The 72,089-nt window shown below is 42.8% G+C and overlaps 1 long non-coding RNA gene across 1 annotated transcript; it reads right to left on the bottom strand.

Moving 5' to 3' along the window:
- Window positions 1-1,088: 1,088 nt before the first annotated feature.
- On the bottom strand, window positions 1,089-49,826 carry LOC143839520 (uncharacterized). The gene is made up of 4 exons (XR_013231753.1): window positions 49,776-49,826; window positions 46,760-46,834; window positions 3,281-3,425; window positions 1,089-1,897 (listed from the first exon to the last, which is right to left on the bottom strand). It is a non-coding gene; the product is annotated as an uncharacterized LOC143839520 (long non-coding RNA).
- Window positions 49,827-72,089: the final 22,263 nt, after the last annotated feature.

The raw sequence follows: 72,089 nt of genomic DNA on the forward strand, positions 1-72,089 counted from the left end.
TATTGAGTCAGTCCATCTCACCTTGAATAAAGCAGCTTCACTCACTGAACAAGCCTGAACCTGAAATTTTTATAGGGGCAGGAGTCACTAACATATGGTAGCCTACTGCTACCAGAAAGCATTATTGCTGTTGTGGATAACCTTCATATAGTTTCTTGCTCTGCCCTTCCATTCATCACATTATAAGGAATTTTTTTTCAGAAAAAGGCAATGAATGTTTTATCAGACTCACAACAACTGATAGAACATCTGCCAGAAGATCCACCAATAACTGACCACAAGACTACCAGTGGATGATAGCAGTATTGATTCCATAAGAAAGGAGCTAAATGCACTTGAAAATATAGGGCATTTCCGCATGGAGGGGTAAAATACGAGTGGCTTCCTGCTGGCAAATGCAGGATGGTAAATCTCACATTTGCAGCCCTTCTCATGGGGAGACCCCTCCCACATTTTCCCACTGCCCCATCAAGGCTTTTTGCCTCCTGACAGCATGCCACCTATCACAACAACAGTTCCCTCCTCAATTGAAACTTTCACCCCCAGACCCAAAATTATTTTTAAAGGCACTTCTGCGTTGCTATATGGTAATGCCATAACACAGATGCATTTTAATAAAATTCACACTGCCCTATTGCTATGGAGAAATGCCAGAATTATACAGCATCACCCCCTTTTGAGATCTGTTTGTTTGTTTGTTTTTGAACTTTATTTCCTTTGGGGTGGATTTCTGAGATGCTGCCCAAAAAGACATTTTAAGCTAACATTAGGCTTTAAAACAAGTTATTGAGACCCCTGTAGGATCAGCAGAAGGCAATCAGACCCATCCCCCCCTTTCCAGCTCATTTATCACCTCCAGAAGATGCAAACTGGACTGTTTTTGTCTGCCCAAGTTGTGTGAAGCCTGGACAGGTAGCTGAAGCTCAAAAAGGCATTTTAAGCTAATGGTAGGCTTAAAAACAAGCTGCTTAAAAACAAGTTTAAAAACAAGCTGCCCCTATAGATTCGGGATATCACCCGCCCTCCCCTCTCTTTCCAAGCTCATTTCCCACCTCCAGAAAATGCAAATGGGTCTTTTCTCCCCTGCCCCAGTTGTGAGAAGACTGGACAGGTAACGGAAGCCCAAAAAGACATGGGAGGCTTAAAAACAAAGTGCATACATGGTTGAATGATTGGGAGAAAGCTGCTATATCACCCCCCACCCTTTCCAGCTCATTTCCCACCTCTAGGAAACAGAAACGGGGCTGTGTTTTGCCTGCCTGATCCCAAGAAGACTGTGGACACTTTAAAGAAGATTTTATTTCACCTTGGAAAAAATGTTTGCAGTCCTGCTGCAACATGAAAAATTACTCAAAGCAGGATATGGAGAAGAGAGGGTGGAAACAAGAGTGGGACTACAGATACTATTATGCATTTCCCCCTCCATACAGTCATTTCCCTGATTCCTCACTGGTGGCTCACTGGTGGCTCATGCGTTTTAGGGTGGTAAATCCACTTTCCTGGATTTACCTCATCATTATTTAAAAATGGTGAAATCGCAAGCCACCTACTGGACAGCCTCGGGATGTTGGTGACATCATGTAGAAGGGTCTGACTATGTCACCAACATTTGGAGGCTGCCTAGCTACATTTTGCATGCGTGGAAATGCCCATAGTTGTCTGAACATATGTTCAAAAATTGATCTTGGAGAGAATACGACTGAGTTAATCCTTTCTTAATGTATCAGTTATTCCTTATCCCGGAGTATTGGTGACAAAGTTAAACTACAAGAACCTTGAATGCCACTGAATATTATCTTCCCCCAGCACAAAACATATATGAAGAGTCTCGGAAAGCTGACAGGTTTTGACATTCTGTCTGACATGCTCTCTGTTTCCGCACTGCACCATTCAGTATCTGGAAAAGAGGAAGCAAGAGACAGAAATTTAGTTGACAGTTATTATTATTTAGGTGGCAAAAATCAACACTAGGGGGTTGAACTTTCCATAGGCATAAAGGCTGGGCATTTACTGTGAGGAAAGGATGGTTTGTGTCCTAGAAATCTATGAGTTTTGGGGAAATGATACAAACAGTTATTTGAAATTAAATTTCAGGACCCAAAATTCTCCTTTCATATCTCAGCTTTCAAAGAAGAAGAAGAAGAGTTGGCTCTTATATGCCATCTTTAAGATATGTGCACACCACAACAGTAATTTTAAGAGCTCCTAACCTGAAATGAGGTATTCTACAAAGCCAAACAAAGAACAGTGCTTAGAAATAAAAAATAAAGAACATGGGGAAAAGCAATACATTGGACTATATAAAGCAAATAATCTTTTATATTGGTAAATGTGATACTTCAGGTATCCCCCCAAAGAACATAAAATGCATATTGTATAGATATTCGCAGAGTATGCATCTATTGATATCTGATTTCATCCTGGAAGGAACTTAATTGATAGCAATTGGAAAATGGTCAAAGGTTGTGAGTGTTCGTAATTTTAGGGATTCTATTTAGAATGTCACCTAAAGACAACCAAAAGGCAACTTTCAGTTTGTCCCACTTTGTAGCACAACCCAGCCCTGAGTTGCTCTTTACACAATTTAGAAAACCCAATCAGTGCCCTTGAAAAATATGGAGCAATTCTCTCTTAGGGGTCTTATGACTGATTCACAGTCAGTTTCCCTTTAATGCAAGCAGCCATGTTGCCTCCTCAGTCATGGTCAAAGCAACTAATCACAGTTCAAGCTGAGTATTCACTGTTCATTAACCTCCAAGAAACAATTAATGAACCACACAGGCCTCATATGAACATTATTTTTGTCAGTACATTTTTTTTGCAGCTACTCTTTTCTCTAAGGCAGTGGTTCTCAACCTTCCTAATGCTGCAACCCTTTAATACAGTTCCTCATGTTGAGGTGACCCCCAACCATAAAATTATGCAAGTGTTCGTTCACAGAAATTAAACCAAAACTTAACAATGGCATGAAGATCCATTGTTCATGATTGTATATAAATTGTTTTTTTCCCCGTGGTTTCTCAGTTCAGTTCTGCCTCTTGTCCCACCATGCCGATCTTGCTCTTTTCTGCTGCTCCAGACAAATGAATACTCTATCTCGATCTACCCCACAAGGCTGCTGTGTGGATAGTCCCCCCCCCGGCCAAGCTGCTTGCCCTGCCATGACCCCTGTGAAAGGGTCGTTTGACCCCCAAAGAGGTTCTGACCCCCAGGTTGACAACCACTGCTTTAAGGCAAAAATGGTCAGGGAAGAGTTAATGAGAGGAGAAAATTACTCAACAGATATGCATCTCTCTGGTATACTCTCCAGCCCAAATACTTAGCCCATGTTCTTGTCAAACAGCATGGTCCCTGATTGAATTTTCATTGAACAGCTTTTTGTCCAATCACACTGCTGTCTTCTTGACTTCCAGAAGACTCATATTCTATACAAGTAAAGGTATAGAGGGTCATCATAAGTTGGAAATGACATGATGGCACATAACTCACAGACTTTTTTTGCCTGAGACATTCTAGAATACTTTTATTAGAAGAAGGGAAGCATTTGCTTTATTTGCTGCCAAACAATGACAAAAGATGACGCAGGCCAGGGAAAGGCAGACAATTTTTTTTATCCTATCCCAAGTACACCTGGGCCTGTTCTAAAGCCTGCTATATAGCTGATGTTTTTTCTTTCTTCTGTCCAGAAGAGCTTCTGAAACAGCCAGGCAAACAGAAGCTACTTTTGCTATGTTCCACTCTCTCCCTCACAATACATAGTCCTCCTGCTCTACAGTTTCACCCTTTCAGAAGTAAATATATGAATAAATGCCCATCCACAGAGGCAGAATGAGATGAGAGAAGGATCTGATACCTGTGTGAGTGAGTCTCTTGTCTCATTTATAAGCAGTCTTGAGGGGGGGGGGTGGGCTGATTACAGCACGTGCTATTTGTACAATCAGAATTGCTGAAAGAAAAAAAGAAAACTGCTGTCATGGCAATCGCTGGCTGGATCTGCATAAAGCTCAGTTCCCATTTGCTCATACATTTCTGTCTGCAGTTGCATATATGAAGCTGGCAATGGAATCCTGCAAATGCTAAGCAAGGAGCCCAACATCTTTACAGTTTTCTTTTCAGAAGAGTTTTTTCTGCTTGCATTTGCCTTGCCATATCAATCTGCACTGGAGAGGTGGACATGCTGACAAAGTCATGATAACCCTGGAAATTGCAAGAGAGACATTGCCATGGACACAAGAGAGAGCCCTGGATTCCAACAAATAAATTATGCAGCAGACGAAAAATAAACCGTTGGAGAAGAACAATTTACACAGCTGAAGAAGTACTATGATTTTGTGTTCCCAAAGGCTCAGGGGAAGTTGTAGCGAGAAGAGAAGGCTATGAGTCAGACTACTGTTTAATGGTTAGATTGTGACTCATCTTTGTACATATTTAGACTTCAAAATAAGATGGTTGTTCCTAATAACATTGGATCCTGACACACATTAGGCTATTCCCTCACCTTTAGGGAAAAACAGCGTAGTGCTGGCAGAAACAAATCAAGCAGAAGCATTTCAAGGTCATATTCCTGACCATGTCAGTAGTTAGAACACTGCTTGGATATTGTTTTAATTTTTCTGAACATGAGCAAAATAATATCCTTCACAGCATGTTTTTTTAACATGGCAGAACTCTACAAACTACAAACTGAAGGCACTCATGAATGTAAAACTTCCCCTTTCCCTCCTTTCCCTCAGAAGCCTTTGCAACCTTTTTTAAAAATAAAAGTTTAAAAAAATAAAAAACCTCATGGAGAGCATGGCAAAAGAAACCATGAGCAGTAGGAATAACGCAAAATCCACCTGCCTGCCTCTTGTGCCAATGAAGCTTCTTGAGGCAACAGAAGGTATTTAGCCGCAAAGTAGGTAGAGGTTTTTCTAGCAGGAAGGAAGACTGGGGATAGGTCTTTTCCAGTTGAACAACATGTGGGCTGAGCTCTCATTCCTCCTCTGTTATAGGTATGGTGCGGCGACCGGTAATGACATCTGTGGATCCCTCCTGATATGTATGACCTGCCCCAGATGGACTGGATTATAGGAACATCTATGCTGATCTGGCTGGAACAGTCACTAGGCTGAAGAAATTATGCTGACACCTTTCTCTTGCTGTTATTCTTGGTTTTTGTATAATTAAGGGTTTTAATGAGCTTTTATGTTGTATTTTTACTGGTTTTATTGTGAGGGTGGTATAGAAGTAAGAATATAAATTTAAAAAAAAATAAATCTTCAATGTGGCCAGAGGTGTGAGCCATCTTGGCTGCTGACTCGTAGATAATGATTTAGGGTTGCCAGGTACCCCCAGCTAGTGAGTTGTCTTCCTTTGGAAGTTTTTAAGTGGAGACTAGGTAGCCATTTGACAGAAATGTTGATTCTATAAACTTAGGCAAATAGTAAGTTCGTTGGCAGTGCTTGGCTTTTGTAGCACTTTCTTGCATGCCTAGGGAAATGCTGATCATCACTTTGAGGTTGGAAGGTACATTCCTCCCGGACAAACTGGCCAAAGATTTTGGTTTTCTTGGGAGAGGGGGGAGGAATCATCTGGGCATAAAATTGTGGATACTTTGAGTGGGCAGATTGTTGTGAGTTTCCTGTATTGTGCAGGGGGTTAGACTGGATGACCTTGGGGATCCCTTCTAACCCCATGATTCTATTATATTCCTTGTGGCATTTTCCGAATAAGGCTTCCTTGACTGATAGCTGGATAAGACAAACATGTACATTTTAAGTTCTGTAAGGGCTCTTTATTTGTTCTGGAAGCTATGCTTTATTCCTTTTCCAAAATGCACAAATTAGATTATTCTTCTTTAGTACTATTATATATGTTTTATATTTGGGTTTTAATGTGTTTGTGTGTGTATTTTTAGCTGTTGGAATTGTAATGGACAGAAACACTTTATATGGAATCTCATAAAATTGGCAGGGGCATTCATGACAGTTCCTAGCCTGTGAGACAAGCCTCTGGCCACACCAAGGTTTTGGTGTCTACAACAGTGTTTACAGTCTTAAAATGTATGCTAAAGATGCATGTTAATCCATTTAGCACAAGATTAGTTGCTGCCTCTCAGTCTGACACTTTTTAACTGTTCCTGTCCACAAAGGCCTTGGAGCCCATGTTAAGGCGTGGTGAATTCAGCACAGATCCCTGCAACTGTTGGAAATGTATGGATGGGATGCAGTGCTAAAAGATGGGCCATTCTGAATTCAAGTTGGCAATTGAAGTTTATAATCACAGTTTTATACCTGAGTGATGGGTCATTACAATAATCATAGAATCATAGAATCATAGAGTTGGAAGGGGCCATACAGGCCATCTAGTCCAACCCCCTGCTCAACGCAGGATCAACCCTAAGCATCCTAAAGCATCCAAGAAAAATGTGTATCCAACCTTTGCTTGAAGACTGCCAGTGAGGGGGAGCTCACCACCTCCTTAGGCAGCCTATTCCACTGCTGAACTACTCTTATTGTGAAAATTTTTTTTCATGATATCTAGCCTATATCGTTGTACTTGTAGTTTAAACCCATTACTGCATGTCCTTTCCTCTGCAACCAACAGTAACAGCATCCTGCCCTCCTCCAAACGACAACCTTTCAAATACTTAAAGAGGGCTATCATGTCCCCTCTCAACCTCCTTTTCTCCAGGCTGAACATTCCCCAGTCCCTCACCCTATCTTCATAGGGCTTGGACCCTTGGCCCCAGATTATCCTTGTCGCTCTCCTCTGTACCCTTTCAATTTTATCTACATCCTTCTTGAAGTGAGGCCTCCAGAACTGCACACAGTACTCCAGGTGTGGTCTGACCAGTGCCATATACAATGGGACTATGACATCTTGTGATTTTGATGTGATGCCCCTGTTGATACAGCCCAAAATGGCATTTGCCTTTTTTACCGCTGCATCACACTGCCTGCTCATGTTTAGTTTACAATCCACAAGTACCCCAAGGTCTCGTTCACACACAGTGTTACCTAGAAGCATATCCGCCATCCAGTAGGTATGCTTTTCATTTTTCTGACAAAGATGCAGAACTTTACACTTATCTTTATTAAATTGCATCTTGTTTTCATTTGCCCATTTTTCCATTGTGTTCAGATCTCGTTGAACTCTGTCTCTATCTTCCGGAGTATTTGCCATGCCTCCACGATCCAGCAAATATCATGGGGAACCTTATCAAAAACTTTACTAAAATCCAGGTAAACGACATCAACTGAATTTCCATGATTCAGCAAACCTGTTACTTGGTCAAAAAAGGAAACCAGGTTGGTCTGACAGGACCTGTTGGAGACAAATCCATGCTGACTTCCTTGGATCACCAAATTGTTTGCAGATCACTCCTTTTAATATATGCTCCATTATATTCCCCACAACAGAGGTCAGACTCACTGGTCTGTAGTTTCCCAGGTCATCCTTCCTCCCTTTTTCGAAGAGCGGAATAACATCTCCAGTCCTTAAAGAGGTCCCGAAGACGATGGACAAGGGTTGTGCAAGTTCTCCGGAAAGTTCATTTAGCACTCTCGGGTGCATTTCATCCGGCCCAGGGGATTTGAACTCATCCAGTGCAGCTAAATGCCTCTCGACAACGTCTCTGTCCATGTCAACCTGCCACCCAGACATTATCCCTTGGCTACTGCCATCTCTAGATGTGCCTAAACACTTTGACCTGTGGGAACAAACAGATGTTAAATAGGCACTAAGCCTTTCTGCTTTCTCTGCATCCTCCATTAGAGTTTGTCCATCTGCACTCAACATTGGGCCTATTGCCTCCTTTACTTTATGTTTGCTCCTCATATAACTGAAAAATCTTTTCTTGTTACAATGGGCTTCCCTGGCCAATCTTAGCTCACTCTCAGCTTTGGCCTTTCTGATGATTGATCTACAGTGCCTAGTAACCTGTAGGTACTCTTCTTTAGAGCTCTGTCCTTCCCTCCATTTCCTGAACATCTTCCTTTTCTTTCTTAGTTCCTTTTGAAGTTCTCTGTTCATCCAAATAGGCTTCTTAGAGCTCCTACAGTATTTTCATCTTTCTGGGATAGTCATGGATTAGTCACGAGCCGCAAGGGAGTTGCAAGGGAGTGGTGGGCTATAAATCTAATAATAATAATAATAATGATGATGATGATGATGATGATGATGATGATGATGATGATGATGATGGATTTAGCATGCAATAGCTCTTGTTTGAGTAGCACCCACCCTTCACATGCTCCCTTCAATTCCAGCATTCTCATCCATAGTATGACACTCATCATGACTCTGAGTTTATTAAAGTTTGCCCTACGAAAATCCAACATCTGCATCTGGCTACAAGCTTCCTTACCTCCCCATCTCAAAAGGAATTCTATGAGGACATGGTCACTTCCCCCTAGGGTCCTCACCTCCTCCACTTCATCCATCAACTCTTGCCTGTTCGTCAGTATTGGCTGAACTTCTTGTGGGTTCATCTACCATTTGATAAATGATATTGTCAGCCAGGCAGGTCAGAAAGTTGCATGACTGAGGATGCTTTGCAGAGTTTGTTTCCCAGCACACATCTGGGAAATTGAAGTCACTCATGATGACAAGGTCCTGCCGCTTGGATATTTTCCCAAGCTGCTCACAAAGTGCAGCATCCACATCCTCTCATTGGTCAGGCAGTCGGTAGCAGACACGAACCAACCCACTGTTTGTTTTCCCCTCGTTTATTTTCCCCCAGATGCTTTCCACTGTAGATATGCTCTCCTTCACTAGAATTTCCTGACAGGTAAGCCCTTTCTTCACATACAGTGCCACTCCTCCACCTCTTTGATCTATTCTGTTTTTTCTGAACAGTTCATATCCATCCACCATTACATTCCAGTCATGAGAATCATTCCACCAAGTTTCTGTGATGCCTACTAGATCATACCTTTCCATCAGCATGAGAAATTCCAGCTCTTCCTTCTTATTGCCCATGCTCCGGGCGTTAGTATAAAGGCATCCAAACCACTAAACTAAGCCAAAAGTCTTGATATGAACCGACCAGTTTGAGCTGGCACATTTTGCTTCCCAATGAGGAAGCAAAATGCCTCCAAATGAGGAGAAGTGAAATGAACCGCTGAAATGGAGGTCAGTCATTTCAGGCTAACATCAGATAGGCATACCAGTCCTGCTGTTTGGCTAAAATGGCTGCAAATTATTTCAACAATAATTTTCTCTACCTCCTTTTTAGAAGCTGGGGAATCTATTCTGTTTTTTCTGAACAGTTCATATCCATCCACCATTATATTCCAGTCATGATAATCATTCCACCATGTTTTCTGCTGGTCTAGCAAACTGTGCAACTCTACAGGGACATGCATTACAAGGGGTAGTTGGCAATCCTACAGGAAGCTGTATTTTGTGGCAGCAGAGCTGGAAACTATCAGAGATCGATGAAAATCTATGGCATGATCCTTTCCCAAATGTGAAAGAGACAAAAAGCTTAGGTATTTACCTAATGTGTATGTATTTCCCCACATACTTTCCCCACAAAATGTGCACGTATTTCCCCACATACTTTCACACCCAACAGGATTACATTTGCTAAAATAGTCAAGGGTCATCATAATGTGCCTATTGTTACTGATATATATATATTTTACATATACAGTATGAGGTTGAGTGGGATTATCCCCTAACACTATGCTAGGGGCCTCCATTAGCATCAGGTCATGGCTCCCTCTCGCCACCTCCCCCTATTGGGATGTTCATGGGGGGATGGACAGTTGATTACACTGCCATGTGTCTCCTTATGATGTAATTTTTATGTCCTATTTTTAATTTTAACAGGGTTTTATTGGGGTTTTTAATGGATGGTTGTAACCTACCAGGTGTGGTGGGGAATAAAAATCATCATCATCATCATCATCATCATCAAATTCCACCCCCAGATTCGAGGCACAATTTTCCACATTTCAACACTTGACAGACATAATTCAAACTATGCTGTGCCACAAGCAAAAAGTAGGAATTAATAAAGCTGCATGCTGGCAGAGAATTATGCACAGAGGAATTTAGTAGAACTGAAATGAGTATAATATTAGTGTGGTCCAATGTGACTCTAGATTAGATAACACATTTCTGAAGCAGCACAGTTGTTAAACAAATGGAGAATTTCCTGCTGCTTTCCCATTCTTACATCCACTTTTGTCTCTGTAAGTGGACTATACACAGAGGCTAATTGTTGACCTGCTTCATCTAATCAGTGCAATATATGTGGACATAGCTGCATGTTATCCAGTTCCTAGTCAACGTCTCATATTTCTTATGTACACTTATTGTGGTCCATCAGTACTGTTTTGTGCTTAAGGTCTGTTAACTCATACGAATTCAAAGTGTGTGTCAGTGTGATAAATTGAAGCCAGTTAGTTGGAGGTTAGGAGTTTAGGCTTGGCAAGTCAGCCTTAAAAGATACTTTAGAGTGTGAGGCCTGGATACTGAACGCCAATGAGCAGGTTTTGTAAAAGTACACCAAAAATAGAATTGCCTATTTGCCAGGGGGTTTGGCATTTTTGCATGTTTCAGTTGGTCATACAGTTCTAAATGTCTTTCCATGGAAAAAGAGGCACGAAGAAATCTGATGCTGCTTATAGTTTGTGACTGAAAGAGCTCAGCTTCTCTGACTGGAAAAAGCTAGCATTATTACAATGTATATATATTTTTTCTATAATACTTTTGCTATGGAGCTTAGTAATAAACCAAATAACTCTGAGAAAATAGTGGATGGCAAATTGGAAGAATATGCAATTTCCTGGGAATCATACTTTCAGTGATTTTCACGGCTTCATAAGAAACATTACAACTTTTGACCTTTTAGATTGTTTCATTTTCCACTCACTAATGCAAAATATCTCTTGTCAACAGGATATTCATAGATTGATGAAAACATTTCAGAAACATTTATTAAAACTTCCATCAAAAAGTATGGGTGCAATTTAATTACATTACTGTGTGTCACTGGAAACCAAGTCTTATAGTGTCATACGGTGTTTAAATTGTTTGGAGACACATGGCTAGCAACTACAGATGCTTCCAACATTCCCTGCATCTAAATTTCTATCCAAATTTTATTTTGAGTTGAATCCAAAACAAATTTGCAATATCTACCTACATCCCTTCCAGCTGCAGACCCCCTTCATGCCTTTACTGAGGGTCCCCATTTCCCAAGAAATTTTGTAGAGATAAGTAGGATGCAGTGATAAATAGTATTTTGTAGAGATAAGTAGGATGCAGTGAAACATTCAGTTCAGATGATAGAAAATTTAACCTGGATCCAATCCTTAGTCTTCTTTCTCAAGTGAAACTGATAAGATGCTGCTTTTACATCTCTGAATCTAGTACAGAATGTTATGCATGTATAGTATTCAGTGGGTTCATTTCCCCTCTTCATGACCCTTATGAGTTTAAAGGTAAAGGTAAAGGTATTCCCTGTGCAAGCACCAGGTCATGTCTGACCCTTGGGGTGATGCCCTCCAGCATTTTCATGAAAGACTCAATATGGGGTGGTTTGCCAGTGCCTTCCCCAGTCATTACCGTTTACCCCCCAGCAAGCTGGGTACTCATTTTACCGACCTCGGAAGGATGGAAGGCTGAGTCAACCTTGAGCCGGCTGCTGGGATTGAATTCCCAGCCTCATGGGCAGAGCTTTCAGACTGCATGTCTGCTGCCTTACCACTCTGTGCCACAAGAGGCTCTTATGAGTTTAAACTTATGAGTTTATGCTTTCACAAAATCCTGTAACAAAATAATTTTAATTTTATTTGTTATTCTTTCTCTTTATTTTGTATCAATATTCTTTTTTTGGAATTGCTTCATTAATTGGCAGGAGCACATGTAATACTGCACAAAAATAACCTAGATGCAGTCATATGCATGATCTCATCAAGATATTTTATTGATGCATATATGCAGGTTTGTAAAATAAGCTACATTGAAAGCTGCAGTGTACCGTAATTCCTGGATTCACCTGAAAAATTCTCCTTTGTAAATTGAAATGAAGGACGAATTGAACACAATGCAACATGACCCACCAGAACAACAAGAACAAGGAGCATATGCTCCTCCCTACTGGCATTTGCTATTCTTGTACTTCTTTTCATGGTGGTCAGATTTATAAACAAAGAGTGATTACTTACATCCACATTACTTCAATACCTCAAATTGTCTATGACAAACTTACATTTGAAATGTCACAGTGGGCTGGGACTACAAACGTTATGATGTAACACTGGGGCTTCATTTAGGGGTTTTCAACCCTGACCCAGAAATTACAGCTTATATAGAATGCAGCTGCATGGGTCCTCACTAACTCATCTTGGAGGACCCATGTTTAGTCTTTGCTGAAGCAGCTGCACTGGTTACCAATCTGTTTCTGGATCAGGTTCAAGGTTTTGGTTCTAACCTTTAAGGCCATACGCGGCTTGGGTCCTGCATACGTGAGGGACCGCCTACCTCTTTATGCCCCCCACAGGGCACTTCACTCTGTGGCTAAGAATTTGCTGATGATCCCAGGACCCCGGGAAGCATGCCTGGCCTTGATAAAGGCCAGGGCCTTTTCGGTCCTGGCCCTTACCTAGTGGAATGAGCTCCTTGAAGAGCTGCGGACCCTGTCGGAGCATTCTGAGTTCCACAGGGCTTGTAAAATGGAGCTCTTCCACCAGGCATTTGTCTGAAGCCGGGTGGTGGCCCAGGGGCTAAGATCAGGCCCCCTCCCCCTAGGGACAGAGGCCAGTAGTAGATGGCCCGGATTCCCAGATTGATCTATCCTATGCCCAATTATCCATCCACTTGTCTTCCAACCACTAGCCTGTGTGGGAATAACAGCCTGTGTGGGTACAGTTATTATATCACCATTTTTGTAAATGTGCATTGTTTTGTGGGGGTTTTAAAGGGGAATTTTTAATGGTTTTAATGTATTGATTTATATTTGAAATGTTGTAAACCGCCGTGAGACGGTTCTACGAGAGCGGCAGTCATACAAATCTAATAAATAATAATTATTATTAATTGCATCAGTTATATGTCAGTAATGTATTTTTTTCTGCATATGTTTTGCTTCCTCTGCTGGTTGATTTGATATTACATTGCTGTATTTCCAGCTTATTTCCTAGCAGTTTTCAAGTGCACACCGTTATGTGATCTGCTTTCTGAGCCACCTTAGGAACTAGAGGAAATCATGGTGTATGACATTAGTCACTACCATTGGCAGGTAATATAATATAGCAGGACTGGCAGCCATGGCACAAAACTACAAACCTGGCCTTCCTCATATGTTGGTCAATGGAGTAGTATCAACTATTTCAAGATTTTGTCACTAACATTAGGGACCCTGACCTGGGGAACCAATCCAGTCTTGATTGAGTATGGTTTTCCAAGATGATCTCATGAATCTATCAACAATTAATAAATATGTACGTGTAAGCCTATATATGTTTATTTGAAAAATATGTTCAATTGAAACCAATGAATCATGTTCAAGTAACTGAGATGGAAGTGATATTAATAGTAAACATTTACCAAATTAAGGATGTAATGCCCTTCTTGGGTTGCTGAGATTGTATGGAGACAAACCTGGTGTTTTGCTCACATATGTCTCTTGAGAAATATTCACATAGGGAAAAGTATCAAGGAAGCAATCCTGAAATCATTCTCTCTCAAGAAAAAATAGAACTGAAGTACTCTGAAGTTCTAATTCTCAGTAGCTATGAATAGCCTAAGTACCACTTGAACATTTTTCATTTTGCCATTAAGCAAGCATAAGTACAAGTCTGAGCTGCAATGTCACAATCTTTTCATATAACAATTTGCTGGCAAACTAGTAACAGCAGGCATACAATACTCATGATGTTAAATGATATTCAATGTTACAATACAATGGTAGAAAAGCATCTGATCTGGCCAGCGATAGCATGGTAATAGTCTAAGACCACAGACACATAATCCGCTAAAATGGGCAAATCCATGTATCCACTCAGCATAAAATATGCTGTGTCCCACTGAACATGCCAAGGCACTAGGTATGTTGTGCAGGTTCACCATGTTTAACATATCTCGAGCAGAATAAGAGTTTGAATTAGACGGTGACTTTACAATCAACAAATACTTCCCAACGAACAGGAGTAAGAAGCTCACTCACATGATAAGGTCAGAAAGCAAACTACTGCCTCTCAAGAAAGCTGTTGTGATAATTTTCTTGTATTATAGGGGGAGATCAGCCACTGAGCTAATGAACGAACAGTTAATGAATCACACACACACACACCCACATACACAAAAAAATCTAGTATTTAGCACCCTCACTATTATACAGTTAACATTCTAGCCCTGGGGTAGTCAAACTGCGGCCCTCCAGATGTCCATGGACTACAATTCCCAGGAGCCCCCTGCGAATGCCGATGCAAAGTAGGGTTCTCCACCTTTAACCCAAGATTTTAAGTAGCACGTTCTAGATGGGGCTTGGGAACCTGACCCCAGGTCACTATTTCATCCCTTGCCATCAGTGGCCATTTTGCTTAGGGCCTCTGAGGGAGAAGATGGCTATTTTGAGTGCTGATAGGTTCAGTGTTGTGGCTATTTGAGTTGTGCACAGCCTTTGTATTTTAATCATCCCCTGTTTCTCTCCCCCTTCTTTATTGATCTGTTAAAAGGATTAAAACAATGAGTAAATAGAAAAATAAAAGATTTGCAAGAAAAAAAAATTAACAGGGGTACATCTTTGGGGCGTTTCTACTTGAGATGAATCCTTTTATTAGGACAGGTAGTAATGGATGTGAAAGTCTTGTACCTGAGCTGTAGTTAAAAGAAATGTATATACACAAAAGATGCAGAACCTTTTTGCCATTTTTAAGGAGGCTATTACTTATAGCAGTAGCTGTACTCCACTTTTACAGCCAACTGAGTGTTTGCCAAGTCCATAACTCCAAAGAAGGCCTAACAGCAAAAGGGGGGTTTGACCAAGTGACCACCTTTTTAATGGCCTGCTTATCCTGCCATCTTTGAATGAGGAGGAGGTTTCTGTCACTGACTTGATCACATGGATTGGGGCTTTAGAACTAGCAGCCAAGAAAAATTGCTGAGAAAGTGAGAATGAGGCAATGAGAGGAAATGGGGGCTGACTGGAGGAGGGTAAGATGAAATAGTGTGGGGAAGGAATACAGAGGAAAATGAGATCCCCCCCCCCACAAATACTTAAGGGTTCTTTACCATGCAGGTGGGACTAGCCCCGTGACACATACCACTGGGCCATAGTTTTCTTGAAGACAAAGGGGCAGACAAATTTAGGTTGTCTGTTGGATGGGAAGGAGATAAGAAAGCAAGAAAGGGAGAACCTATTTAGACTTTCAGGAAAGAAAAAGAGGATTTTCCTGATAACTTGGAGGACTCCCCAGGTTTACAAAAAAATAATAAATCTGAAATCTTGGGGCAGGGAGAGCTCAGGGGTGCTATGAAACTTAAAACTAGAGTACCTTTGTTTCTACTAGTGTATAAATGCCACTCATACAACTCAAGGGGGAAGGGATGATCATCATCACTACTAGTGTCCTGGCTGGAGGAAAAGATGGCTGGCCTGGAAGGAACCTCAGGTCCTGGTAGAAAAACAGAAGGAGGCAGCCATAGTGAAGCTGAGGCATCTGCAGTGGGGCAACCTCCAGTGACAGTGATGAGGAATCTGGAAGAGTTAAAGCAGCTTCAGGGCAGCAGGACAGTGAGAAGATAGTGGCCCTCCAGATAACTTTAGGCACTGGTGTTCTGCGGTTGGGAAGTTAAGAACTCTGGAAGGCAATGAAGGCAGGCAGCTGGGTGGGGAAGTAGAAGAGCAAGAGTGAAGGAATGACAGGGTGGGAGAAAAGGAATGACAGCAGGAGTGAAATGGAAAAAAGAGATGATGCATAAATAGAAGAAATGACAATTGTTGTGGGGGGGGGGCTAGATTTGCAGGAGGGGGAGAAAGAAACACAGAGAGCAGGAATAATGGGGGGGGGGTGAGCCAGTAACCATAGCTGAAATGGGGGGAAATAAATACTCCAATAATAATAATAATAACAGTACTGGGGGTGAAGTGGAGTAATTATAGCAACCATGGCTAAGATGGAAAGGAGAGACAGAAACAGAGACAAGGAATGATAGTACAGGGGGGGGGGGAGGCAAACTGCCCCTACAAGATTCTCCTAGGTCCCCACATATTAATAGAATTATGTATGCTAAGAACTTCAACATGGACATAAACACCACATCAACTTACCTTGATTGAACTTTCTCACGTACTGCAATATGAGTTCCTAAGCAATCATCACATTGATATTTCTTTTTGGAGTTCACTTCAAGCAGAACAGTGTTCTTAGCAGCTATGTGCTTGTTAAGCACCCATTTGTGCTACAAGTACAGACTTATGTCTTAGTTCAATAAGTAACAAATAACTTTTTTGTTTCACTTGCCCTGCCAGCAAGCGAAATAATTCAATTTACTGTGGAAGAGACGTAAAACATAGAATCACTTGTAGTTCCTTCTCTCTTTGTGTGTGAGCAGTCAAATGCATCCTTAAAAGCACTGACATTGGACATATTGTATTATTTATTTTTTACACATGTACAGTAGGAAGCCTCTATTAAAGAAGTGAAGAACTGTAAGATTTTCTATACTCATTGACAGACACAAAAGCACACAGAAATACTTAAGCTGTAAGCCTAATTTTTTCAAACATATTTCCTTTGAATTAAGTGGATTTTAAAAATTGGACGTTGTGGGAAAGGGGTGATAACTATGAAGACTATCTTCTGATTAAAAGCGGTGAAGACTTAGTGGCGGGAAGGTGCATTGGTGGGAGATCCTATGGCCACAAGAAGGGCAAGCGTTGTGCGAGAGCATTGCGCCCGCACCTTTGATGCCTGGGAGTGGGCTCGAGGCACCTTAAAAGGTGCCACATGGACAGTTTATGCACTGGATGTTTCATGCTGGGTTGTAGGCTAGGGTTTTAGTCGTGGCAGGTTGCCCCACCTCTTCCTGCACCCACATGGGGGATCATTTGGCCTGGTGCACCTCATCCACCCCCAATTTGTGTTCCTGCATGGGAGCTGGGACAATGAAGTTCCCAGTGCATAAACGGTTATAAGGGAGCCCCTGCCTCCTAGCACCAGGTTCAGCACCCGAGCAGCTTTCCTCCCATCCACCCTATTTTGTTGGCTGTTAAGCTTAGGCCACTGGATGATGTCTTTATATTGCATTTTGTCATAGCTGCCACTTTTGGCATGGGATGGAGCTTGTTTGGGGGAGTCCCCATGTTGGTAGCAGGACTGGAAACAGGTAGCAGGTCTGCGAGCAGGGCCGACCTAGCTGGGGAGGCTTGGGATTTACAGTGCCAGGTAGCCTGGGGTGGGACCAAGAAGGAGATGGATGCCTCTCCTTGGCACCCCAGGGCTTACAGTGCTGGGTGGCCTGGGGTGGTGCCAAGAAAGTGGGCATGTCCTCTTGGCACCCCAGGTGGACACTTGCCTATGGTGGGAATCCAGAGGCAAGGAGACCTGTGTTCCCAGTTGGGATACAGATGGGCTCCAGGATACTGCTGGGGTCTAGGTTCTAGTGGTCTTCTGACAAGTCAGGCTCCCTCTCCTATGCAGTGCCAACACTCCTGTTGAGTATTAATAAAGCTTTGGCCATGTTTAAGTCAACAGAAATGTCTGTGTGTCTTCCTTGAGCCCAAAATGCCCTCCTGCAAGTCAATGCAGGCAGATGCATCTGAACTTGCTTGGAGACATCTCAACTGACTACCTGCTGAATAGTGGCTTCTTGACCATAATGGAACCATCAGGTAATGGAGCATAGCTACATAGAATTGCCATTATCTCTGCTTAAGGGGAATTATTTTAACTGTCAATAAAGTCTGATTAGAATGAGGAAAATTGTAAACCTATTGACACTTCATGGGGAATTATAAAACTGCTCCAGAATTTTGCATAACATTTAGAGTCAACGGGTAACAACTAACGAGGTAGCAAAAACAGTATCATGAGAATAAGAAAGAAATATAGCCTTAGCTTTAGGATGGCTTCATGCGTGTGTGCACACACACATGAAACACACATTCCTGTTTTATTATCAAAAATGATGACAATAGTCAGAAATACCTGCACTTTGATATAACAGTGGATCATGTTCACACAGAAATATGTTTTCTTGTTCAGATCAGCAGCCTTCAGCTACTCAAGTAACAAATATCTTTTTGGTAAACATCACCTGCTTGGGAGGAGCCCTCCACATATTTTCAGGTTGAGATTTAATATTTAAATTAAACTGCTGTTCAAGCTAATTTTAAATTAATTATATTTTAAGATTAAATTTTAATGAACTGTTTAAACTATATTTATGTGAATTATATGAGCCTCTTGTGGCACAGAGTGGTAAGGCAGCAGAAATGTTGTCTGAAAGCTCTGCCCATGAGGTTGGGAGTTCAATCCCAGCAGCCGACTCAAGTTTGACTCAGCCTTGCATCCTTCCGAGGTCGGTAAAATGAGTACCCAACTTGCTGGGGGGTAAACGGTAAAGACTGGGGAAGGCACTGGCAAACCACCCCGTATTGAGTCTGCCATGAAAACGCTGGAGGGCGTCACCCTAAGGGTCAGACATGACTCAGTGCTTGCACAGGGGATACCATCCAGGATTAAGCAGCCAATGGGGAGGCACGCAAAGTGCCTTCCTACTGGCCCCTCACCAGGACAGACCAAAATTCCATTCACCCAGCCCAGTCTGGCTGCCAGTCTGCTCCTGACCACGGTAGGGAGAGGAGGTCAGTAGGGCTGCCAAGGGGGATGAGAACAGAGGCTTGGACAGGCTGTGCCAGCCCTTTTCGCCCCAAGGCTGCCCTAACTGTCATGTCCAACTGCAAATTGCCTCAGAACCGTGACAGAGCTGGCAGGAGGCTGCAGAGTGCTCCCCCTCCCTCCCTCCATTCAGGCCTGCTGCGAAGGAACCTCTGACAGGCCCTGACTGAGGGGAGGGAGGCCTTTCCAAGAGCAACGCAGGGGAGCCTGAGGGCCTTCGTTTTGATGGGGGGGACTTTCCCCTTCTGCCAAACAGTTGCCTGACATGGAGGCCACAGAAAAGCCCCTTCTCATTTAAAATACTGCTCTTCCTGGAGGTTAGACATAGCCAAGCCATGTGTCTTTCTTCTTTGCAACTCTCTGCAGATTTGAGGCCACTGCACAGCGTTTTTCTGCAGAGGAAACTGGCTCTTTTGTCTCCTGTTTCATCTTCACAACAACCCTGTGCAGTAGGCCTCAAGTCTTTCAATTCAACAACAACCTGTGTGGGAAGCCTTAAATGTTTCTTCTCTACCACAACCCTGTCCAAAGTAGCCCTTTCTGCCTGGGGAGCTGATCTTTATACTCTGCAGGTGAGCTGTATTTCTAGGAGCTCTCTAGCCCACACCTGTAGGTTGGCTACCCCTGGGTTGGAAATATTCCTGGAGGTTTGGAGGTGGGACTTCAAAAGTCCAGCCTTCAAATGAGCCATTTTTGCCTGCAGTTGGTAGGGAGTGGTACAGGATTGTCCCTCCTGGCCTATGGGTTATGGCCAGCCCTTACCAGCAACTGTTTGTATTCTGGGGCGCAGACAGGCAGACCAGCATCAGTCCTATGAGTCTGGAAAGTGCAGGAAGATCTAAATAAATATTTACAGCCTGAAACTGTAAATAGAGAACAATTAAATGTCTGCAGACACATAGTAACTGAAATGACTTATTGGCCTGGCAAATAACCTTGGCCTGGTAAATAAAAAAACAGTATAAAAAACCTTACTAAGGTCAAGACTGCTGTGCACAGAGAGTCTTCCTCTTAGGGTTGCCAGCTTCCCTGTGAGGCTCACTACCCCACCTCCCTCATGTGGAGTCTGCTATGGGGAGAGAAAGGGAAGACAATTGGAAAATGCTTTGAGACACCTGAGGCCTGCTGGGTCACTGTGGCCCATTCCCAGTTCTCTCAGATCTCTCACAACCCCACATACTTCACAGGTTGCCTATTGTGGAGAGACGAATAGAAAAGGTGTTTGTGAACCGCTTTGAGACTCCTTTGGGTAGTAAGCAATAGGGTACAAAAATCCGTTCTTCTAAGGAGCAACAATGAAAGAAGCATGTGGGCACATAACATTTTACGAACAGTAAAAATATGGGAGACAGAAGGAACAGGGTGGACACCTGTGTACTGTGACTACCCCATGTGTATTAGGGCAGAGGGGCATTTCGGTGAATGTGGCCTAATTCACACAAGAAGGGAAATGACGCAGAACTGGGAGGAACTGGTTGCCATGTAATCTTCCCCTAAGAAGAGTCTCCAGTCTGATTTTCCCTTCACATATCTGAGGACATGGCTCTGGAAAGCTCATCTGTAACCGCTATGCCAAAATTCCCAAAGGTCAGTCCTCTCCCACACTCAACGAACATTCCACACCACAGGTTCTTGACACCCATATCTCCACACCCATACCCTCATTTGTCACCATGCCACCACAACCTCCCACACAACACACACATTCAACCCCATGCCCTTACAGACTGGACAACTCCTCCCCTTTCTCTTCCCACTGCCAAGCTCTAGCGCCCGTTGTGTTCTTGTATACAACGGGCTTTGCCCCCAGTATATATATATATTCGGTATGAATGAATTATCCAGTGGCTTCCAGTACAGAGACACAGCATAACTTGTGCCTCAACAGAAGCTAATGGGAAGGAGAAGCATCCAGAAGCTCACAGACATATTCAGTTATTATCCTGGGTTATTTTTAGACACACTTGGGTGATTCTCCAAGTCATCCCAGTAGGCACTACCACACAGTTTGGAAATGACTTACCTAATTATTTAGAGATGGGGTATGGGACACATTTGTTTATGTAGAAAGAATTAGAAGATGGAAATGCGTACATCCAGCTTCCCATGAAGTTTCCAACAGTTGCCATCTGTGTTATTATTCAGTATTCCTCTACTGGCAGTTTTTTAGCCCAGTGGGAATGCTTTGGTTGGGATTAACAGTTGTGTGTTAGAAATAAATGTATATTACTATGGAAAATCAGAAGAAACCACCCTATTCTCATGATATTTGACTGAGCCGCATTTCTTCTAATCCAGGGTTCTGCTGTACATATTGGCTACTGAACCAATGAAAACCTGGAAACTGACCTGGCTTTAAAGGCCCAAATAATTACCCAGAGAACAGCTGTGCTTCACAGCTCAATTCCTATGTTATTAGCGCTCCTCTAAAGAATTTGGCTGTAATTCACTTACAGATGCTGGCTATTCTTTAAATGAAAGTGGTTCTCATTTAGTAGATCATTAGGTTGCACAAGGCCAAATTTGTGTTATTTTCAGCAGTAAAATAATCATTTAGACAGTCAAAACTAGGGATGCATATGAACTGGAGCATGAACCATATTTTAACATGAAAATTCCTCTTCACTTAAAAGTCAGGGAAGGAGAGAAACAGACCACTGACATGGCTATCAACCATTTTAGGCTAATAATGGGTAGTCTTTTAAACTGTCTGTTTTGTTTCTCCTCACTTGGAATAGAGGAGAACAAAATTGGAAGTTTAAATGGCTGTCAGTCATTTAAATCTAACAGCTGTCTTGCTGTTAGCCTGAAATGGCAGCGGTTTCAGTGGTCCATTTTGCTTCCCCAGTTTCTAAAGAGGAGGGAGAGAAAATTATTGGGTTTTTTTCAATTGTTTTTATTTTTATTATATATAAGCATTTACAGAAAGATAGAGGGGGAAAAAAAGAAACAACCAGCTGGCAGAATAATCATTGACACATGTAAAAGCACAATCCATTCTTGTCTTAAAAAGTACATACTCAGTTCCCATCACTTAAGTTAAAAAGAAAAAGAAACAACCAGCTAGCCAAATAATTATTGATACATGTGAAATTATAGTTTGCCATTCTCTTATAACATACATATTCAATTCCCATCACATATTAGTCCTAACCTAGAAGTTATTGCCATCTTTCTTAGCAAAGTAATTGTTAATACATATGAAAGTATGATCTATTATGAGAGTATAATCTATTATTATCTTAATATAAAGACAGTTCCCTTCGTATGTTGGCCCTAACCTAAGAGTTACTGCTGTCTTTCCCACAAAAAGCCAAGTAAATGCTCCATTGTTCATCACATTCTTAAGGTGGTCGCAGAAGATGGAGTTGTGCTCTTTTCCATGATGTATCTGCTAGCAGGTCTTGAAGTATTTGTGTTTCTTAATCCACCAAACTCAGTGGTATACCAAGTAATTGCTCCACTGTTCATCACATTCTTCAGGTGGTCATAAAAGATGGAATTGTGCTCTTTTCCATGATGTATCTGCTGGCAGGTCTTGTAGTATTTGTGCTTCTTCCTTGTTGTCAGGTCGCACAAAGATATCTCTTGCTTGCTTCCTGCGTGTGGTTGCCTTTGAGTAGACTCTGTATATTTTGTCAATCCGAATCTCTTCCTCCTCTAAATAGTCTTCCTTCCTTCCTTAAATCTGCTTTCCTTCCTTAAATCTGTTTTCCCAAATTCTTCCAAGATGCTTTTGATTTTTACGTTCCTAGCTCTCTCCCACTCCTGTTGATTAACTTCCAGACATTGAATTCTCGTTTGGTGTATTGCTGGCTGAGTTGTGTTTTCATCAGCTGTTTTTTTCAGACCGTTGATTCTGTCTGAGAGCTCTTACTTGGTGTCTTGGATTTCCTTTTCAACCTTTTTGATTGCTTTCAGTATCTCTGAGTTCCCTTTGCATAACAAATGAAGGAACTGTGCTTTAGTTAATTTTTCCATAGTTCTAAGCAGTCGTAGATTATTAACAGAAAGTCTAGCAAGGTCTCACAGGAGTTCGGGTGATCAAAAACTATCAGTTTGTCAATCTCCGTATCAAGTCAGCTTCCCCCACTGAGCTCTCTCCAACAAATCTTTAAACTCTCTCTTTTCTTTAAGCTTTTTCTTTGTTTGTTTAACGAGTGTATTTAGCTGGCTTGCATCCCGTTCCTGGGGCAACCGGCTCGCAAGATTTGCGTATCTGCTCAGGTCTGCCAGGTGCATTTGCTCCTGACCCTCTGCTTGGCTCAAGAGCTCGTCACAGACCGAGCTAGCATGGTGCCATCTTCAGTCATTCTCCAAGAAAATTATTGTTGAAATGATTTGCAGCCATTTTAGTCAAACAGCAGGAGTGGTATGTCTATCTGATGTTACCCTGAAATGACTGACCTCCATTTCAGCGGTTCATTTTACTTCTCCTCATTTGGAGAAATTTTGCTTCCTCATTGGGAAGCAAATCATGCCAGCTCAAACTGGTCAGTTAATTTCAAGACTTTTGGCTAAGTTTAGTGGTTTGGATGCCTTTATACTAACGCCCGGAGCATGGGCAATAAGAAGGAAGAGCTGGTACTTCTCATGCTGATGGAAAGGTATGATTTAGTAGGCATCACCGAAACTTGGTGGAATGATTCTCATGACTGGAATGTAATAGTGGATGGATATGAACTGTTCAGAAAAAACAGAATAGATCAAAGAGGTGGAGGAGTGGTACTATATGTGAGGAAAGGGCTTACCTGTCAGGAAATTCTAGTGAAGGAGAGTATATCTACAGTGGAAAGCATATGGGGGAAAATAAACAAGGGGAAAACAAACAGTGGGTTGGTTGGTGTCTGCTACCGACTGCCTGACCAATGAGAGGATGTGGATGCTATACTTTGTGAGCAGCTCGGGAAAATATCCAAGTGGCAGGACCTTGTAATCATGGGCAACTTCAATTTCCCAGATGTGTGCTGGGAAACAAATTCTGCGAAGCGTCCTCAGTCATGCAACTTTCTGACCTGCCTGGCTGACAATATCATTTATCAAATGGTAGATGAACCCACAAGAAGTTCAGCCAATACTGACGAACAGGCAAGAGTTGGTGGATGAAGTGGAGGAGGTGAGGACCCTAGGGGGAAGTGACCATGTCCTCATAGAATTCCTTTTGAGATGGGGAGGCAAGGAAGCTTGTATCCAGACACGGATGTTGGATTTTCATAGGGCAAACTTTAATAAACTCAGAGACATGATGAGTGTCATACCATGGATGAGAATGCTGGAAGTGAAGGGAGCATGTGAAGGGTGGGCGCTATTCAAACAAGAGCTATTGCATGCTCAATCCATGACTATCCCAGAAAGACGAAAACACTGCAGGAGCCTATTTGGATGAACAGAGAACTTCAAGAGGAACTAAGAAAGAAAAGGGAAATGTTCAGGAAATGGAGGGAGGGACAGAGCTCTAAAGAAGAGTACCTACAGGTTACTAGGCACTGTAGATCAATCATCAGAAAGGCCAAAGTTGAGAGTGAGCTAAGATTGGCCAGGGAAGCCCATTGTAACAAGAAAAGATTTTTCAGTTATGTGAGGAGCAAACTTAAAGTAAAGGAGGCAATAGGCCCAATGTTGGGCGCAGATGGACAAACTCTAACGGAAGATGCAGAGAAAGCAGAAAGGCTCAGCGCCTATTTTACATCTGTTTTTTCCCACAGGTCAAAGGGTTTAGGCACATCTAGAGATGGCAGTAGCCAAAGGATAGTGTCTGGGTTGCAGGTTAACATGGATAGAGAGGTAGTCAAGAGGCATTTAGCTGTACTGGATGAGTTCAAATCCCCTGGGCTGGATGAAATGTACCTGAGGGTGCTCAAAGAACTTTCCAGAGAACTTGCAGAACCCTTGTCCATCATCTTCGGGACCTCTTTAAGGACTGGAGATGTCCCAGAAATCTAGAAGAGAGTTATTCCAATCTTCAAAAAAGGGAGGAAGGATGTCCCGGGAAACTATAGACCAGTGGGTCTGACCTCTGTTGTGGGGAAGATAATGGAGCAGCTCTTCCTTCTTATTGCCCATGCTCCGGGCGTTAATTTAATGTAATGAGAGCCAGGGCCGAGATGAATTTGGGAACCAGTTGGAAAATCCCTCCCCCAGGACTCTGCCCCAGCCTCAACCATATGCCTGGCGGAAGAGCTCCGTCTTGCAGGCCTTGCAGAAAGCTGGTAACTCCGGCAGGGCCCTTAGCTCTTCCAGGAGCTCATTCCACCAGTTTGGGGGGACCGAAAAGGCCCTGGCCCTGGTCGATGCCAGGCGTACATCCCAGTTGCCCGGGTTGAGGCCAGGAGGGTAACATCTATAATACCTATCAGCCTCCCTAGAAGAACTCAGAAAAACTTAAAATCCACCTGAACATTCGGAAAAGATGCATCTCTCCAAACAAGGATATCCTACTATTAACGATAAAACATCAAATGTTTGATGTGTAATATTTTAATGTGTGGTGGGAGGGTTAGTTGGAGATGTTTTAATGTAAAGTATTTATGTATTTTAAATGTATTTATGATTGATGTTACTTGCCCTGAGCCTACTGAAAGTGGTTTATTGTTGTTGATATTAACAACAACAGCAGATATTTAAATTGTTTAAAGTCCAGGATACTGAAAAAGTTATAGATGATGACAAACAATCCACTGAGTTCTTTCCTGAGTTCTGGAAAGTTTTATGTAAAAAAAGCTGGTACAGTAAAGATTGCAGTGTGAGAGTAGCTTAAAAAAGAGATCCTGCTTGATCATGGGGCTCCTTAACTGTGCCACAGAAAGATCTGAATAAAAGAGGGCAAATAGACATTTGAGAGTACCTGAAGTCCAGCACTGCAGCTGAATTCTGGTAGAAATTTAACCAAAGTTTTAAGCTGGGCTTGTTCGACTGTTGAGCTACAGAAATAGATCCATCGAAGATGGCCATCTTTTCAAATAATGCAATGAAGTGGATTCTAGCTGTATACAACAGCTTCCTGGGCCTCATAAATAGAGGCATATTATTATGATACGGTAATGAAAAAAGTTTGAAGAACACTCTGTACCAAGAGAAAGGGACTTCTGAAAGGTATTGTGACTGACATCGAGTACTTGAATCAGACTTGCAATTATGGAGAGTTGTCAGCATATGAGACAAGAGACTAAATTGTATTCTGTGTCAGAGATTCCACAGTCAGGCAAGGTGATTGGAAGAACCAGAGATAACCTTTAGAAAGTCTTCATAATGGACCCAGCTTAGGTAATAGGTATCAGGCTGCAAAAATTGGCAATAAAAGGAACAAACCAAGTTGAAGTGCAGGCAATAGTACCATAAGTAAAGCAACACAGGAGTAAAAAAGCAGTGCAGATATAACCTAGATCACAATGCTCCATAATAGTTAGGGATGCATAATTTGGACTGGAAAATATTTGAAGTCACTGAATAATGCTACATGCAAAATACTTATGAATATATCTGAAACTGAATTTTATACTTCCAGATCTTTGGAATAATTTCAAATATGGAGTTGATTCCATTGGATATAATGGAGGAATGGGAGCACCCTCTTCAGGAGCTCCTAGACGTGGACCCCTTAGACCAAACAGTTTGAAATGCAGAGGAGAGTCAGGAAAGAGCCTCCTGGAGCTACCCTGAAAGTTTGGAGGTTGTACCTCAAACTCCCACCCCCCAGGCCCCAGGAGAGGCATCCCCCGGAAGAGGTTGATATTCCCATTATAGTCTATGGTACCATTGACTTCCATGGGCAGTGAAGCCAAAGCGGCTGAGTCAATACAGAACAGTATGAAGAACAATGTTTTCATAAAGCCTAACAGATATACTTTCTTTCCTCACAGCGTACAATCCAAAGCCCATATCTTTCCCTTTTTGCTAGCAGCTCCCCCTCTTCAGGAACTGGTAATTATCCTTCTATTGACACTCTTTTCCTTTCCATCTTTTTATTTCATTTTCTATAAATAAAGACTGCTTATTTTACCCTTATATATCTGTCATTTACCTCAAGTTCCTAGGGTGCAATTATCTGGTATACATAGGCATTTTGATCTTTTAAAGTTACCTGACTTCTCTAGCCATTCCCCAAAATTGGCATGTGTCTCCTGACACGACCAATTCAAGTAACACCACCGTGCTTATATGAGATTGTACAATTTGAGTACAAGAAGTGGTGATGTCGCTTAAAGAGTTCTGAGATCTTATGAAGTAATTACTCCCTACAGTTAAATGCTCAGGAGAAGGCATCTTCACCTTGTTACAAGAGGACAAGTTGAAACATCAGATGGCTCTATGAAGATTTGGACAGGTCCATCTTTGTGGAGTCTGTTTAATAGACTTTAATGGTAAACAATCTGACACACATTGGATAATTTACGGCTGTAATTGAGTTACAGCTGCACAGCTACTGCAGGATTAAGATATCAACTCAAAGACTAATTGATGCTTGTTAACCTCTGTTTCACTTTAAGACAAACTTGGTGTAAAAGAGGGAGGGAGATGAAGTTGGATAGCTTTAAATTAGTTGGCATCTTTTGTGATATCAAACTTTTATCACATGTTATGTCAGAATGCAGTCATTGCAAGGTTTTTTTTAAAACAAAGGCTATTACAGATATCAGTATAACACTTTATAATCTCATTAAATTCAAGAAATGTCAAAAGATCTTTTAACACAATGTAATATCGCTTTTTAAAGAAAATCTTACATTCACAAATCCTTTGACCAGGAGTTACTGAGGGGAAACCCTACTAAAACTTCCTTGAATTGTGAATTCACATATCCAGTTAGGTATCTTACTAAGGTGAAGAAGAATTTCAACAGCAGTCATGGATTTCACCATACAAAAAAGCACTGAACATAAATCAAACCCATGACATTATATAGAGGATAGTATTCAAGCTGTAGCACATTAAAAGAAACATTGAAATGTATTCTGTTTTGTACATTTTATTTCCCCTCACATTTTAATTTGTACACAGTGACATTGGAGTTTCACCATAATGGGGATGCTTCATCATTTGGTCACACTCACTGAAAATGCCTTCCCCCACACTGGGATGCTATGTAGTCCTTTCCCTATGACATAGTTTTGGGCACCCTAAAATGCATCTGAAAAGCACTGGCAATGTTTTCCAATTGTCACATATTAACTTATGTATGTATCTCCAGTTTGATCAGTGATATTTCATATTTACGTCAAAAGTCAGGAGTGCCACAAGGGAAAAAATTTCCAGCCACTGGAAATTCTGACAAGCTCAACTTTGGTTTCTGATCCTACAGGAAAAACTCATATGTTTTCAAACTTTTCATTTGACCATGTAGAGGAGAAGAAAAAGAGTAGGTTTTTATACTCTGCTTTTATCTACCTTAAGGTCTCTCAAAACAGCTTACAATAGCCTTCCGTTCCTCTTCTCACAACAGGCACCTTATGAGGTAGATGGGGCTGAGAGAGTTCTGAGAAAACTGTAATTGGCCCAAGGTCACCCAGCAGGCTTCTATGTGAAGAAGTGGGGAATCAAACCTGGTTTCCCAGATTAGAGTCTGATGCTCTTATCCACTACACCACAATGGCCAAAGAAACATGCTTTATATAAAGGACATATAGGGCTCTTAGTAAGGTATATCTTATGGCATCATCCAAGAGTGTGTGTCTCTGCACAGAGAGGTGATTGAAATATCATCTGTGCTGTACTTGAGGTTGTCATGATTGTCACAACGACAGCTGATATTTCAGATTAGATAAACTCCTGGTCAGATCTCAGGAACTAAATAGGGTCAGACTTGGAAGGGAACTCACAAAGTATTGTAGTACAGAGACAGGCAATGATAAACTACCTCTGAATGTCTCATGATTTGAAAACACTATGAAGTCACCTATCAAAATCCTATTTAACTCTACCGACCCAATCTATATCTTGGGGTTTATTATGCCACCCACCATACTCCTCCTTTTTGTTAATTATGTGGCATTTGGGAAATTAGTTTTCAATGTATGTTTTTTTTTTAAAGCTGTGATCCACCCTTTGGGGAAGAGGAGAATAGAAGCACAAAAATAAATAAAATAAATAGGCTGTAATAATATATCCATACTTTGCAGTTCTGTTTCTTAGTCCATGAGTAAAGGAGATGGAAATGAATAATCCTGCTTGCTCAAGGCACATGCATCAAATTCAGTGGGAGTTAGTTGACACATTAAATTCAATTCAAGAATAATGTTGTGATTTGAAAACAATTAGCAAAATATATTACCGAAGTATGGGGAGTATAGTAGTATTTTAGCCATTGTTTCCAACGCTTCATTGCTAGGCAACCAAACTTAGCCCCTTTAAATGTAGTCTTGGGTTCTTATCCTCTACCATTCTAGCTAAATCAAACATTCTGTCTATCCCAGGTGTTTCTAGGCAGACAGAGATAACGAAAGATTCACGGATTTGTTTATACAGATGACATTCAAAAATTACGTGTTTCACCATCTCAACATTTCCATCTCCATATATACATAAGTGTTCCTCCCAGGGCATCCTCCTACATTTACCCTCTAGTACAGCAGAAGATAAGGCATCGTATCTGGATTTTCTGAATCCTTGGGAATGCACTTTTGATTTGGAGCTGGGCAAAAGCTGAAAATGGTGGCCTCAGAAAGTACATATTTTAGAAGGTGGGCTCCAAATCAGATACCTTAGAAAGACTAGCTGGAGCAGGACCTAACAGATTTTTCTTTGCTACCTAGCAAGCCTTTTGATTTTGATTTTATATGTAAGTGCATTCCTCACAATAATTTGACCACTGAGGAAGACCCCTTGGGATCGGAACATGTTTGGTCCACTCTGTCTATTTCATGTGCAGTTAGAAATATGTTGTTTTAAAATTATGACCATGTTTTTAATGTTGAATTAGTGCACTTTAATTAATATTTGTAAAATTAAAAATAATGCAGCTCAACCTTTGGGTTCCTAACTTTTCTGGTTAGGTTGGGCTTCAGTTTCCCTGTTTTTGGTTTTGCTTTGCATGGTTCCTGATCCTACCAGTTACTAGGAGAGATTTTGACTCAGTGATGGAGCATCTTCAATTAAAACTATCAGGTAGAAGCTGATGTGAAAGACCTTTGGAGACTCTGGACAGCCTTGCCAGTCTGAATAGAGAATACTGATCTTGATAGACTGGTATAGGATAAGGCAGCTTCATGTGCTGAAAATATACTTTGAAAACAAAATGGTAATCTCTGAATTACCTTGGGATTTAAGTGAAATGTTACATTCCTCGTAGGTGTTGTTTGTTCTTTTTGATTGTCCATATCTCTAATTTTGGTCATATGCTATTATTTCAGCTTCTAATATGGAAATAATAATGCAAGATAAAACCTATGGGGAGACTATAAACTTTGTTCTCTTGTGTTTCTTTTCACAGGGAAATTATCGGAAATGATTATTTGAGATACTACAGCTGCTTCTGTAAAAACTGGCATACAACCTGGGCTTACTGGATATAATGGGAAAGTTAATTGCAAAAAAAAAAACTTTTCAAATACTTCTCAGTACATGGGAAAATGAGATTCTTCCAGCCTTTCTCCCAATGCTGAACTATGTTGCTACAATGAACAACTTTATCTTCATGTTCCTCAGATTTCTACAGCACTGCCACTTTCAATAAATCCATGGGGAAAATAGTGATGATCGGAAAACAAACTAAACAATTAGCAGGCTAAAATGGCAACCAACAGAGCATCAAGCTCTTCACATCCCTACTTAACATTAATTTAAATCCACATGTCTCTCCCATGGAGACTCTTCTGAACACTGACTTAATGCTTTGTTAGCCTCAACAAAATAGAGATCTAATGCATAGATCTCTGAATCGTTCTAATTATACTGTAATTAGTCCCTTGGTACTTATTTTTGTATAAGCCTATGAATAATCACATATAAAGCTCTTTTTGTGAACACAGGGTAGGCAGGATATTTAAGTATTACTGCACAGCCAATTTCTAAGGATCTATTCCTAGGCATTGCTAAGCAAAGGCTGCTGCTTATGGGATTGTCCATATGCCAGTAGCACATTGGATTGGCCACTGATTAGTACCAGTCTACAAGTACTAGAACAAGCAGCTGTAAAACCATTGTAAGGCATATGTAAGGTCTAGCGATCAAAACAGATCAGCATACAGACTATTCTGCATTCTGGGAGTTCAGTGTCTTTTGGGGTGCTTGGGCAGTGCCAGCCTTGGGCTGCTTCCACACTAGGGTGGTTTTCCATGGTGGGTCATGTTGCTTGTGTGATTGTATATAAAACTTGCACTGGAGATTCCAGAGGGTCATCTGTTTTTTCTCCATTGTTAGTTGTAGTCTCCTTTTCACATCTGATGTACACTGGGACCATATCTAGGAACAATACACAGGGCTACCCTTGAAATAGTTCTGGAAACTCCAAGTAGTCTGGAATGTGGTTGCTTGGATCCTTACTGGGACCCAATGGAGAGCATACATTTGACTACTGCTCTCCCAACTGCATTGACTCCCAATAGAAGACTGGATCAGGTTCATGGTTTTGGTACTGATATTCAAAGGACTAAATGGTCTTGGATCCTCACATCCGTGGGATCAGCTCTTCCATTACATTTGCCAGAGTGCTAAGATTTATCAACCAGAACTTACTAAGGATTCCTGGCCTCAAAGAGGTGAAATTGGCTTCAAGCGAGTCTAGAGCCAGTTTGGTCTGGTGTAGTGGTTAGGAGTGCAAACTTCTAACTTCTAATCTAGCGAGCCAGGTTCGATTCTGCGCTCCTACACATACAGCCAGCTAGGTGACCTTGGGCTTGCCACAGCACTGATAAAGCTGTTCTGACCAAGCAATGATATCAGGGCTCTCTCAGCCTCACCTACCTCCCAAGTGTCTGTTGTGGGGAGAGGAAAGGAAGGTGACTGTAAGCCACTTTGAGACTCCCTTGGGTTGAGAAAAGTGGAATATAAGAACCAACTCTTCTTCTTCTACCCAATGAGATTATGGCCCTGTGGGACCTTAACCAGTTCTGCAGGGCCTGTAAGATGGAGCTGTTTTGCCAGATCTATGGATAAGGTTGGGAAAACACCAAGATACTGACATCCCTGTTTTAAAATCCACCCCTAGATAAACCCTCTAAGCACTCCATATGCCCCCTTCAATTCCATAACCACCTATGTTCCTCATTAAGAAGATTTATATTTTAAATCTTCTGTAATCCACCATGAACCTCTGATAAAGGGTGGATATAAATGAACAAAATAAGGCTTTTGAAAATATAAATGAGGATAACAACCACATTCAATATTCAGAGAACAGCTGGTAGAAAGAGAGAAGGATGAACTACACAATAAGTCAAAGGCTACTCGGTTGATCTGGTCACTATGAGTGTTCTAAGATAAAAATCATTTGCATATCAGCAGTCCGGTCTCCTGAACACAGATTGGACATCTGCAGAGCCTCACTTTATATTCTAAGCCAGAGAAAAGAATGATGCTTGATGTATAATGTAGTCAAGCAATATGAGCTAGACAAATTTGTATTCAAAATAAGGTGATTATGAACTTCAGTGACATCCTTTATTTAAAGAATGTTATAATACACAGTGGATTACTCCCCTCTCTCCTACAGAGAGCGTTGTATTTGTGCAGGCTTTTGCTCTACTGGCTATTTCTGTATGTTCAGTTTTTGATTTCCCTATAGAACTCTGAAAGGCAAATTGCAGAAGCTCCCTAAGTGCCTTATCTAAGAAAACAATTGGATTACCTCTTCTACATCTTCTGGGAAAGCAATAACCATAACATTATTTAGTATTTGTCTGTTCTCTAGACATAATTTATTTATATGCAGCTGTTTTTGAATTAGACCAGTGTAAATATAATATTTCCTAATGGAAAGGTACATCCAAAGACCTAGCATGTCAATGTGCGTGCTTTTGTGCTCCTATAGCTAATAGCACAAGGGCCAGACCCTATCCCAGCCCATCCTGCAAAGTCTAGAGATAGGTGGATTTTTAAGAAAAGGATATTTCACAGTTTTTATGTAGAAGAGCCTTGGTATCTCTAGTTTAAAGGATCTCAGTAGATCTGAGAAACACTTTCATCTGAAATATTATTTATTTATTTGTTTGTTTATTTAGATTTTTATACCACCCTTCCCTACGACTTACATAAAACATTTTGGAACCTTTACATAGAACACTATCAAAATCAGTGTAACAATAACAACAACACACCAACTAGAACAACTAGAACAGCACTTCAACAATAACTTTGACACTCCCTCAGCAGGTTTGATCTCTCAGTCGAGGGGGGGGGGGACAGGACCTGTAGATGTACCTAGGGTTAAGTAGGTTAGTTTGCTCATTTGTATGACTTTGGATAAAGTATATACATGCTATTAAGTCTTGCAATGGATTCTCCCTTGACCCCATTTTCTCTTTTTCCCTCCATTTTCTCAGCTTTATGTCCCAACTTTATTGTTCCATCATAATTTGTTATTCTGCCTTTATTGTTTATTTATTAATTATTTATTATCTGGATTTATTGGCTGCTCCTCCCTGGGAACAGGCTTGGAGAGTCTAACAACAATAAAAAACATATACAAAATCTAAAACAATTTCAGATTAATAAATTAAAATTTCAGCTAAAAAACCCAATCAAGTGCTCCTTTAGTCCAATTCTGGCAGGGATGTTAAAACCATTTTCCAATAGTGGGGGGGGGGGTGTCAGGAAGAAGAGGATGACTGATGCTAATTTGTGCTTTAGATTGGCCTCAACCATATGCCTGGTGGAAGTGTGCTGTCTTGCAAGACCTTCAGAAATGTGTCAACTTCGATAGACTCCAGCTCTTGCTTAGCAACTCATTCCACAAGGCCGAAGCCAATCCCACTTCCCAGAGGCTGGGGACAACCAGTAAACTGGAACTTGCAGACTGCAACATACTCAGAGAGTTGGTCCTTCAGGTAACCATCCTGACTTTGGGTGACCTCTCCACTTGGCTTCCCAGTCCTTAGTCTAAGAGCAATCATTTGTAGTAGGAGAGAGTGGTTTGCAGTTTTGCACATTTTACTATAGTCAGGAAAGAAACATTTGGGGTTAACCAAAAACAACTAAAAACTAAAGTAATGTATTTGCTGGCCTTTTTTGTGCCCAGAGGAGGGGCATACTCTTTTTTTTTAACCCCTATTTCTGTTTATACTAATATTCTACGGGCCTCATCATGCAATTAGGGTAAAAATATGCCATCTATGTATTTCATTTTATTGAAGTACTGATAGAAGATTGTTCTGCATATTACCAATTATTTAACTGACCACTGTTGTTACACCAAAGTACTGTTTTTCACACTGCTAACAATCATTGCCCCCTTCAAGGATCGCTGCCTTGTTGTGGCAAGGGGGCTTGCGTAGTTCAGTGAAGCTATGAGCTATACCGTGCAGGGCCACCCAAGACGGACAGGTCATAGCTGAGAGCTCTGACAAAAGGTGATCCACTGGAGAAGGCAATGGCAAACCACTCCAGTATCTTTGCCATGAAAACTCTATGGACAGTTCCAATAGGCATAACGATATGACGCTGGAAGATGAGCCCCTCAGGTCGGAAGGTGTCCAATATGCTACTGGGGATGAGCAGACGGCTAGTACGAGTAGCGCCAGAATGAATGAAGCGGCTGGGCCAAAGCCGAAAGGACGCTCAGTTGTGGAAGTAACTGGTGGCGAAAAGACAGTCCGATGCTGTAAAGATTTTTATTCCATAGGAACCTGGAACGTCAGATCCATGAATCAAGGCAAGCTGGACGTGGTCAAACAAGAAATGACAAGACTGAACATTGACATTTTAGGAATCAGTGAACTAAAATGGACAGGAATGGGTGAATTTAATTCAGATGACCATCAGGTATACTACTGTGGACAAGAATCTCGCAGAAGAAATGGAGTAGCCTTCATAATCAATAAGAGAGTAGGAAAAGCAGTCTTGGGATACAATCCCCAAAATGACAGAATGATCTCAGTTCGAATCCAAGGCAAACCATTCAACATCACAGTGATCCAGGTCTACGCCCCAACCACTGCTGCTGAAGAGGATGAAGTTGATCAGTTCTATGAAGCCCTACAACACCTTCTAGAAGTAACGCCCAAAAATGATGTGCTTATCATCATGGGGGATTGGAATGCTAAAGTAGGAAGCCAAAAGATAACCGGGATAACAGGCAAGTTTGGCCTTGGAGTACAAAATGAAGCAGGGCACAGGCTGGTAGAATTTTGTCAAGAGAATACAATGGTCATAGCAAACACTCTTTTCCAGCAACCCAAGAGACGACTCTACACATGGACATCACCAGACGGTCAACACAGAAATCAGATTGACTATGTGCTCTGTAGCCAAAGATGGAAAAGTTCTATCCAGTCAATAAAAACAAGACCAGGAGCTGATTGTGGTTCAGATCATGAGCTTCTTGTTGCAAAATTTAGGCTTAAATTGAAGAAAGTAGGGAAAAGCACTAGGCCACTCAGGTATGAACTAAATCATATCCCCGACGAATACACAGTGGAGGTGACAAATAGATTTAAGGAATTAGATCTGATAGACAGAGTGCCTGAAGAACTATGGACGGAGGTTCGCAACATTGTACAAGAGGTAGCAACTAAAACCATCCCAAAGAAAAAGAAATGCAAGAAATCAAAATGGCTGTCTGAGGAAGCTTTACAAATAGCTAAGGAGAGAAGGGAAGTGAAAGGCAAGGGAGAAAGAGAAAGATACACCCAACTGAATGCAGAATTCCAGAGAAAAGCTAGAAGAGATAAGAATGCCTTCTTAAATGAACAGTGCAAACAAATAGAAGAAAACAATAGAATCGGGAGGACCAGAGATCTTTTCAAGAAAATTGGAGATATGAAGAGAACGTTTCATGCAAAGATGGGTATGATAAGGGACCAAAATGGTAGGGACCTCACAGAAGCAGAAGAGATTAAACAAAGGTGGCAAAATTATACAGAAGAACTATACAAGAGCGAGCTTAACATCCCTGATGACCACAATGGGGTAGTTACTGACCTGGAGCCAGACATCCTGGAATGTGAAGTCAAATGGGCCTTAGGAAGTCTGAGTAACAATAAAGCTAGTGGTGGTGACAGCATTCCAGTTGAACTATTCAAAATCTTAAAGGACGATGCAGTAAAAGTGCTACACTCAATATGCCAGCAAATTTGGAAAACTCAACAATGGCCACAGGATTGGAAAAGGTCAGTTTACATTCCAATCCCAAAGAAGGGCAATGCCAAAGAATGTTCAAACTACCGCACCATTGCACTAATTTCTCATGCTAGCAAAGTTATGCTCAAAATCCTACAAGCTAGGCTCCAGCAATATGTGGACCGAGAACTTCCAGAGTACAGGCAGGATTTCGAAGAGGCAGAGGAACTAGAGATCAAATTGCCAACATACGCTGGATCATGGAGAAAGCTAGGGAGTACCAGAAGAACGTCTACTTCTGCTTCATTGACTATGCTAAAGCCTTTGATTGTGTGGAACACAACAAATTGTGGCAAGTTCTTAAAGAGATGGGAATACCAGAGCATCTTATTTGTCTCTTGAGAAATTTATATGCAGGTCAAGAAGCAACAGTGAGAACTGAACATGGAATCACTGACTGGTTCAAAATTGAGAAAGGAGTTCGGCAAGGCTGTATACTGTCGCCTTGCCTATTTAACTTGTATGCAGAGCACATCATGAGAAATGCGGGATTAGAGGAGTCACAAATTGGGATCAAGATTGCAGGGAGGAATATCAACAACCTCAGATATGCAGATGATACTACTCTAATGGCAGAAAGTGAAGAGGAACTAAAGAGCCTGTTGATGCGGGTGAAGGAGGAGAGTGCAAAAGTTGGCTTGAAACTCAACATCAAGAAAACAAAGATCATGGCATCCGGCCCTCTCAATTCCTGGCAAATAGAAGGGGAAGAAATGGAGATAGTGACAGATTTTATTTTCCTGGGCTCCAAGATCACTGCAGATGGGGACTGCAGCAAAGAAATTAAAAGACGCTTGCTCCTGGGGAGGAAAGCTATGGCAAATCTAGACAGCATCCTAAAAAGCAGAGACATCACCCTGCCAACAAAAGTGCGTTTAGTCAAAGCTATGGTCTTCCCAGTTGCAATGTATGGCTGCGAAAGTTGGACCATAAGGAAGGCCGAGCGTCAAAGAATTGAGGCTTTTGAACTCTGGTGCTGGAGAAGACTCTTGCGAGTCCCTTGGACTGCAAGGCGAACAAACCGGTCAGTCTTAGAGGAGATCAGCCCTGACTGCTCTTTAGAAGGCCAGATCCTGAAGATGAAACTCAAATATTTTGGCCACCTCATGAGAAGGAAGGACTCCCTGGAGAAGAGCCTAATGCTGGGAGCGATCGAGGGCAAAAGAAGAAGGGGACGACAGAGAATGAGGTGGCTGGATGGAGTCACTGAAGCAGTAGGTGCAAACTTAAATGGACTCCAGGGAATGGTAGAGGACAGGAAGGCCTGGAGGATCATTGTCCATGGGGTCGTGATTGGTCGGACACGACTTCGCACATAACAACAACAACAACAACAATCATTGACTACCAACTACTGATTTAATTATCAAGCATCATATAAGTAATGGCACATATAGAGGATCAAATAGTGAGTAATTAATTACATCTGCTATCTGATGAAGGGAGCAATGACTTTTGAAAGCTCCGAAAATCGTTGCCAACTTCAAGGTGCTACTGGGCCTCAAATCTAGCTCTTATTAGATCTAGAATATCAGATACTTCTTAATGGAGTACATTGTTATCTATCAAATAATAATTTGCCAGATCTCAAATACTTTTTAGTACATTGAGAAGATAAATCATAATAATCTTATAATAATAAAGGTTTATTTTTTTAACTCACCTTTCCCATATAGCTCAGGACAGGTGACAGCAAAACACAAAAATATACAAAATCATAAACTTTACATGTTTAAAATAGTTAATATATAATTTAAGTCAAAAATAGGTAAAAATTACTTTCCTGAGACCACCTCCTATTTATACTGGGTGGGTTGACATGGACAGAATTCTTAACAAGGGAGGCCAGCATTTTGTCAATGTTCATTGATTTCCTAGTCTCAGCCATAGTCCCGGCAGAACAGCAATCTGAAACTGGTCCAGAGGGCCATAATCACAGCAGGGAGAGCATTCTACCAGGCTGAAAAAGGCGCTGGTCTTACTTCTTTGGGGCCAGGAACCCCGAGCAAGTGCTGATCGATTGATTTTAAAGCTCATAATGTTTAAATATCAGATGTCTATCAAGAATTATACACTTTCAAATAAATATCTTCTACATTTTAGTCAAGAGTCACTTTAGAAACCAGGGAAATTTCAGGGTATAAGCTTTTGAGAAGCAAAGCTTCCTTCCTCAGATATCACATCATATATATTTGCTATTGGCCATGAGTATTCAGAAACTAGACAGGAAATAAATAACATTTTGCTGTAACGTATGGCTGGCATGTTAATACCTTGTGATTCATCCCTCTGAGCTATAGTGATCACCTAAGGAGGAGAAAGGATTGAAATCTTGGCAGGTACAGCTTGTTTGTGTCACAACCCCGACACTCTCAAAACAAGGCAGCAAGGTAAAGGTCTCCCTGAAATTAAATGGCCTGCTGTCCTGAAGAGCTGATGCTTCAGGCAAGAGGTGATTTCAAAAATAAAAATCTGCTTGAGGGTAAGCAGGTACCTACTGCCACTAATTTTTGGATTGTGAAGTCATTATTTTTCATTATTGGGTCAGACCATGATTATGATGTGCTTGTTTTTTTTCATATTTCTGCAAACTATCAGATGTATCAGCCATTTATCTTTGTGCAGTTCCTCACCAAGCAGATTGTATAATTATTTCACAAACTCTTGTGCCCTCTTTTATATTTTTAATATTATTTCAGTTTGTTTCAACAGGCAAGCTTTTGAAAAAAAGGCATGGCAATAAATATATCTTTATCTGTAAATAGAACAAAACAGTGGTGAAAGATACCATTGTATGTGATCACAAAAGGAAATGCTACTGCTAGATCAGACAGAGAAGGAAGGGAAGTAACTTATGATACAGCATAATCAAAGCATCTGCTCAGCCTAAAATAGCATCTGTTCAGCATAAAAAGCAATGTTACAAATGTAGCTACCTGCTAATTTATAGATCTTTAAATGCCATATACCCTATCCATATCAATGTCCCTCACAGCATGATCCACTGATCAAAGACTGGGCATTGGTAGGGGGTCTGCTTCTCAAGTAGATTGCTCTGATTAGAGCTTCCATTTTTAGGAATGCCTGTATAATGGCCATTTCATAGTTTATATATCATACACCTTATCAGTGATCTCTCCTAGTGTTGCCATGACTGACAGCAGGTCCAAACTCTGTGAGAGTCAGTTGCCTCTGCATGGACATTAGAATCATAGAGTTATAAGGGGCCATACAGGCCATCTAGCCCAACTCCCTGCTCAACGCAGGATCAGCCCAAAGCATCCTAAAACATTCCCTTCTCTGACATTGAAGTTCCCCCAGAATTAATAACCTGGATAACTGCACAGCCCACCAGCAACCAACTCCAAGAAGTTTGGCATGGCATCTGCTGGGGTGGTAGGCTGTCAGTACATAAAGCAGATGGCCAAACTCTCCACTGTGCCTCACATGAGGCACTCACATTCAGTTTCTGGGATCAGTCAAATGGGGAGCACGTGGAAGGAGAAACACTCCCGGACTAGAATTTTCATCTCCATCCCCTTGTCCAGGACTGGTGAAGGACTGAAAACCCAGGTGGAGCTAGTTGTCCTAGGGTGATTGTATCACCCTTCCATGAGCCAAGCCAGGTACACATCTTTCTCCACAAGAAAATCATGCAGGGTTGAGATTTTATTTGTTGACCTGGTATTGCAGAACACCAATGTCAGAGAAGGGATATTGTTCCTTACCCCAGCACTGGCATCTCTTTGGATGGGACAGAGGAGTGTGAGCCTTACAGTATCTCGTGATTCTTCATTTCCACCACCTCCTCCCACAGCCATAATTCCATCTTCCCCAAATCACTAGGATCCCAAGCCCTTGGCTGGCCTCACCATTGTTCATATTGCTCCTTGCCTGTTTAAGTCTCCCTCTGCCTCCTCCTAACATCTTATCTCAATTCTGAAATCTCAGGTCAAGAACATTTACCAGGCATTCTTCCATCTTTCTCAGGCTTAGCTACTAGCACCCTACCTGTCCCCTGAACATCTAACCATGGTGATCCACGTGACAGTCTCCTCCAGAACTGATTTGTGTGATTTGCTCTACACGGGCCTGCCCTTGTCTCTGACCTGGAAATTGCAGATGGTGCAAAATGCAGCTGCTAGGTCCTCACAAGAACACTTTGGAGGGTCCACATCCAGCCTGTACTGAGGCAGCTGCATTGGATGCCAGTTGTGGCCTGGATCAGGTTTTTGGTTTTGACCTTTAAGGCTCTTCGTGGTCTGGGACCCATGTATCTGAGGGACCACTTGTTGCCCTATGTCCCCAACAGGGTTTTGCGCTCTGTGGGTTCCAATTTGTTGGTCATTCCTGGATCCAGAGAAGTATGCCTGGCCACAACCAGAGCCAGGGTTTTTTCAGTCAGTAAAATGCTGTATGGTTCCTATTATTGTTAGGTGAATTGATAATTGGTTTTGGGGGCATCATTTGGGCATGGGATTGAGGTCACTGTGGGTGGATAGGTAGTTGTGAGTTTGCTGCATTATGTGGGGGGTTGGACTAGATGACCCTGGAAGCCCCTTCCTGCTTTATTATTCTATGAGTGGGAAATCAAACCAGTTCTCCAAATTAAAGGCCTCCACTCTTAACCACTATACCAAGCTGGCACTACACCAAGAAAGGCCATGCCATGCCATCAACTATGACAGCAACCTCACATAAAATCCTAATTTTTTAATCATGTGCAGACTGCTAAAAAGAGTAGAAATAAGTTATGCATGTAGAAAAACCAACTCTTCTGTTTGGGGTACTGTTTGTAATCTTTCCTATCAATTTTCTCATAGCCTTTAATGTTGACTGTGGACAACTTTCATTGCCTCTAAAAGCAAGGTGTGCTCATCTATACACCTGAAATTTGGCCATGTTGGTGTCCTTAGTGATTATGACAGATGAGTTTTGTACAATTTGGATGGAACACTATGAAGACCAAGAACTGAAAAGGGATGTCTTCCAATTAAAGCAATGGAAAATAAGAACAAAACAGAATGAACAAACCAATAACATAATTAACAATAGCAAATGAAAGTATGTGGAACAATAATGAAACAGTCCCTTTTGGAATTAATAATACAAACAAAAGAAACTAAAACTCCCATGGACAAGTCTCATTTCTACCCTGGGCAGGTCTTCCAATACTTGCCAGTAATGGCTTAGTGGTGAGATCTGATATTTAGTTTAGTCTCCTGGATTGTGCCTTCATTAGGAGAAGGACTTTCAAGAAAAGAGGCTTGTAAGAACAGGAGGAATACTCAGGTGTTTGACAGTGTTCACATATAAGGGCACATGGACATAGCCATGCATATAGAACCCCTCCTTTTCTCCTCAGATTAAAAAAAATGTACCTATTCTCTTCCAGCCTTGTGCATTCACCTTACCTATTACTCATGGAGCACATTTTCATCTGCAAATGAAACTAACTCAAACTGATTCATAATTACTCCAAATTTACTTTTCACAGTGTTTCTTAGGTTTCCTACTGACTTAGTGCACTGAGGATTGTAGCCTAAGTTGACTTATTCCATAGATTTCTCAGATAAATCTCGTCTAACTGCACATGAGGTTGTTATATATGATTTGATTCCTTTTCCCTCCCCCCAGTAAAGATCAGCTTTAATAGCAGCAGTGAAAGGCCTGATGTGGTGATGGGGGATTAATTCTTCTCTTGTTTGAAACCCCTATCCCCCCCCCCCAGGAGGGATATAAAATGGAAAGTCAGTTTTTATCAGGGAAACTGCTTAGGAGGAAAAGGTCAACAACCTCCCCTACTGAGTACTACAACCTGAATTGAAAGTGTCCTTCTCCAATGGTGTTTGAAGACTTTTTAATGCATCAAAGGACCAGCATAATGTGCAGTGATGCTGCTGACATAGTTGGGCTTAAGCCAATTTAATCTGATTAACTTCTCACTGGCAACCAGCTATACCACATACATCTTAAGCCAAAGCAAGCAGATGTGGACATGCTTGTTTCATTTACCATGTCAGCCTAGGTAACTAAATTAGTAGAGTCAAAATTCTTTCCCACACCTGATATGAGAGTCTATGATGATTTGGCTTTGATGATTTCTCCCTGCCTCATCAGGTTATCTCTAAGCACATGTAGCTCACTGACAGCACAGCTGAAAAGAATCTCCTTTTAGATTGTCAGCCTGTAGCTTATTTTGATGAATAACAGCTGTTGCTTTCTCCCCATTCCCTCAAGCAACACAATTCTTTTCCAATTCAATTTCTAAATGTCTAACAAACTTTTGAATGCAGCCATTGCTATCTGGTCTAGTTTGAAAAAGAGATTTCAGTTGTTGAGTTTGGAGTAGAACATGTTTGAATGTTTTCCACTAGATTTCCAATGAATCTTTAAAGTACATAACTGTATGTGAACTGGGATTCTCACCTGGACCACTCACTCTTGTGGACCCTGATCCTGCTGGGATCTTGCTCTTATTCATGTTCTGCATACCCTCTGGAAGAGCTTACACGTGTATTTACCTAAATTCTGTGTGGGAGATCAGGAACACCACCCAAAAAATCCCCAGTTGCATCTACAGATTCTATATATGCATGGTTTGTATGTGTTTATGCTTTCAGAAAGTATGTCTAGTGTGTATAAGGTAGGGAACAGAGCCGTAAGTCATAAGTAATTCCCCCGTAAGCAAGTTCATTGTACACATATGTAAGATGTGATGTGTGTCAGTATGGCAAAAACAATTTCAGTTTTACTTTGTTGCTTGGTGCTCTTTTTGGGAAGTCAAAAAAATTCCCAAAGACTTTGCTTTGTTTCCATCACTGTGGACCTCAGGAAATGATCTTGCAGGAGCTTCCATGAGCCATAAGGAATGCAGGATGCAAGTGTTCTAATACATAAATGATATTGATAAAGGACAAGGCCAGCACCCATCCTGCTTGCTTAGGCACTCCAATTAGCAACATGCATCCATCAAACTGTGCCAGTAGACATGTACTTTAGACAGCTACAATGTGACATCACATTGGAGACAGTCTTGTGCATGAGCATAGTTCTTTTCCTCAGCTTATTTACTCAAAGACCCACCCAAGAATTTGAATAAGAGAGTGAAGCATAAGGGAGTTTTGGGTTTGATTTTATAGTAGAACAATGATGGATGGGCTTGGGGAAGGTAATGGTTTCTAGCATTAAAGGAGAATTGTTAAATATCATCCTCTTATAATTTGATTGTTACAAAGCTCCACTGTATATTTCAGTAGTTATAAACATATCTGCAGTTTGGTTAATTTCATTTACAAAAAAGCAATTCCTCTCTCACTTGCATTGTGGAAATAAGAAAATGTATGAAGGTTTAGAGAGGAAATATTATTTCTTTTGAAACACAGCAGTCATCCCAGAGCCAAGGATTCTTACTTTGTAATGTCAGGGCACAGCTTCAAGTCAACAATTTTGAAATGCAGTACTGAGTAGAACTGAACAGGACATATATTTAGATAAATGTTTACATACGTATCTTGACATAATGTATTTTGACACCATGTACTAAATGCTGAACAAATTGTTTTGGTCACTGGAATGGAAATGATTAATCCATCCATTTTTACAAAATAAAGACTCCAAACTTACCACTACTCCTACTTTTCAATCACTAGTTTTGCAACCAGTCAATTACTTTTAAATCTGGCTTTCCCCCCAAGAATACCCTGACTTCATAAGACATTAGAAACTAAACAGGGTTGGCCCTAGATAGTATTGGGATGGGATAACAACAAGGAAAGATGGGTCGCTAACAGAGGTAAACAATGGCAAATCACCTCTGCAAATCTCTTGCCTTGAACATCCTATGGAGTCATCTTAAGTCAGCTATGATTTGATCTCTCTCTATGTGTCTGTGTGTCTGTGTATACACATCAAATCATAGCTGACAGGATGACTTGTGATTTGCCATATGTATACACACATGCTGAACAGCATTGATATACATTCAAAAAGCTACTCCACTTTAAGAACCTTAATATGCTTTAACTAATGACAGACCAGCATGGGCCACAGGGCAGCAGCCCGCCATAGAGATTTCAGTAAGGCTTTTGACATGATCACAGAATCATCAAATCATACATGCTCTATGCAGGATTAGCCTAAAGCATCCAGGATAAGTATCTGTCTAGCCGCTGCATGAAGACTGCCAGTGAGGGGGAGCTCAACACCTCCTTAGGCAGCCAATTTAACTGCTGAACTACTCTGTGAAATCCCCACACACACACACACACACACACACACACAATATCTAGTGGATACTGTTCCGCACATAAACCCGTTAGTGTGGGTCCTAACCTCTGCTGCCAACAGGAACCTTGCAAATACTTAAAGACAGCAATTTCACAGTCAGAGTAGTTCAGCCATAGAATTGACTGCTTAAGGGAGAGGTGAGCTCCCCCTTAGACTTCATGAAGAAGTCTTCAAGCAGCAGCTGGACAGATATCTTGGATGCTTTAGCAGGGGGTTGGACTAGACGGTCTGTATGACCCCTTCCAATTCTATGATTCTATAATTCTAGGGAGACTTTATGATTGTGAAGCCCTGGGCAAAAGTCAGGGGTGTGACTCCTCCCCCCATTATTCCTATCACATACCTGTGACTTCTTTGCTGCTTTGGTAGTGGCAGGTGGCATATATCATGAGGACAGCTTCTATACGGACTGTTGGGGAAAAGGAGGGTGTGATGGATGCTACCTGGATGCTTCCTTCCTCCTATGCAGCTGCAGGCTGGAATGCCAGATGGACCGACAACAAGAGTGGCTGGCTGTACAAGTGTGAACTCTCTCTTCCTCTCATGTATTAGGACTGGGATGCGGCGGGAGAGGTGTTGTGCCTGCCTGTCTACTCAGCAACCAGCCAGCTGCTTGGCTGGAGCTGGTGGGCTAAGCAGATGAGTGAGTGGATGGGTGCCATACCCCCTCTGCCTCTACTCATTGGGCAAGGCAGGGGGGCTGATTGTGGTTTGGGGACTGCCCCCCCCCCCAGCCAACCTCTGTTCCTTGCCTTTCAAGTCACTACTATGATTGTGACAACAGCAGAAAGGGAGAACAGGGTACCTACATAGCACTCAGGGATGTCTTAGGGGCTTTTCGCACACCTTCAAAATCGCACAATGGTTGCCAATTGAAAACGCTACTGATTTGCCATTATGCACAACGTCATTGACAATCTGCCACACACCTGAAACCGATCCGCAAAAAGCACTTCCTTGTAGCGCTTTCAGGGAAATCCCCAAAAGTGGATTCACCCTCCGGAAAGCGCTACACTCCTGCAACCAATCTGCAACACTAGCGGGAAAGTTCTGTGCGTTACCATTGTTGTGGTTTCTACAAAGTCCCTCCCCCTGGCTCTCTCCTCTGATCTTCCGGCGAAGCGATCGCCATTTTTTTTCTCCGAGCGAGCGAAGTTCAACCCACCAGCAAGCCTGTTTAGAGGCTTCCCCGGCTTCAGTCCCTCCTCAGAGCTGTTTATTCACTAAGCACAAACAACAGACAAGCCCGTTTGCTGATGTATTTTCCCTTTATTTTTTACACTGTTTTCGGCCGAAAATCGGGCCCGTGAGGGGGGGGGGATTTTTTTTTTCACTTGGGGGGAGCGTGGCAACGATGAAACGACAGCTCAAACACACCTGCCAGCTGATGGGTCTCTCCGTTGCAACGAATCAACACATATTCATTGCAATGGGTGTGTTTTTTTTAAAAAAAAAACCTTTCTTAAAGGGAAAGGGGCTGTTTGGGAGCATGCTAACGGCTGCCCATTGGCTGCTTGACGGTCAGGGGCGGGACGAGCTTGGTAATAGCGCTTCCTGTCTAGCGATTTTTGCTGAGACCGGAAGCTTGTGGGAAACGATAGAAACGCAACTGGATTCCACTACAAAGTCAGGTATGCATAATGATGAATTGCACTATTTTAAATGGCGATTTTTCGTTCAGCAAACAATTTGCTACAAGGATCCCGGTGCGGAAAACCCCTTAGTCTTTTCCTCATGGTTGCCTCTTGAGTTGCTGTTGTGCCTGTGGCTGAGAGGGCAAAGGCAGCTGGGGCACCTGCACAGTATTCAAGGGGTCTGCAGGACAGCCTTACTTGTCCCATAGCTAAGACTGCTAGGTTTCATGAAGAAGCTTGTTTCTGAAGTGGCAAAACTGGATACTACTCCACCACCCCTCAGTATTCCATGGGAAACAATGACCATCTCAGGGAGATCTAGACCCAGTTTATACCACAGCCTTTCAGATCAGAGCAATGCTGCAACTAATGATGATTTGAGAGAAAAACCTCCTACTGAGTCAACAAAGAATTACAGACACATTAACATTTGGGGCTAAAAGATTCTCCCTTCAAATTCCATTTAGATATTTAAGACCATTTCTAATGCTTTGGAAATTTCAGCTGGTTCAAAATATAGCAGCCAAGCTCCTGCAGTGTCATACAGGGATCTCATCACTAGGTATGAGAATGAAATGGGACAATACAGTTTGTATCAGTTTGTGGTTTGTGGCATGCCTGGTTCATAAGCCACAAATCATCACGAACTTTTATCAGCCAAATGAACTGATTTTATTGGTGAGTTTTGTGATGCATGGTATGGTTAACTGACTCATCTCTACTTACATTCCAAGATTGGTGAAGATTGGATTTGCAGGGTCCAAGTCACAACCACCCACAGAAGGTGCCTCCAGGAAAGTGCTTTATGGGAAAATGACAAGTGGAAGTTCAGGAGTGTATAGAATGAACCCTGTGATAGCTAGAGACCTGAACCTGGCAGGGGACCTCCCCTTGATGCTCCTCTACATGCCTGCCAAGTTACATTCTGATTGAATTTGGGGGGTCTGAGTCATGGCAACCCAAAGACTTTGACCCTAGAAAATGCTTTTGTGGGAAATGTCAGTCACAAGCTCAAGGTCTATAGAGTGGACCTCCCTGAAAATTATACACAACAAATCCACAGGGCTTTGAAGGGTCACTATTGGTGTTTCCACCACCATCAAAGTCCACCACCATAAACCACATGTAAGTTCATGCTAAGTTCACACTGATTGACCTGCCATGGACTTCAGTTTATGACTCAGCCAAAATTAATCATGAACTTTAGTTTGGGAGCCAGTTCATGCTCACCCCTACTCATCACCGTTATATCCGTTATTTTTATTTAAACAGGTGTCAAAGTTTGTTGCTTTCCACACATTTTCTTTCATAAATAAAGTTGGACAGCATTGAAAATTTGTAAACTTTAAAAGAAAAAAAAAACACCAGAATTATCATTAAATATATGTCACATACCTGCTAGGGTTTTTCAGTGTAGCCAATACTTTTGATAGTATTAATTATATAAGGTTTGGTCCCACGAATGATCCAGTTAAATTATGTAGTTCTTGGGTAAAATATAATCTGCTCACAAAGTACAATAACTGAATATCTATCAGTCTTGCATTGGATGCCACACAACAAAATGCAGGCCGATGAAGTGTTAGGTCTTGTTTATATCAAATGCTGGTATGTTGTGGCCCTGCTGCTGTTCCTGAGCATCTGCTGCTGCTGTACTACGGGCATAACAACGGACACACTAGTATGATGACTGTGAGATTTTGAGATCATTGTTCCAAGAGAAACTACAGATGGAGCTACACACACAAAGAGCATTATAATTCTGAAAAGCATTCCTTGAAATGTACAATATGCAGTTCTCCCCATGAATTAATCTGAAGCATTATAGACAACATCTGATTGTAAATACCCTGCTGGGTGGTTGGCATTTAGAAAGCATCCTGGCAGGATGGAGCACAATATTGTATTAGAATTGGGCACGGAATGTTATGACCATTGGATTTTCTGCTATGTGGATGGTATTTATTGTAAGGCTCTGTAACAAGTAACAATTCTTAATGCTAGCATGATGCCACACAGTGTGTGAGAGACAGAAATTGGAAGATAACTTCATCAGCAATAGACTTGTCCAGCTGAAGTAAATCCCACCCATAATTCAGTCCAAGGTAATTCTGAGATTCCAAAATTCAAAGGTTATACTATCTATTCAAGTGGTGCCCAGTTAATATACTACTACATATATGACTATAATGATAATAGTTGGTTTTGACCTATACAGCTTTAAATGGTCTGGGACCCTTGTACCTTCCAGACCACCTTCTCACCCCTTTCCATCTTCATCATGGGGTCTACTGCAAGGGCCTGATCCACAGTCCGTTTATCACCCACTACTAGGTCAAGGGCTTCCTCGGTGTCTGCCCCCACCCTCTGGAACCAGTTCCCCAAAGAGCTTTGTGTCTTGCAGGAACTATTAGGATTCTGCAGGGCATGCAAGGCAGCTTTGTTTTGCGTATCATTTAATGAACCAAAAGAACGGGTGAGCTGTCTGGCTGTCCGGAGCTCCAGAGCTGATAACTGGTTGAATTTTAATTTGAAGCTGGTTATTATATCTATTTGCATGTGTAGTTTTTATTATCCATTTAAGTTTTAATGCTTCATTTGTGTTTCTTGTGAATGACCCCAAGTTATCTGTTGAGGAGAGGGTGTGAGTTGCATATCAGGAGTGGTGGCCTATAAGGATAATAATAAATAAGTTCAATACATAAAAATAAATAATAGCTGTTGAGCATCAATGTAAGCAGTTGGTCAGAATGCAGGGTAGAAGGGTGGTGGGAGAGATATTTTCAAAGTTGTCAGGGAAGAATTATTAGAATGTTTTCCAGTAGCCCTTAATCTGATAATGGTTTTGAAATTGAGAGCTAGCACTTTCAAACTACATGTCACAGTTCAGAATTGTTTCTATACATGAATTAAAGACATTCCTAGGTTTAATTTTCACATTAACGTACACACGGCGAAATCATTTGAATTTTTCCCAGTCTTTCCATGTGGTGTACCTCTAAACGCTCCACTGAGATATGATATTTAACATGTCAATAAAAAACTTTGCCCTTTAGGACGTGCTAGAGAAAAATAATCTATCCAGTACTTTCACAATCTTTTAAAAAATACGCCTCAGTCATCACTGATGAGACTCTAAGACAGAAGAAGTATCTCAGGAGTAGGGATGAATTCAACATTTTTCACATTTGAAAAAAAAACCCAAAACTCATACATGTCAGATTGAAAATATTCAGCATTGGCTGTTTCAGTTCCCACAAAACTGAAATATTGTCATTATAAAAAGAAAAGATGACAAAGAAATGTACTGTATTAACCAGATATTGGAGTTACTGAGTTTAGACCTGAATTAATTACAGGATATTTCCTCTAACTTTATCACCCAGGATTCAAGTTGCTGGATTGCTGGTATGACATCTTACCTTTACTTGTGCCCAGATGTGAGCAAGGACTCTTATTCAATTTACCTCACTGCTGGTATTAGACAAAACATCTAGTGAGAGTCCAGCTACCAGAGGGTATGTGGAACACATACCTGCTCTTTGACTCCTGGTTCTATCCCCCACCCTCTCTGTCATGGACACACACATACTCAGACACATACTTCTCCCCCCCCCACACACACACACACTGTACCTCCCCCCCTTACCTCTACTTGCTGGTCCTTCCCCCCGCCCTCTCTCTCAGACTCACACACACAGACTCCTTCCACTCCCACTCCCCCCTTGGCTCTCCCCCTTACCTCTTCTTTGTGGTACCTCCCGCTCCCTTTCTCAGGCACACACACCCAGACAGACTGCTTCCCTCTACTCCCCCTTCTCTTCTAGAGCCAGTTTGGTGTAGTGGTTAGGAGTGCAGACTTCTAATCTGGCAAACCGGGTTCAACCGCACATGCTGCCAGATGGGTGCCATTGGGCTTGCCACGGTGCTGATAAAGCTGTTCTGACCAACAGTGGTATCAGGGCTCTCCCAGCCTCACCCACCTCACAGAGTGTCTGTTGTGGGGAGAGGAAAGGGAAGGCGACTGTAAACTGCTTTGAGACTCCTTCAGGTAGAGAAAAGTGGCATACAAGAACCAACTCTTCTTCTTCTTCCACGTCTTTACCTTTTGCAGCAGGAGAGCCACTCCTTTGGGGCTGCAGCAGCATTGTGGCAGACCATCTAGCAAGGCTCACTGCTGATCATCACTGCTCTGCCACTGCTGGCTGCAGCTCCCCTCTTCCAAGGCTGGTCCTCCTCTCCTGAGGGCAGGACTGGCCTGGGAAGACTGGCAGCACTACGGCAGAACACTGAGCAGGGCTCAGTGCTGAGCCTGACTGCTCTGTGGCCGCCAGCTTGTCTCCCACCTTCTGATGCTTGTCCCACTCTCTTGAGTGAGACCACTGAGCCCCACTTGTTGCTCTGGTGACACTGCTACTGCCAAGCTTCTTCTGAAGCTGGTCCTGATCTCTGGTGGGCAGAACCAGCCTCCAAGGACTGATGTCTCAGCACCAGAGCAGCAAGGCCCAGCACTGAGACCTGCTCATTGCTCTGGCTCTGCCACCGCCGGGCATCTTCCTAGGCCGGTCCTGCTCTCTGGAGGGTAGGACCAACCTTGGAAGGCTGGTGGCACTGGCAGCACCAAAGTAGCTAGCAGGGCTCAGTGCTGGGCGTCACTGCTCTAGTGCCACCACCGCTGCTGCGGGCCATCTACTGGTGTACTCCTTGAGGTCAGACAATGAACCTCATATCTGTAGGAATGAAAGAACTTACACGACACAGGTATCTAGAGAAAAAGGAATCTTCTCTCCGAGGCATCTCCTCACCCCAGTCTTTATTCAGTACATTTTGCTTGCACACTTTGTATAGCTAGACTGTGACCTCTGTGTCTGCCCAGAAAAATACACACTGACCAGAGCTATCCACAGATCTTAATCCCTGCTGACTTGAGGGTTTCACTCACGTATGCAAACTGGCTGCCAGTATCTGTGCATTCTGTTAACTCATTCAGCTCCCATCAATATCTGTTATCATTTCCATTTTAGAGACCGTGCCAGTAGATAAAAGGTAAAGGTATCCCCTGTGCAAGCACCGAGTCATGTCTGACCCTTGGGGTGACGCCCTCTAGCATTTTCTTGGCAGACTCAATACGGGGTGGTTTGCCAGTGCCTTCCCCAGTCATTACCATTTACCCCCCAGCAAGCTGGGTACTCATTTTACCGACCTCGGAAGGACGGAAGGCTGAGTCAACCTTGAGCCGGCTGCTGGGATTGAACTCCCAGCCTCATGGGCAAAGCTGTCAGACGGCTGCCTTACCACTCTGCGCCACAAGAGGCTCTGCCAGGAGATATGTTCCACATCAAAAAGGCTTGTTTTCAAGTTACTGTGGATGCATGTACTGTGCAGCCCAGTACACATGACTTCTCTGTACCTTTGCTGAATGTATGCAGAGGGAGAGAAGGAGCAATCACACTGGCCTCATCCCCTGCCTCCACAGGGCGATTGCATGAAGGCACAAACTCTCCTGCCAATTGTCAGCAATACTGGTTTGGGAACATCACTAAACATGGGAACAAGTAGTTAGTATGGCCATTTCTCCTATAGACGATCAAGTAAAGCAGGGTCAAGACCAGCCCACTCACTTCCATTATCCCTCCCACACATTCATCAAATTCATGGGACTAGATGTGAAACTGGCTGTGTGCAGCAACCATTCTCCACTTTTTAGCTGAAAAGGGGAGGGCCCCTCTCCTTCCCACCTCCTCGAAGTCCATCACTGGCCATTTTGGGAGAAGTGTGACAGATCAACATAAATATATGGTCATATCATACTTGTTTGACAAATTTCTTTAAAAATTAAAAAAAATAATTAACTCCCACCCATTTGGGAAATCCTTCCAGGGTCATTGAAAAACCCCACTGGTGTAGTGCATACTTGATTTTTCTAAATAAATGTCTCGAGTAATTCTTATGCTGCATTCAACACATGCACAGCTAAACAGGTTAAATAAGTTCTACATTTATTCAGGTACTGGTCCCTGATTTAATTTTAAAAGTCAATGTATATGCATGTGCATACATGCAAAGGTATGCATATGCATACATGCAAAACATTTGGGTGTTCATTGCAGCATGTGAACAGGGCTAGTATTGAAACCTAGATGCAAATATAATGGCCTGATGATAGAGAACATACCCTATATCAGGATGGCTAGATGCTAATCTTCAGATGGAAACTGGAAATCTCTCAGAATTACAACTGATCTGTAGATAACAAAGATATGTATTTATTTACTTAATTTTGTTGGATTCATCCTATTTCCCAGATCATTTCATTCTCCAGCAAGCACCAGAAAATCAGCAAACCCCCCCCCCCCCACATTCAAGCATATGACAAAGACTAAGATCCTAAAACTTTGTTCAGAAGCCTAAATTTGGTTTTCTAAAACTGTGGGCCATTCCGCACCGGGATCCATGTAGCAAATTCTGGAAACTGTATCAGTAAATGCCAGGCTTAGCATTAGATGCAACACTTATTTGAATTGTGTGTGAGTTACTTGTGAGTAAACATATACTGCTAAACAAATTTAAAGGTATCAGCCAGTATATTAATGATTCAGTTTTGTTCTATAACTTATCAATGGATGCCATTAATGCATTCAGAAGTGGTGATTTAATATTGTTGGTGGGTTGTTTACAATTTTTAATGTTTATGAAATCTTATCATAACTTTCAAAATATATGAAAATAGATTTTAGCACTAAGCAGCATTTAATAGCACTGGGTGATCAAAATAAAATAAATTTATATTAACTTTAATTTCCTAATGAGTTTGTTCTAGTAATTCTTGGGGATTCTTTGTGTTCATTTTCTGTGCAATGATCATGTAATAGAATTTTACAGGTGCCAATGCTCTTGGTGAAGAAGAATTTCAACATCACTTGAATTAGTATTTGTTGACAGTGCCATTTAAATTTGCATGCAAGGCTGTTTATGCTGGGAGGGTTTGATCACTCATCTAGTCAGAGAACAGAGACAATAGCTCAGGCTGGGAAACACACACACAGGGTGACAGTCAATGACTCACAATTCAGAAGAGGAGAGGAAGAAGATGACTTTGGAAGAAGTTCAGCAAAAAGAAACTGCATTTTATACTAGTGATTGACTTGTAAAAACTTAAATTCCCAAGTAGGAATGGGCAGGGCATGAACTGGGAAGATGCAGTTCCCTTCATGGTTTTTGACTGAAGCATGAACCAAACCCTGAAATAGGATGCTCATTTATGGACTGAACCAGTTCATGGCTCTGCAAATCCCTGCTGACCCTTTAAAGGGGTAGGGGTAGGAGAAATACCAAAAAAAAAAAAAAAAGCCAAATGCCGGAGAGCAAGCTGGTTTTGGATGCCTTGTTTTAAAGGATTGTAGTGGGCACATGCTACCTGCCATCCAGACAGTCTTCTGCAGTCCCTTTAAACTTTAAAAGGGCTGCAGAAGACCATCCAAAAACAGCAGCCAGCAGAAGCTGGGGGAGAACTCCCAGGAATGGACTTCCCTTCCGCCTTTCTACTGCCCATTGCTAGTCACAGCCAGCAGAATGATGGGGATAAAGTGTTCCTGGAAAGGCACTTTAACCCTTCCATTTAAACCCTTCTTTCTGCTCCCCATGGCTTTTGTTAGGAGCAGAAAGAAGGACTGTTTAAACCCTTGTTTTGTGCTCCCAGAGGAAAGCCACAAGAAACAGGAAACAGGTTGTTTAAATGGCTCTGAACCTTTCAAATCAATCAGCTGAGAGATGGGGGGAGAGCTCAGTCTCTCATAAAGAGAGCTCTGTTTCTCATAAAGAGCAGAAAGCAGGAGTAAACCCTCTGGTAAACTATCATGAGTCACCTTAAATCGCACCAAAATTCATAGTAGTTCCTCCTAGTTCTTCTGTTCATGAACTTCAGTTTGTGAATCCCAAACAGGCTTTGGACATGAACACCTAGCAGGATGAACTTAATTTGTCAGCCAGTTCATTACCAGGCCTGTTCTCAAGCCCAGCTATATATGATTTCAAATATCTTAGTACTGAATTTGAAATCTCCACCTTAAAAGACGGAATAACATTAAATAGGTCCAAAAGGTCCACATTATTTCAGCAATCATAGGCTCCCATTTGTAGAGATAATGGGAACTAGATACAAAGGATACAGTTGGTCAGAGGAATGGGTTTAACCCTTTCTGGAAGTAAACTGTGCTTGGGGGGGGGAAGAATTGAGAGTGAAAATCAATAAATATGGGAAGAATGCCCCTTCAATTTCACTGTTATCTTCTTTGCATTAGAGGGACAAGGGAAATATAGCAACTAGAGACCCATGTTTCCCAGAAAACAAGCTGTTTCTTAGTATACATTCCAATAAAATGGATGACATTCCTACGGCTAAAAGCCTTGTAACATTGGAAAGATAAATACCCCCGCTGATACATCAATGGATTGAGGACCTTAGAACTCTGCACCTTCTTGTTGGACTTTCTAGACAGTTGGTTGACCATTGTGTGAAACACAAAATTGGACTACATGGACCACTGGTCTGATCCCCCATGGCAACCACTCATGTATACTATTAGCCTCCAGCAATTAAGACTCACTCAATCATGACTATTTGCCATTTCATCTGTTCAAAATAAAACTGTTCCCTTCCATTTTAGCATACCATCAACCAGCTGTAATTTTGCCTTCATCACTGTAGGCAGAGAGTGGGCATGGCCTGTCAGAGGCAGGGCCCAACTGGGCCCTGCCTCAAACAGGTCACGCCCACTCAGGACTTTGGCCCAATCATTGGAGCAAAGTTCTGTTAGGGACCGCCCACCCAGGGGCAATCTGGAGACAATGCTGCCAGTCTGCCCCTGACCACTACAGGGAGAGGAGGTTGATAAGGCTGCCAAGGGGGATGAGAACAGAGGCTTGGACAGGCTATGCCAGCCCTTTTCACCCCAAAGCCACCTTAACTGTTGGGTCCAACTGTAACCTCCCTCCCTTTGCCTCAGAACACTGACAGAGGTGGCAGGCGTCTGGGAAGTGCTCTCCCTCCCCCCTCCATTCAGGCCTGCTGGGAAGGAGCCTCTGACAGGCCCTGACTGAGGGGAGGGAGGCGTTTCTGAGAGCAACGCAGGGGAGCCTGAGGGCATTCCTTTTGAGGGCGGGAGCTTTCCCCTTCTGCCAAAGAGTTGGCTGACAGGGAGGCCACAGCAAAGCTACTTTTCACTTAAAATACTGCTCTGGACTCGGACTAGACACAGACAAGCTATGTGTATTTCTTCTTCGCAACTCTCTGCAGATTTGAGGCCTACTGCACAGTGTTATTCTGCAGACGAAACTGGATGCTGTTGTGGAGGTTCTTTGGTCTCCTCTTTCATCTGCACAGCAACCCTGTACAGTAGGCCTCAAGATTTTCAATTCAGCAACAACCTGTGTGGGATACCTTAAATGTTTCTTCTCCACCACAACCCTGTCCAAAGTAGCCCTTTCTGTCAGGGGAGCTAATCTATATACCCTGAAGATGAGCTATAATTCCAGGAGCTCTCCAGGCCTCACCTGGAATTGGTTGCCATGTAATCTCCCCCTAAGAAGAGTCTCCAGTATGATTTTCCCTTCACATATCTGAAGACATAGTTCTGGAAAGCTCATCTGTAACCACTATGCCACAATACCCAAAGGTCAGTCCTCTACCACAGTGGTCCCCAACCTTTCTGAGGTTGGGGACCGGCAGGGCAACGGGGCGCGGCCCGCGGCCCGCACTACGCGGGCCACGCCCACGCATCGGGCTGTGCCCGCGGGCTGCGCCCCCGCATCGGGCCGCGCCCGCGAGCCGCGCCCACACATTGGGTCGCGCCCCCGCATCGGGCCACGCCCGCGAGCCGCGCCTGCACATTGGGTCGCGCCCCCGCGTCGGGCCGCGCCCGCACATCGGGCCGCGCCCACACGGGCGTGGCCCGGCCCCGATTCCCTCTCCCCGCCCTCCCGCAGTAAGAAGTGGGAAGTTTTTTACTGCGGGGGGGTGGGGAGAGGGAGCCGCGGCCCGGCGCCATGGCCTTCGCGGACCACTGCTCTACCACACTCAACAAACATTCTAAATCACAGGTTCTTGACACCCATCTCTCCACACCAATGCCCTCATTTGCCACCATGCCACCACAACCTCCCACACAACTAACACACACTCAACCCCATGCCCTTACAGACTGGACAACTTCTCCCCTTCCTCTTCCCACCACCAAGCTTTGCCCCTAGTTCAGTAATAAAATCCTTATGATACACATTCCACAGACTAGCCAAAAGAGAACCTATTTACATGTTTACTATAATAGCTATTGCTCCTGTTGCTGCCATCAAAGTCATTTTTATTTCAAGTTTAATGCAAGAAGAACATCCTTCAATGCACCTTGAATGTATTTATGACGGAAACAAGGCAGCTGTTCAGCATACAGTTGATGGACACATTGCATACAAATAACAGCCATAATTTTATTAGTAATGATTTCTATAGCAATTGTTTTACATGCAAAGTGGTGTCCATTTTAAATAGAACTGCTGTGCTCAATTCTTGTCTCCGAAGTAAGACCAAGTATCAGTGTAAAAGTACATAAACCAAACCTGTGAAATTGGTATTAGTAATTCTCATGTAACTGAGCAGGTCTGAACTGAGAGGCTTATTCAACAGAATGCAAATCATAGTGCAAAATACAGTCATTCTCCCAGGCTTTGACCTGAACACCTAGCAGGAATTTGCAACCTTTTGGTATTAAATACCAATGACACCAAAAATTCAGAACAAGAGATACCAAGCATTGGAATAAGACAACCTATGTACATAACTGAAATGGGCCAGATGAAATGCACCCGAGAGTGCTCAAAGAACTTTCCGGAGAACTTGCAGAACCTTTGTCCATCATCTTCGGGACATCTTTAAGGACTGGAGATGTCCCGGAGGACTGGAAGAGAGCAAACGTTATTCTGATCTTCAAAAAAGGGAGGAAGGATGACCCGGGGAAACTATAGACCAGTGAGTCTGACCTCTGTTGTGGGTAAGATAATGGAGCAGATATTAAAGGGAATGATCTGCAAACATCTGGAGGACAATTTGGTGATCCAAGGAAGTCAGCATGGATTTGTCTCCAACAGGTCCTGCCAGACCAACCTGGTTTCCTTTTTTGACCAAGTACCAGGTTTGCTGGATCGTGGAAATTCGGTAGATGTTGTTTACTTGGATTTTAGTAAAGCTTTTGATAAGGTTCCCCATGATGTTCTGATGGATAAATTGAAGGACTGCAATCTGCATTTTCAGATAGTTATGTGGATAGGAAATTGGTTAGAGAACAGCACTCAAAGAGTTGTGGTCAATGGTGTTTCATCAGACTGGAGGGAGGTGAGTAGCGGGGTACCTCAGGGTCCGGTCCGGTACTTTTTAACATATTTATTAATGATCTAGATGAGGGGGTGGAAGGACTACTCGTCAAGTTTGCAGACGACACCAAATTGGGAGGACTGGCAAATACTCCAGAAGATAGAGACAGAGTTCAATGAGATCTGAACACAATGGGAAAATGGGCAAATGAGAACAAGATGCAATTTAATAAAGATAAGTGTAAAGTTTTGCATCTGGGTCAGAAAAATGAAAAGCATACCTACTGGATGGGGGATACGCTTCAGCCTGGAGAAAAGGAGGTTGAGAGGGGACATGATAGCCCTCTTTAAGTATTTGAAAGGTTATCATTTGGAGGAGAGCAGGATGCTGTTTCCATTGGCTGCAGAGGAAAGGACATGCAGTAATGGGTTTAAACTACAACGATATAGGCTAGATATCAGGAAAAAAAATTTCACAGTCAGAGTAGTTCAGCAGTGGAATAGGCTGCCCAAGGAGGTGGTGAGCTCCCCCCTCACTGGCAGTCTTCAAGCAAAGGTTAGATACACACTTTTCTTGGATGCTTAGGGCTGATCCTGCATTGAGCAGGGGGTTGGACTAGATGGCCTGTATGGCCCCTTCCAACTCTATGATTCTATATAAATTAACTTTTGGAGAAGAAAAAGAGTTGTTATACCCCACTTTCCTCTACCCTAAAAAGTCTTAAATCAACTTCCATTCCTTTTCCCACAACAGGTACCTTGTGAGATAGGTGGGCCTGACAGAGCTCTGAAAGACTAGCCCTAAGTCACCCAGCAGGCTTCATGTGGAGGAGAGGGGAACCAGAATTCTTCAGAGTGGAGTCTGCCACTGTTAACTACTATATCAGACTGATAAATATCCATAAAGTTTTCACACCCCAAATACTACCCTATCTAACTGTTACATTTCATCCTTTCCCCTAACACAATAATGGGGCTGTGTTGATTAGAAATCCACTCCCCACAGCTAGAGTCCCCTACAGCCAGCATCTCAGCTTTGAACTTTGTCCCTGCAGGATATTAGGGAAAGCGGGGAGGGGAGGGGGTCCTGTCTCTTGCCTCTGCCCTAAGCCAACATAGAAATGTGTTGTTTGCACTGAACATGCAGAGGCTCAAGCAGCCAGTGAAGGGATGGTGGTGCTGGAAGGGTTGCTTGAATTGTCCCCCACAGATGGAGCAGGGCTGGGAGATGGCTTCACCTAAGGAAACTCTAGGAGCTGAGGTACAGTCACTCCACTATCAAGGATTAATAATAATTAGGTCAGCTCATAAGTAAGTCCTACTTTACTCTCTGAGGCTTATTCCCAGCCAGCTTCTTTTTGCATGGTTATACTGAATCAAATTTTCAATGTTTTTATGATCTATTCCTCATTTTATTTGCAGCTTTACAGTATTTCAGTGGATTCCATACAAGTCAATTGTCACCTCCTTCAGGGGCATGTACAAGTGGATACCTTCATCCAGTTCGCTTCAGACTTGTGTGGGAGGCGGGATCTTTAGTCTAGAGGGAAGACTATTGTCTGTGCTAAATTGGTGCCATTGGTATTTAAATAGCCATTGCAAACCTCTGGATTGGTTCCCACAAAATAAATAATGATCATGAAATTCCCAAAAGTGAATAGAAAAACCTGGAACAGGATCCCAGAATGGTAGCAAGATACCTGGAAATCCAGAACAATGAAAACAGTGTGCCTCTGAAGTCCCTGACCCCAAACTAAAACAAAGCTTTTTCCGTGTTCCACTAAATGAAGATTGATAAAACAATGGAAGAGACTGGGAAAGCAAGGGAGTCTTGGAGCCTGGGGACAGATTTATAGGTTTTCAGCCTTCGACCTTGCCAGGCTCGTAGGAAACAAAACTAACGGGCATGAATCGAGGTCCATGATACCTTGTCTGTACAACCTAGAGAGGTCAAGCAAACATTATTCCCTATTCACCAGAGAGAGACAATGCCTGAGCCTCTATCTTTGTCTTCTATGCGTCCCATCCTGTCTGCCTGCTACAAACAAGACTTTGACCCTGACAGTTGACAGTGAAATGGCTCACAAAAACAGGAATCATGCTTATAGTGATGCCCTGCTGAAATGGTGCAATGATTAGTGGGAAAAGGCAACAAAGTCCACAAAAATAGTAATCATGTTCTGTGGGAAATCAGCAAACTGTTAAAATTGGACAATGGCCTCATTAAGCACATATCTGCTGCCCTTCCTGCTGCTTAGAAATCTGAAAGCACATTGTGAAGTACCAGACTCACAGTCATATCTGCATTTTTCTATTGTTAATGTTTAAGAACATTAAAGATTTAATTCAGATCAAAATACGCATTGGTATCAATCATGCTTCCTTAAGAATATGACCTAGTGGTTGACAAGTACTAAGTGCTTTCGGATATGCTGCCCTTAGAGGGCTTCTTTAGCACTTACAGTCATCCATTATAACTACCAACATGCCTATTTCTTCTAATACACATCACCAAACTTTTCTGCTGCATTACTTTTGCTCCTTGGGAAATCAGCCAATGTCCTACTTATGTTACTACTTTAGACATCCTAAGGGGAGCCTACTCAGTAGTTTACTTTGTTACCTACAGATTTTGCATATTCAAGCACCTTCCTAATCCATTCATTCTCTTGATGTCAACAGTGATGAGTCAAAGATTTTGTTTAGCTACAGCTCGCACATATAATTCTGAGTCAAAGGAAGAACCATTACCAAAAAAAAAAAAAAAACTAGGCCACAAGCCAGCTCTTATTGGCCATTCATAGTCACTAGATTCCCACATATTTGTTTTCATTTTCTTTCATTCATTTGTCTCTTTTATGTTACGCATGGCAGGATCCCTGCCTTATGCCTTGGCACACTGTCTTCTATAACCAATGGCACCCCACAATAGTCTAGGCTTAAGCTAAAGCCATGACACTGCTAGGGTCAGCCAAGCCAGGCCAGACTCCATCTTAGAAATCTTGCTCTCTGCCTCAGGTTTGGAAATCCAGGTGCCTCCATGCCCTACTCTCGACCCCCCCCCCATTGTATTTCTAAGTGAGTGGACTGGCTTCCTCCTGTTTGCCTAAGGGCTCCTAGGAAAATCCTTTGTCTTGCAACATTTTTCACACTTGGCCCCTCTGCCAGGGGGTATTTCCACCCCACACCCTGCCAGCTAGACCTGATGGCTCTCTTCCTCAGAGCCATTAATACCTTTATCAAAATCAATTTACGGCCATCCCCCCCACTTGGCCAGGTATTGTCCTAATCTCTGGGGACCCTGGAAACTTCCAGCACATGCTTACCTGAGCCTCGTCACATAGCCCCCTTCCCAAAATCCTATAAAAACTGTGGCTTCACACAGCCACTCTGAGTGTCTTCCAACCCGGGACCTCCCACGCTGGTTCGTGCTCCTTCCTCTGACCCACCACTCCTCGGACAGGTAACTATCAAGCCTTCCACTCTTCCTCCCCCTTCTCTATATGACTGCTTGTATGTGTGTTAGCTATTTGTGTGTCTTTTTGTTATTTTCCTTTTAATAAAAGCTTATATTAATATTTTACCATTTAAATCTGTGTTTGCCTTGAGTTCCTACAGGCGTAATAACCCTCGTATACAAAGGTAACGATCCGATAACGCTAAGTTACCCCCCTCTCGCAGCATTTGAGCTAATATTCCCCACAAGCTCAAAGATACGTGTTTTAGGACACGTGTCCAGCAATTTGGGTAACAGATTATGGTGGATCTCGCGGGCAGTTGCCCCAGGCTTACTCGGGAGTAAAGTGGACGCACGGCACTCTCCAGTAACCCGGACGTAAGGGGAAAAGCCCGTTTGAACTCTTGGCATAAGTGTGTGAATGTGCTCTTGGAAGTGTGCTTTCTAAAAGGGTTGGCCTCTCTCTCTCTTTTCTACCCTTTTGCTATTGTTTTGCTCCTGGTGGAGATTAGTTTCCTTTAAGGCTAGGAACACCGAGGCAAGGTTTTCTTAGGCTTAGACGGGCGGGTGGACGAAACGCACCCAACAACAGTTTTCTTAAGGCTAGGAACACTGAAGCAAGGTTTTCTTAGGCTTAGACGGGCGGGTGGACGACACGCACCCAACAACTAGGGATTAGCCAAGCGTAGGAAGGCGTTAGGCAGTTCCTCTTAGCTGTAGGAAGGACCAGAGAAATCCCCCTACTGCTACTACTCGTGCAAGCAGAGTCGCTCTCTGTAGCACCAAATTGCCCTGCGGCCGCAGGAGTTGGAGTTTCGAGTGTCGGGAGTGGCACGAGAACTCAAGCGGGCTTTGCGAAGCTCAGATGATCCAGGTTTTGGTAATTTTCCCCGTGTTTAGGAAAGCCAGGGCGATCCTAACTGAATAAATTAGCCGGTACCCTCAGGTTTTCTTGGTAGTTTTGTCCCTGAATCGAGAGAGCCCCGGCCATCTCGGTATAAAATAAGAAAACTAGCCAAACCCCGTAAGGACGTGCCTTGACGGGAGCCCTTCCCCTTTTCCCCTTGCCGCTTTGAAGGATATAGAAGCCGCAAGAAAATCCCCCAGTGATCTCTTCCCTAAAAATACCTTCAGGTTTTCGGTGGTTTTCCCGAGGATCAAGTGCGCTCCGGCAACCTTGATTGGAAAAATCAGCCATCTGCTTGGTTTTTGGTAGTTTTTGCCCTGAACTGAGAAGAGCCCCGGCCATTCTCAGCCAAAAACAAACTAGCCACACCCGTGAGAGGTTAAACTCCACGGGATCCTTTTCCCTCTCTCCCCTGCTGTTCAAGAGACGAGCAGCGGCTGCCCCTAAACTCATCCCCTCTGTGCTTGCTTGCCCAGCGACAAGAAGCCAGAAAACCAAGCCCCGTCCCCTTTAAGATCTTGGAAATTAATAGGAAGAAATGGCATCCAGATTCAATCTGACTAGCCTGATTGCCCGTAAGGAACCGGCAGACAGACTGACACTCTGGGTGACCAAGAAGGGCGGCCGGAACCCCTGGCGCCCGGGAGCTTTCAAAAGCTCCAACCCCCTGGAAACCCTTACCGAGGCTTTCCAAGAATGGTGTAACACCAGAAAGCTCGGGGGTGGCAGTAAGGACTGTTATGCCACTTGGGGTATGTTTGTTGCCCTTCAGGACAGTGTAGCCCAGATTGCTGAGCTGCAACATGCCCTAGAGGAGAAGGATGCCCTATTGAAGGAGCAGGTAGCTCAGCTGACTGACCGTCTCGAACAACAGGAGGCCCAGTCAACTGATCTCCTGGAACAACGGGAGACCCAGTTAACTGATCTCCTGGAACAGCGTGAGGCTCATATCATCCACCTCTCCGACGAGATGGAGGACATGAGAACTGAGCGCTTGAGTGCACGGGTGGAGAAGGCTCACCGGCTTCAAACCATCCAGAGGCTGGAGAGCCAGCTCAAAGCCACAGGGCAGAGAGCTGAGGTAGCAGAGGCTTGCATTCTCGAGCTAGAAGCAGAGCTAGTTAAGATCAAGGGAGCTGCACAGTTCCTAGTGGAGAACAATGTGGCCAAACATGCACAAGTCAGTCATGATGCATGCTACAGGGAAGTAGAAGCCCTGAAAAAGAGATTAGGGAGTCAGAATGCCCTGATCTCTGTCATTTGCCCTAATGGCCTTCCCAGTCTGCCAAGTTTGGTTCCATCTGAGCCCTTGCCAGAGGAGGCTGTTAGCAGTCTACCAGTAAGCCCTGCCTGGGTAAATCTGGCCCCTGCAAACCCAGTCCAAACTGAATCGGTTCAGCGGACCACCCAGGGTGATCCCGTGGAGCAACAAGAGATCAGAAAGACCCTAGCTTGGAAACCACATGAGGTTAAAGTAGTAGCAGACTGGCTTGGACCTCTAGACAAGGACACTGGAGTACAGTGGCTTTCGGTGGTTTATTACCAGCACACTGATGCCACTGCGGAGGACTTGTGCCAGCTAGCGCGACTTTGCATGTCAAGGTCTGACCTAGCTGTCTTGAACTCGGCAGTTGTATCTAGAGGGCTGAACACGCTTCCGCGTCTAGAGTGGATCTGCGAGGTAGCCAGAATACTCTGGCCAGCTCAGCCGCTCCCTGGCTTGTTTTACATGGACAGGCAGAAAGCGGATGAGGGTGCAGATGTATATTGCAGCCGCAAGCAGTTCTTGGGTCTGCTATCTGGTTTTGTCCGGGTGGACGGCAATGGTGCCCCCCAGTACAACACTCCCGAGTTCAAGGAGGCCGTCCTGGGAGGCATCAATAATCCGACACGGATTATGATGGGCCCGACCAATGCAGCCGCTTTGAACTGGGGCGAGCTTGAGGAGAAGCTCCGACAAATCGCGGACATAGCAAGATTGACAGGTCCAGTTCATCCCCCATCGGGGAGGAAGAGACAGAGTAGTCAGGAGCCTGTTCAGACAGTCACTGATGCCATCTTTGACCCCCATTTGAAACCTAGAAAGAACAGGAGAAGCAGCAGCTTTAGAGCCAGGAAGAACCCCTCTGGTCAAAGTGCAGAGTCTTCTCTTGGCATCCAGGCTGCTGCTCCGCCAACCCCTCATGGGAGCCCTCAGCAGGCCGTTCCCTCTGCCCAGAAACAGTCTCAGCCCCCAGAAACTTCCCTTCGGAAGTGCTTGTGGGCTAGACTCAGGAAAGCCGGACTGGACATGGCCCAGTTCCATAAACAGCCTCTGGACAAGCTGGTCTTAGCATATGGGAGACTCTCCCTCAACCAGGCAGAGTTCCCACAGCCACCTTCCCCTGTACAAAACAGGGATAAGCCACAGAGTGGTTTTTCTTCCAATAAGTTCCCCCAGAACAATCCCAAACCTAATAGAGATTCTGTCCCTCAGTGGCAGAATAAAATTAGGGACCGGATTTTTCTGTGGCGGGAACTTAGAAATACTGGGGCAGACATGACCCAGTATGATAACCAACCCACATCTGTGCTCATGTGTGCCTTTGTGAAGGCCATGAGGAAGAGGAAAACCAGGAAAATGCTCAGATATGAGCCAGAGATGGAGACAAGAACTAGGCCCACAGAAATTTCTTCTGAATCCCCTAAGGACTGGCACAAGGAAATAGAGAAATTTAAAACTCTTACCCAGAAACAAGATTTGGAAATTAAGGATCTTAATGAGAAAAACAAGGAATTCCAGGGTGAACTTTTTAAAGTAAAAACCCATTTGCAAAATGTCCTGGATTTCCAAAGCCACACAGATAATAAATTGAAAAGAAAATACAGTAGACCCAGTAACCCAGCTTCACCTCTTGTCTTTAAAGAAGAGGAAATATTCTCAGTTCCCCCATCACAGAGTCAGGAAGGAAATCTTGCCTCTGAACCTGTACAGAGTTCCAAAATCCAAGTTGACAACAATTGTTTTAACAGGGAAGAATTTGTTGCAAGGCTCTTAGCTTCCCTAAAGTTAACAGATTTCCAATTATTTTCTCAACTTCCACAAATAGTTCCAGTGCCACTGAGTTAATTTAACATGTGTGCTTCCATTTTTACATTAAAATTATCAAATTTTAAATTTGGCTGCAATTGGTAGAGCCTCCAGCTATAGTTGCAGTCACACTGAAACAGCCACTATTTTGCAATCTTAAAACAGACTCTCTTTGTCTAACTGCCTTCCAAGGCACTCAGCCCCATGACTCATGCCTTGCTCTCCCCCATCCAGGCAACTAATCCACATAACAAAGGACTGAAAGTATTCTTTCTTCCCAAATCAGGAAGACGTTTTGTTTCTTTAAAGACTGACCCCTACCTCAGAAAGAATCTAGGGGGGGGGGGAGTACAGTAAAATAGTTCTGTTCTAAAATATGTTTAGTTTTAGTTTTTATTTTGAGACAATTTTGGCTGCTTTTAGTATTTGAAATATTTTCTCTTTGAGAAAAAGCATTCCCTCCATAGCTTTTCCCTCTGACATTTTTACTTCCTATTTCAAATTTTAATTTGCAGTTAACATTTTTCCCCCTCTTTTCATAAGACAATTTTGTTTAAAAATCTGTTTTTGCAATTTTGCTTTTGTTTTGAATATGTTTAGAAAGCTTCATACAGACCTTTCATTTGGGTACTCAGGCTTCCACTCAGCTTGACTCCTATGAAAAGGCACTCTGTGTATGTACAGAGGAACAGTCTTTCCTCCTTAAAAACACAATTCTTTTGACACACTATTGTGTAATGGGACTCTTCATGTTCTCCTCATTCATTCTTTCCCACTCATATCCTCAGCAGTACTCCAATGTAACTTTTAAAAGAAGCAATTGACATCTAATCAGCCTGGCCTACAAACAGGCAGATCTCAATCTGAAAAACAAGTTTCTATACCTCAACCTTTAAATTTCCTTTGAAGTTATTGGTTTTATTCATTTTTATAAGAAAACCTTTGCTTATGTGCTCTAACTTTCTAGATTGTTTATGTCAATCCACAATATTTTGCAAATTCTTTTGCCATGTTTTTGAGTCCTCTTTTAATTAGGAGTCCTCTCTTGTGCTCTTTATTGCAAGATCTTTATAGATCACAATCAAAGTTTTGTTTTTGAAGCTTTCTTTTTGTGTTTTGATTTATCTTATGTTCCTTATAGAGAAAAATCTGTAGTAGGTTTTCTGCTTATGCTCTTAACCTATTGCATATCAGAGCATCTATTTCTTTTTGTGCTTATTAACTGGGAAGCAATTGACCAGATTCTATCTAGCAATTCTTCTTCTTTTTCCCCCTTTCATATACATATTTGTATTTGAGCTGCTAATCTATTCATTCATAGACCATTTGCAACATGTTTGCAGGAACCTTTAACTTTGGCTCTTTGATTCTTTTTCTGAATGCTTCTTTTTACACAACAGTGCAGAAGGCCAGTAGACCTAGCCTCCAAAAACTATCTTCTTACAGGACTTACAGGACTTTCTCTCCTCTTGTGTATTTCTAATCAGTTTTCTCTCAAATTCCCAAACTCACCAGGAGTTTGGCATCCTCCTTCCCTTGTCTTATGATTGTACTCTAATCTCCCTCTCCCTCCCTGGAGATGGCATCTAGCTCCTCTTAAATTCTATTTTCAGTCTGTAAGGTCATGGTGGCACCCACCACAGTAGATCTTTTTGACAGTCACTTATGGGGCACCCCTCTGCCCCAATCTTTCATTTGAGTTCATTGGCTTCAAAGCTCTAAATTTTTGAGTATTTTTCCTAATCTGTATATCCATCAGGCTGTGTTCCTGCTTGAGCCAAGCCTCAACAGACTTTGCAGCCTCACTCTTTGCAGCTGCACACAGTTCTCCACTGAACTTTTGTCAATCTTTGTCCCTCTCTCAATTGGGTGTCTCCCCTTTGAGCTCTTCAGCTCCACTGTGCTGTTGATGCCCTGGGCCACTCAAACATTCTTGCAACCCACGTCTGCCAAGTCTGCCCTAGGGAGGCTCCAGGCTTGTGCATCACAAACCTCAGATCGCCAGGCCAGTTCCTGATGGTCCTGCCTGTGTGCTCTTCACCTGTATCCTGCTCGCCAACCTCCAGACCTGACCTGGTCAAGATGACAGCGATCCTCTGCCTGCGTTTGCTATGGATGTGTCCTGTGGTCATGACCTGCTGCTCTGCGCTTTCTGCCCCAGCCTACTTGCTGGTGAACTACTGATGCTTGCTGTTTACCCCTGCTCCTGCTCTATGAAGCCTCACTGCCCAGCCGGCCTGCTTCTTCTTCTGTATGCTACCTCTGACCCTGCGTACACTCTGACAACCTGGATTAGTGCCTTCACCTCCTCTTCCCCTGCCATTTCAGTCACAAGGGGGGGAAGAAAGATCAACTGGTATGCTGAACACATCTCCAGCTATTGGCTTGTTTCCACAACCACTTTTTTTTTACCCCCATGGAGGAACCTCCTTTACCATTCTATGTGTTTGCAAACATCACCCAGCAATGTCTTATATATATATGCATATATATATCAACATCTTCAACTGCTGAACCAGTTGCTCATCTTCATCAAACCTCATGTTCAACTATTCAAGGAATCTCCAGCTTCACTCCCACCTTTACCAATTGGACAAGGGGGGGAGGAAGTTTTTCAGACTGTATTGTCTGTATTCCAAATTGTATTGTGCCCCGTATTTCAACTCACTGTCTATTGCATTGTGCCTGTATCAGTTTTAAATAGTTTGCTAGTTTATGTATATAAGTTTTGCTAAATTGCTTAGCTTTACCTTGTTCTTATTGCATTGCTTATTAGAGGCCATTGCTTAGTTCATTGTCTAACTTTTTAGTTTCTGCCACTTTCTGCCTGCTTCATAGTAATTGCTTGATATTCATTGCCAGCATTTTTAGGACTGCCTAGTGCTTGCATTCTAAAATATTGCTCAGGTACTGCCCACAGTTTCCTGCCTGCATAGAATTTGGTTTTCCCTGCATTTGCTTTTTGTCTATTGTTTGCTAGATTGCCTTGCTCAACGTATTAGTTTGCATTGGTTCATTGCTTTATTCATATGGTGGAGACCTCACGCTTAGCTAGTTCATAGTTCATGTATGTTACATTTAGTTTTGAGTGGTTGTAGTAAAGAGGAACAGCAACTTCACAGCTTTCCTTAAGTCACCCAAACCCCTCCTAAATGTGTTTTGTTTTTAATTTGGCTTAAGTTTTTGTAGTTTTTGTAGTGGCAGAAGATGGCCCCACTTTTCTCTCTGAATTTCTAGTCTGAATTTCAATCTTTGCCGCCACTAACACAGTATATTGGTCTGTAGTGAATAAATTGGACATATAATTCACTACAGAAGGGGGGGAATGTTACGCATGGCAGGATCCCTGCCTTATGCCTTGGCACACTGTCTTCTATAACCAATGGCACCCCACAATAGTCTAGGCTTAAGCTAAAGCCATGACACTGCTAGGGTCAGCCAAGCCAGGCCAGACTCCATCTTAGAAATCTTGCTCTCTGCCTCAGGTTTGGAAATCCAGGTGCCTCCATGCCCTACTCTCGACCCCCCCCCCCATTGTATTTCTAAGTGAGTGGACTGGCTTCCTCCTGTTTGCCTAAGGGCTCCTAGGAAAATCCTTTGTCTTGCAACATTTTTCACACTTGGCCCCTCTGCCAGGGGGTATTTCCACCCCACACCCTGCCAGCTAGACCTGATGGCTCTCTTCCTCAGAGCCATTAATACCTTTATCAAAATCAATTTACGGCCATCCCCCCCACTTGGCCAGGTATTGTCCTAATCTCTGGGGACCCTGGAAACTTCCAGCACATGCTTACCTGAGCCTCGTCACATAGCCCCCTTCCCAAAATCCTATAAAAACTGTGGCTTCACACAGCCACTCTGAGTGTCTTCCAACCCGGGACCTCCCACGCTGGTTCGTGCTCCTTCCTCTGACCCACCACTCCTCGGACAGGTAACTATCAAGCCTTCCACTCTTCCTCCCCCTTCTCTATATGACTGCTTGTATGTGTGTTAGCTATTTGTGTGTCTTTTTGTTATTTTCCTTTTAATAAAAGCTTATATTAATATTTTACCATTTAAATCTGTGTTTGCCTTGAGTTCCTACAGGCGTAATAACCCTCGTATACAAAGGTAACGATCCGATAACGCTAAGTTACCCCCCTCTCGCAGCATTTGAGCTAATATTCCCCACAAGCTCAAAGATACGTGTTTTAGGACACGTGTCCAGCAATTTGGGTAACATTTATTTCCTATTCACTCCTCTGTAATACTAAGATACAGTCTGTACGACAAGACATTTTTGGGGGGAAGGAAGCCTTTGCGCCTTGTCTGCAAAAAGGATTAAAATAGAAATTGCTTCTCAAGAATCATTCTTTTGCATCTATGAGAAAGCAATATCTTTGTAGATAGGTTTAGCACATGAGGCATCCAGTAATATCCTGAACCAGTTTGTTTATTTATTTGTATTTATTTATTTATAATTATATATTTGTATACTGCCACTCACAAATGTCTCACAGCGGTTGATAAAAACATAATAAAAATCCCCTAACAATACCCTTAAATATATATATATAACGGTATAAACATACAGCAATTGAACAAGATGGTAAACAATAAAAATATATCAACCTTCCCCTCCGTTCAGCATGTAGGTCAATAACTCCCCCTCACTATCTCACTGGGAGCAAGGATCCCAGCTAGTTTCAGTTGGAGATCCTCAGATGGTGACACTCGGATGCCACACTGGCCTCAACCATATGACTGGTGGAAGAGCTCCACCTTGCAGGCCCTGCAGAAAGCTGACAACTCTGACAGGGCCCTTAGCTCTTCCAGGAGTTAATTCCACCAGTTCGGGCCAGGGCTAAAAAATCCCTGGCCCTGGCTGAAGCCAGGCAAATGGCTAGGGAGCTGGGACAACCAGTAGATTCATACCCACAGAGCGAAGAGCCCTGCGGTGGGGCATAAAAAGATAAGCGGTCCTATAGACAGATAGGACCCAGGCCACATATAGGCTTAAAGTTCAATACCTTGAACTTGATCCAGAAACAGACTGGTAACCAGGGCAGATGGTATAGCACCAGCTGAATAAGGGCCCTCCAAGTTGTCCCATTGAGGACCCTTGCAGCTGCATTTTGCAGATGCATTTTGTATCAGCTGTAATTTACAGACAAAGTCAAGGACAGGCCCGGAAGTGTTCTGGGGGCAGGTAGGGTGCTAGTAGCTGTGCTTCATGCAGATGAAAAAATGCCATTCAGGCTATTTTCATGACCTGAGCCCCCATGGAAAGTGAGGCAACAAAGGTCATACCCAAATTTCTGGCAGCCAGGGCCAGTGTTAATTGCACCCCATCCAGGCATGGGAGGCATGCTTCCTGATCCTGCCCCTTCTACCCAGCCACAGGACCTCTATCTTAGAGGGGTTGAGTTTCAGGTGACTCTGCCTGAGCCATCCAGCCACTGCTTCCAAACAACTGCTAAATGTATCCGGGGGTGGAGGGAGCCCAGCTGACCATCCATTAGGAAGTAGAGCTGAGTGTCATCTGCATATTGATGACAACCCAGCCCATAGCCATGGACCAGTTTAGCTAGAGGGTGCATATAGATATTAAAGAGCATGGGGGAGAATATCACCCTCCGAGGTACACCACATGGGAGCCCAGTGGAGGCTGATAACTCCTCCACCTCTGCAACCTTCTGTGTCTGGTTCCAGAGAAAGGAGACCAGCCATTGTAGCTCAGTCCTCCTAATCCCAGTTCCCAGGTGAGGTGGTGGGCCAAATTCTCATGGTTGACCACATCAAACATGGCTGACAGGTCTAAAAGTATGAGAATGGACGATCCATCTCGGTCCAGCTGGTGCCAGATATCATCCGTCAAGGTGACCTGCACAGTCTCCACCCCATGGCCAGGATGGAAGTTAGACTAGTATGGTCAAGGGCCAAAGTTTCCTCCAAGAATTCTAGGAGCTGGTCTGCCATGGCTCGTTTCACTACCTTATCCAGAAACGCAATATGCAAAACCTGATGGTAGCTGGCATGGTCTTGCGGGTTCAGTGATGGTTTTTTTTTCAGTAGAGGGCATACCACCACTTCCTTAAGTCCCTCACGGAATTCTCCCGATGTTAGGGAGAGGTTCACAATTTCCCTCAAAGGTCCTCCTATCTGCTGATCACCCAGTCTGAGTAACCAAGACAGACAGGGATCTAAGGGGCAAGTGGTAGCTCTCACTGACCCCAGCAACTTGTCCAGTTCGGTTAATGAGAGCCACCTGAAGCCATCAAACACCAACTCCTGCAATGGCCATGGAGCTTTCAGTTCATGAACTTTATCAATAGTAGCAGGAAAGTCCTGGAAGAGCAACAGGACTTTGTCCACAAAGTAGCTTGGCCGCACAGCTCAAATCCAATTCCTTTATCCTTTGATGTCCCTCCTTGAGGGCAATACACTTAATTATTCTAAATAATTCGGCAAGAACTTTCTTTGACAGGAAAAAAATCAGCCATAAATCATACAAATCATCATCTGTATGCTAATGAATGTTTTGTATGAAAAAATGGTTTTCTGAGTCTGAGTTCTGAATCAAATCATCATAAGCACTGTTTTTAAAGCATGTTACTCCACAAATTCCTGAATGAAACTTACAACATATAATTTCATATTTAAAAGCTGGAGAGGAGATCTTGACTGTTTGGAAGCAGTAATGCAACCAAACGTTGTCTGATTGGTGGCTTGTCTCTTTTGATGTCACTCATATTTAATACAAAATTTATACTAGTTCGAAATGTGGGCAGTTTTTTAGTCAATATGAAAGGAAATGTGACCGGATTCATGAATTTTATTAAATCAGGAAATATAAAAGTAGCTGGGCACAGAGTGTGTTGGAGGAAGCGGGCTGATCTTTTCTCTCATACTATTTTATTTTTGTTATTTACAGTCCCCCTTTCTCATTCGGATTCAAGGTAAATTGCATGGAGTGAGTCAGTGCAGTATGAATGGGATATTCAATCAACAATGAAATCAGATGTGGGCTGTAGAACCCACTGGAAATCTAAAGAAAACCAAAACACACAGAATTGAAGCAAAGCGTAAGTGTGAACATGCCACATTAAATGATGCAAGATTATATAGTATGATACAATTTACAGTAAGCTGTAGCCAGTATATAAACTGCAGTTCTTAATTAATCAAAGTAATTTTGTGAGTCATTTGCCTGTGTAGAAAAGCCTCCTTAATAAAGAACGGCCGCGATTTAGCGGCGGCCGTGGTTGCCGCGGCGAAGGAG

Source organism: Paroedura picta, chromosome 1 (genome assembly GCF_049243985.1).
Source record: "Paroedura picta isolate Pp20150507F chromosome 1, Ppicta_v3.0, whole genome shotgun sequence".
Lineage (NCBI taxonomy): Eukaryota > Metazoa > Chordata > Lepidosauria > Squamata > Gekkonidae > Paroedura > Paroedura picta.